This window comes from Dendropsophus ebraccatus, chromosome 7, assembly GCF_027789765.1.
Source record: "Dendropsophus ebraccatus isolate aDenEbr1 chromosome 7, aDenEbr1.pat, whole genome shotgun sequence".
NCBI lineage: Eukaryota > Metazoa > Chordata > Amphibia > Anura > Hylidae > Dendropsophus > Dendropsophus ebraccatus.
Window position 1 is genome coordinate 55,148,899 of NC_091460.1, and position 72,089 is coordinate 55,220,987.

General features: G+C 44.8%; 1 protein-coding gene across 1 annotated transcript; it reads right to left on the minus strand.

The window, feature by feature from the left end:
- Nucleotides 1–23,578: 23,578 nt before the first annotated feature.
- LOC138796803 (germ cell nuclear acidic protein-like) lies at nucleotides 23,579–49,026 on the minus strand. Its single transcript, XM_069976491.1, has 20 exons — nucleotides 48,908–49,026; nucleotides 39,623–39,644; nucleotides 39,508–39,526; nucleotides 39,336–39,377; nucleotides 38,737–38,772; nucleotides 30,888–30,926; nucleotides 29,840–29,890; nucleotides 29,625–29,672; nucleotides 29,307–29,345; nucleotides 28,666–28,707; nucleotides 28,070–28,105; nucleotides 27,316–27,354; nucleotides 25,949–25,999; nucleotides 25,511–25,558; nucleotides 25,302–25,349; nucleotides 25,082–25,129; nucleotides 24,663–24,713; nucleotides 24,374–24,406; nucleotides 24,049–24,096; nucleotides 23,579–23,929 (listed from the first exon to the last, which is right to left on the minus strand). Exons 1-19 carry the CDS (start codon nucleotides 48,989–48,991, stop codon nucleotides 24,051–24,053), a joined length of 822 nt encoding a protein of 273 aa, XP_069832592.1. The 5' UTR covers nucleotides 48,992–49,026; the 3' UTR covers nucleotides 23,579–23,929; nucleotides 24,049–24,050.
- Nucleotides 49,027–72,089: the final 23,063 nt, after the last annotated feature.

The window sequence follows — 72,089 nt, forward strand, 5'->3', positions numbered from 1 at the left end:
ATAAACCACTCTTACAATGTTCACCCAGGCCCACCCAGTGTACTACTTCCCCCTGGACCATTTCTTTCCCTAATATTGCCCTCTTAAAGGTGAGAGCTCCCTGCAATACCTTTTTTCCCACCAGAATAGACACAATTTCTTCCCAATATTTTCTAAGTTGGGCATATGTCCAGAAGAGATGTAACATATATAATCCGTCTCCCCCTTGTATTGTTTGGACTTTAATAATACCGTCACTCTGTGCAACCTCAAATAGTCTTTTATCCTCAGTTTTGTCAGCATATTTCAATTGAAAATATTTTAATCTGTGACCCCAATTTTGATCTTTATCACTAATTGCTCAAAACGTCTTAGGCTATGTTCACACAACGTATTAGACCAGCCGTTCCGTGACATCGCTTAAGTACCGGCCGGATGATCTGTCCGCCCGCATCAGAGCTTCCCCCTGCACACTATGAAACAAGCGGCCGGAGCCGCTCGCTTCATAGTGTGAACTGACAGGGTTTCCTACAGCCGCAGTTCATTGAATTGCGGCCGCAGAAAACTGACATGTCAGTCATTTGCGGCCCCTTACGGGATCCCGGTCGGAGCGTATACGATGTGTATACGCTCCGAACGGGATCCCATTGAAGCTAAGGCATTGTTCCACCCCGCAAAAACTACGGTCGTTGTTACCATCGGCAACAACGGCCATAGTTTTACGTAGTGTGCACATAGCCTTAGGCTATGTTCACACTGCGTACGATTCCCGCCGCATTTCGTACACCGCCGTGCATGTGCGGCTGAAACTACGGGCGTAGGAAAAATCGACATGCGGCCGGATGTGTACGAACCGCGAACATACGCCCGTAGTACAGTTATGCTTCTCTAGCTTGTTTCGAAGCGATCTGAAACAGGTCATTTACTTGAAAATCTTCGCCCAGCCCAATAAAACTCACAGAACCTTTTGGATCGAAAAATCAAGTTCAATTTGGCTGAAATAAGTACTCCGTACCGGACGGCAAGGAAATCTACGGCCGTGAGTTTGAACATTTCCGTCCTCAAACAATGGTCTTGTTCCTTTTTCACGGCGGCGTATACAATCCGGTTGTAAGTTCATACGTAGTGTGCACTGTGCGGCCGTATATCGTATACTTTCAAACGAATGCATCAACCTCAAAGCTACGTGCGTATATTCGTGGTTCGCACTACGGCCGGAAAGATACGTAGTGTGAACATAGCCTCAAAGTGTAAGTTTAAAAACTTCCAACATGTCATAGGGCCGGGCCAATCTGCATTTCTCACGTCAGAAGTTTTTTAAAATGATAGTTACACTTTAAGTTTATCCTCCATGAATAAATCCATTACTGTATAACCTTTCTCCTTCCAGAATCCCTGATTTGATTTGTTTTAGAAACTCTGGAAAATTTCTGTGAATTCTAAACTTCCATAAATCCTACAAATTCTTTTTGTTTCCTGTCAGAGTTTGTGAGTAAGGAGACCTAACCAATCCTTCCCCTTCCATATTATTCTTACTCCAACTCATTTTAATTTGACAAATAAATTTTTTCTCTCCTTGTTCCTTAGAAAAAGTTTTCATGTATTCTGAATCTTTGTGGCTAGGCTACTTGACACGCTAAGGGTGCCCTCACACATAGGTTTTTTTGGCGTTTTTTTAATGCCCGAAAAACCCTCCACAAAAAGTGCCAATGTGACGCATAGCATTTTTTACTTTCAGTGTGAAAGTCTTGCACCCGCAGCAGAAAGGGGGGGATCGGGGGATGGTTAAAGTGTCACTGTCACTTTGTCATTGGGTTTATTAGCTGAAAAATGCATTTTTAACATGAAAAAGCAGTTTGAAACTCCCCCCCCCTGTCTTCATTGTTCTCATATGGAGAGAGCTAAATAAAACACCAAAACAGGACAACAAAGAGTTATTCTACAAATACCTCACCCTTTATCTCCTCTGACAGTCACCACTGACCTCTCTGAGCTCTGATTACAGAGTTCACCCAGCTCCGTGCCTGTAATTCCTTTGTTCTCAGCTTTCTGCTGTCGGCTAATTCCCCCCTCCCTAGAACAGACTGGGTTGTGTCTGATGCAACAAGTCACAATTTCCAGATTTTTTTGCAGTGGATGGAAAAGAGGAGGGGGGGGGGGACCTGGGAAAAGGCTTTTTAAATTCAGATAATGGCATATTTGGCTAATAAACCCAATTACAAAGTTTAAAATTGCCTGGACTATTGATTTCTGCAAAAAAGAAAGATTTGACAGTGACTCTTTAATTTAACTCCTGATCTTGTCCCCAAATTTCTACTGATCAGCAGCTGAGCGCTGCTTCAGCCACTGATTGGCTGAAATGATGCTGCAGCATTGTCATCTCAGCCAGTCAGTGGCTGCAGCTGCTGTTTTGAAGGCTCCATCTTTGAAGAGGCAGAGCCTAGCACACTTGTAGCTCAGTGCACCAGGCTCTGCTGAAGAAGAGACATCGGGTAAGTTTCAATAGGGCTCCCCTTCTTCTCCCAGCACTGCACCCATCCCTGCAAGGAAGGGGGGCAATTAACCACCTGTCACAATGATGGGTGTTCAGCTCCTGGGCTTTTTATGTGTGTTTTTCCCTTTTGTCTTTCAGATATTGTTATCCATAGGATTGTTGGATTTGTTGGACTACGTCAATGCACAGCGTTTTTTTCTTTATAAAATGGTCAAAAGTGTTGAAGGGTGTGGGGGTGTTCTTTTTTTAATAAAAGACTTTTCTCTATTGTGTTGTGTTTTATTTTAGGCTTAGTAATGGAAGCTGTAATATAATGGAAGCTGTCTGTAATAAGTCGGGGACTAGTTTTAGCCTGTATAAAATGGCTAACACTATCCCTCCCCCCATTATTACCCAAGTACCCTCCGCACCAGGGGTACTGGCAAGAGCCGGGTACCAGTACTCCCAGAGTGCCAAATTTGGCGCTTCTGGACTGGGTGGTAGCAGGCCAAGTTTGACACTGTGGGACTACTGGTACCCGGCTGTCCCCAGTACCCCTTTGTGGGTATAGGGGTAATATTGGGGGGGGGGGGGGTTAGTGTTAGCCATTTTATACCAGCTAACACTAGGCACCGACTTAGAAATGGATGTCGTCTATCAGACAGCTTCCACTACGAAGCCCAGTGGCGTAGCTACAATGAAGGCAGGGAAGGCCCAAAGGTCCTCAATACTTCTATGTGAAGATCAGCCCGGACTACAGGAGGACGAGGGGGGAAGCCTGGGAGCTGTAAGTGCTGTGTATTTGTGTCAGTGAGTGTATATATGTATCTGTGGGTAAATGTATATGTCAGTGAGTGTATATATGTATCTGTGGGTAAATGTATATGTCAGTGTGTGTATATATGTATCTGTGTTTATATTTATAGGTCAGTGAGTGTATGTATCTGTGGTTATATGTGTGTGTATGTCAGCAATGTCTGTAACACTGGTGTATATGTGTATGTTTGTGTATGTCAGTTGTGTCTCAAGTGATTGACAGGTTTGCTCCCAAAGATGTTCTGCAGCAGCTTCTATTAATGTTGGGCTCTAATAAAAGAACCCACCACTAATATCTGCTGCATTTTCTTTTATTTCTGGTTGAGTATTTCTTATTACACTGAGATGATTTCTCTGTGTACAGTCTATTAATGGTGTATACATCAGCACTAGTGTAATCACATTACAGTGTATATGTGTGTATTTCAGTGGCATATCTGTATATATGTTAATGGTGCCTCTGTGTGTGTATATGTGCGTCATTGTCTGTGTTTGGCAGTGGGGTGGGGGTAGGGGAGCGTACAGGATTCATGGGGCCCCATACAGTTTTTTGCTATGGGGCCCCGTGAATCCTAGCTACGCCCCTGACTAAGCCTGAAATAAAATAAAAATAGAATACAATAGAGAAAAGTTCATTATTCAAAAAAGAGCACTTCCACACCCCTTGTTGACCATTTTATTAAAAAAAAACGAAAACAGTGCTGGTCATAGCCATAGTCCACCGAATCTGGCACAGTCCTCTGGATACTGATATCTGAAAAATAAAACCCAAAAAAAAAGGCCCGGGGCAGAAGACCATCATCATTGTGACAGGTGTTCTGAACATTACAGTATGCAGCATTTTGGCAGATGCTGCTTACAGTATTCCACACAAGGGGTTAAATGAGGATACATGGCATACTCACTTAATCCCATTGGAGTAGGGGGGCACATTGATGTCACAATGTATCTCGTCCAACAAGGAAGGGGGTTAATTGCCACCCTCCCTTCCTCCCTTGCAGAATTTGGTTGCCGTGCTAGAGGGGAGACGGGGAGCCCTATTGATACTCACCTCAATGCCTTCTCTCTTCAGCAGAGCCCGGCACAGTGAGCTACTAGTGGAAGACCTGAAATTATTTAATAGAAGTAAATTACAAATCTCTGTCACTTTGACACCAGTTGATTTGAAAGAAAGTTTTTGCTGGCGTTGCTCTTTAAGGAAGTATGGAGTGGGTATATCTGCAGGTGTCACCCGCTGTCTCATTCCAACACCGGCCGTTTAACCACCCTAGATGATTTACCCCCAAGTAATGAAAGAATATGGTGGCAATCAGCTGTCATGGCAGCCTTCTCAAGGCTTCTGTAGCTGCCATGATAGTTTTCCTTTAATAGGAGAGCAGTCACCAAGACAATGCTATCTAATCTATAGCGATCATATAATAGAGCAGGAAGAACTGAGCGAATTGATGTATATCTTTGTGGGAAAAGATTCAGTATTACTTGTAACTTGATTATTGAAATCCCTGACAATTCTGTGGTAAAGAGTCCAGTGGGCGGAGTCATCGATGGGCTGGACTTCTTTGCATGGAAACATCAGAGATTTCAATCAATAAATTACAAGTTATACTCAATCTTTTCCCTAGTCCTATAGTCAGAATAATTATAGTGGATAAAAGACATTCACAATGCACATATTTACGTTATTTTAGATTAATTAAAAAAATAGACAAAAAGTACAAACATATCAATCAAAACAGCAAATGAGAAAAAAAAGTTTGAGAATTATGTGGAAATTGTTTACTCTGTAGGCCATACATGCTTCCATTCTGGAAAACCCCAAGCACTTCATAAATTGGATGTCTCTTGGCCTCCAGTGTATGTGATATACCTGTATACTATACTATGACAACCAATGTATGCAAAGTATAATGGTAGCATGGTGCATTTAACCATTGTAGGGATATAAGTGGAGTGCCCTAAACCACTGTGACAGAAACTCAACACAGTATCTTAGTATGTGCAGTGTCCGATGTGTGGGTCCTATTTCTTGAAGTCTAAAATGTGCTTTGTGCAAGTCTGCACAGCAGGTTTCTCTGGTACACCATGATCATCATAGGCCAGAACTCTCTCAAACAAAGCATTTCTTCTGAGTGCAAATACAATTTTTAAAAAGTTTGGTTTTGATAGGCCAGGGGCTCGGTGCCTGGACCCCAACTGATCATAACTCTGTCTTAACTTTCATAAAGTTTTTTTATATTTGCACCATGACATTGGTTGCTCTAGGTAACAGGGCCATTAAACCAGTCCCTTTACCAACCAATCATATCACAGTAATTTCTTTTTTCATCCATGTCCGTGTACCCTGTGGAGCTGCATTATATCTTCCTGCACAAACAAGCTTTTATAGTCTGATTAAACGCCCAGCTCTCAGGATTACAATGATTCTTTGGATGCTGGAGGAAATGGTTAAAAGTAAAATGGTCAGCATGAGTTTTGTAAACTGAATACCCCCCCCCCCCCCCCCCTCCAAAAAAAAGAATAAAATGTACGAATACCCCACATAAAGGATCACCCAAAAAATCAGCTAGCCGCCTATACACAATGATAGTGCGGCAAGTCTCTGAGATTTTTCTTTTACATTAAACCAAGAACACATGTAACTAAAGTGCAAGTTCTGTAAAGACTTGTCGGTTCCAGTCCAGACATCACTCTTGTCCACACTGGAGATTTTAAAGGATTTTCACTTGCAAGACCTTGGGCGAGGACCTTGTTTCTTGCTCCAGAGAACAGTGTTATATAGATGCGGCAGCCGCTTTGACCTTGTTAAAATAATCAGGATTTGAAAGGTGAAGGATTAGTTCCGAGGGAAGTCTTTTCCTTCAATAGTGGCAGCTATTCTGTAATATCCAGTGTGCTGTCCCATCCAGCAACCCGCCTGTTGCTTCTAACATCATTCCATGTCTTCACTCCATCTTAGACCTTTCAAAATACGTGATCATCCTCTCCTAATAAAAAGAAAAAAATTATATTTAGACTTTTTGTGAGTTTTTTTAAAAGTTCCTCAAACATATTTTAACAAGTTAAATATGAATAAGTAGAAATGAGTTACAGGATGATTTGTTTCAGTTCACTATAGTAAGAGTGGGATATATAAATGGAAGGTACTGATCTCGTCTGAATCCAATAACGCGGGGAGAGCCCAAGTAAAGCACAAAACAGTCATTTATAAGGGGTTAGGGTTTATAAGGGGTTAGGAGGACTGGATCCACAGCGGATTTCACGCTGCGAGTTTGCAGCGAAATCCGCTGCAGATCCTGTGTGAAGCTGAATGGCCCCATACATGCAGCGGATCCCCTGTCTGAATGGGACCCAGCCCATTTAACCCCTCGCCGCTGGCTGCCCACCTGCAGCCCTGAGCATACATTACCTGCTCGGCGCCGCGGCTATGTGAGGCTCCCGCAAGCATCACACACAGCCGTGGCGCAGAGCAGGTAATGTATGCTCGGGGCTGCCGGCGGCAAGGGGGTTAAAGGGCAGGGTCCCATAAAGGCAGCGGATCCGCTGCGTGTATGGGACCCATTCAGCTTCACACTACGGGATCCGCAAACTCGCAGCGTGAAATCCGCTGCGGATTCGGTACATGTGAGCTTACCTTACACTGGATTCCTACTTGCACACTTCTGCACAACTATCTGCTTTGTGCATCGTAGTCCTTGAAGCTATCCCCAGGGAATATGGATCTATTCTATAGTACACGCTTGTACATTACAAGGCAGTACTACATTACAAGTCATGCAGAACTTGGTATGCTTTAACCCCTTAAGGACAGAGCCTGAAATGGCCTTAATGACAGAGACAAATTTTATGAATATGACCAGTGTCACTTTATTCATTAATAACTTCGGGATGCTTTTACCTATCCGGCTGATTCTGAGATTGTTTTCTCGTGACATATTGTACTTTACATTTCTGGTAAATTGGAGTCGATACTCATAACGAATCTTTATGTAAAAACCCCAAATAACGTGAAAAAATTTGAAAAACTGCATTTTTCCAACTTTGAAACTTTTTTTGCTTATACAGAAAGTGGTTATTCCACATAAATTATCTATTAAATAGCATTAGCAACATGTCTACTTTATGTTGGCAGCATTTATTAAACGATCTTTAATTTTTTTTGACAATAGGAAGCTTAAAACATTAGCAGCAAATTTCCAAATTTTCAGTAAAATTTCAAAATCAGATATTTTTAGGGACCTGTTCAGGTTTAAAGTGTATTTGAGGGGCCTGTATGTTAGAAAGCCCCACAAAGCACCCCATTTCAGAAACTGCACTCCCCACACTCTGCAAAAGCACATCCAGAAAGTTTTTTAACCCTTTAGTGGAGTCACAGAAATAAAAGCTAAGTGTGTAAGAAATTAGAAAATTTAAATTTTCTGTGCAGAGATTTTATTGTAATCCAATATTTTTCATAATTATAAACCTATTACCAGAGAAATGCACCCCAATATTGATTGCTCCGTTTCTGCAGTTTATAGAAATACCCCATATGTGGCCTAATGCGCTATTTGACGCAACCACAAGCCTCAGATATAAAGGAGCGCCTAGTGAATTTCAACGCCTCCGTTATATTTGGTCATTTTTGACCGTACCACTTCAGGTTGGCAGAGGCTCTGGGGGGCCAAAACCTAAAAAACACCCCTAAAGGGACACCATTTAGAAAACGACACCCCTCAAAGAATGTAACAAGGGGTGCGGTGAGCATCTGGACCCCACAGGTGCTTCACAGATTTTCCAAACAATATGGTGTGAAAAAAGAAACATTTATTTTTTACACTAAAACGTTGTTCTAGCCTTCAATTTTTCATTTTCTTAAAGGGATAAGAGGAAAAAAAGAAACAAAATGTGTAGCGCAGTTTCTCCCGAGTACGGAAATACCCCACATGCGGCGATAAAGCACCAAGGGGGCGCAGGACGAGCCTCCAAAGGGAAGGAGCGCCAATTGGCTTTTGAAAGCTTAATTTCACTGGAAAGGATTTCAAGGGCCATGTCGCATTTACAGAGCCCTCGTGCTGCCAAGACACTGGAAACCCCCCACAAGTGATCCCATTCTGGAAACTACACCCCTCAAGGAATCTAACAAGGGGATTCAGTGAGCATATGGACCCCACTGGTGACGGGCACAAATGTGGAACAATGTGACGTGAAAGGGAATATTTTCATTTTTTCAGTTTCATGGCAGAAATGTGCCCGTCATCAAGGGGTCAATATCCTCACTGCACCCCTTGTTAGATTCCTTGAGGGGTGTAGTTTCCAGAATGGAACTTTTGGGGGGTTTCCAGTGTTTTGGCAGCACGAGGGCTCTGTAAATGCGACATGGCGTTCGTCATCCAATCTAGCCAAATCCAACCTCCAAAATCCAAATGGCGCTCCTTCCCTTCGGAGGCTTGCCCTGCGCCCACATGGCGCTTTATGTCCACATGTGGAGTATTTACGGACTCAGGGGGAATTGCTCTACACATTTTGTTTTTTTTTCCCCTCTTTTAACCCCTTGTGAAAATGATAAATTCAAGGCTAAACCAACATTATAGTGTAAAAAATGTAATATTTCATTTTCACGCCACATTGTTCCACATTTTTGCCCGTCACCAGTGGGGTCCATATGCTCCCTACACCCCTTGTTACATTCCCTGAGGGGTGTAGTTTCCATAATGGTGTCACTTGTGGGGGGTTTCAACTGTCTTAGCAACACAGGGGCCTTTTGAATGCAACATGGCCCCTCGAAATCCATTCCATCCAAATCCAGCTTACAAAAACCAAATGGCGCTCCTTCCCTTCGGAGGCTTACCCTGCACCCGCATGGCGCTTTATGTCCACATGTGGGGTATTTCCGTATTCAGGGGAAATTGCGCTACACATTTAGTGTTTTCCCTGAGTACGAAAATACCCCACATGTGGATATAATGTGCCATATGGGCACAGGGCAAGCCACCAAAGGGACAGAGCGCCATTTAGAGGCTGGAATGGAGGATGGAGGCCATGTCACAATTATAAAGCTCCTGTGCTGCCAGGACAGTAGAAACCCCCGACAAGTGACCCCATTCTGGAAACTACACCCCATAAGGAATCTAACAAAGGGTGCAGTGAGCACATGGACCCCGCTGGTGAAGGGCACTTACGTAGAACATGTGCCGAGAAAATAAAAAATACAATTTTCATGTCCCAAATGTGGCCGTCACCAGGGGGCCATATCCCCGCTGCCCCCCTTGTTAGATTTCTTATGGGGTGTAGTTTCCATAATGGTGTCACTTGTGGGGGGTTTCAACTGTCTTAGCAACACAGGGGCCTTTTGAATGCAACATGGCCCCTCGAAATCCATTCCATCCAAATCCAGCTTACAAAAACCAAATGGCGCTCCTTCCCTTCGGAGGCTTACCCTGCACCCGCATGGCGCTTTATGTCCACATGTGGGGTATTTCCGTATTCAGGGGAAATTGCGCTACACATTTAGTGTTTTTTTTTATCTTTTAGCCCCTTGTGAAAATGAAAAAATCATGACAAGATTAATGATTTAGAGTAAAAATTTTGCAAAAATTACACTAAATGTTGGTCTAGCCTTGATTTTTTTCCATTTCCACAAGGGGTTAAAAAAGAAAATGAACACAAAACATGTAGGGTAGTTTCCCCTGAGTACAAAAAAATACCCCACATGTGGATATAATGTGCCATATGGGCACAGGGCAAGCCACCAAAGGGACAGAGCGCCATTTAGAGGCTGGAATGGAGGATGGAGGCCATGTCACAATTATAAAGCTCCTGTGCTGCCAGGACAGTAGAAACCCCCGACAAGTGACCCCATTCTGGAAACTACACCCCATTAGGAATCTAACAAGGGGTGCAGTGAGCATATGGACCCCGCTGGTGACGGGCACTTACGTAGAACATGTGCCGAGACAATAAAAAATACAATTTTCATGTCCCAAATGTGGCCGTCACCAGGGGGCCATATCCCCGCTGCCCCCCTTGTTAGATTCCTTATGGGGTGTAGTTTCCAGAATGGGGTCACTTGTGGGGGGTTTCTACTGTCCTGGCAGCACAGAGGCTTTGTAATTGCATCATGGTATCCTCTAATGGGAATGGCGACCATACCTATTTAGCTAGGGAAAAGGGACAATTCTAATTTATTTGGCGGTATTAGGCCAATTATTGGTTTATAAGGTTGAAAATGACAGGTGTCCATCAAACTCAATCTGTTGATCCAGAGGAAGGCAAAAAATCCTCGTGAGGCAGACAACAGTAGTCTCATCACAGGGGAAAAATTCCTTCCCGACTCCATATTGGCGATCAGAATAATCCCTGGATCAACGTGACCTCTGAAATAGGAATAAGGGACAGAATTTAGATAATGTAGAACTCCGATGACATGTGGTACGCCTTGAAGCGATCCAGTATGCAGAGGCCGGGGTGATCAGGACAGGTGTCACACTGGAAAATGGTGTCCTTCCTGATCCCCCTGTTATGCCACACTCTGCACTTCTTCTGGGGTCTCCCGTTCTCCAGTGTGGGGGACGTCACCTGGAAAATGTTGTCCTGGTGCGATACGGGGTCCCTCATATCCAGAAGCGCTGGGTCCTCTCCATGGCTGCTAAATATTAGGGCTCTATTACTGCCTCTGATATTTTCGGATCGTGCCGCAAGCTATAGTAGCTCGGGCAGCGAGGGACCGGAAGAGGGGGTGCTGGTATAAAAGTTATCACCGTACAGGTGGTAACCTTTATCCAGCAGTGGGAAGATCAGTTCCCGGACGATCTTCCCACTTGTTCCGAGGATGGGGGGGAGGGGGCATCTGGGGGCTGGATTCGGGTGTCCCTTCCTACATACACTCTAAGGGTACGTGCACACTGCGGAATCGCGACAGACAACCCTTTGTGCATTCCACAGCTGGCACCCACCGGTGTAGTGATGCAGGCGCACGTCTCCATCCGTGTCATAGACTCCATTCTATGCACAGGCGGATTCCGCTCTCCGTCCAACGTGTTCATTCTTTGGATGGACGATGGAATCCGCCCATGCATAGATTGGAGTCTATGACTGGCGCATTAGTCTGCCGGCGGGTGCCAGCTGCGGAATGCACGAAGGGTTATCCTTTGCTATTCCGCAGTGTGCACGTACCCTAAATCTGTAAGTGTACCCAGAGGTACTCTCACAGAATTTGGAGAATTTCATGCCATACCGTCATCTCTTATTGGGACGGTACTGGCGGAAAAGACGTGTCTGGGGGGCAGCGTACTCTACGCTACCCCCAGACACGTCACTGGATGATGAGGATGAGGATGAATGGAGGAAAGAAGGATCCCCCCATTCATCCTCACTGGCTGTTTCGGTGTCGGAGGCAATAATAACTTATGCGTCCGACGCCGAAAACACCCTGGGAGCTATCTTTATATGGGGATTGGTATATGGGGTATGTATTGGTGTAGTGTCAAACTTTATTCAATATAGTGTAGTGTAATGTAGTGTTTTTTACATGTTTTTTTTACAGTAAGTATAAAAAAAAACCTACGCCAACAAAGGAGTTGCTGATAAATGCCGCACTTATGCGCGGCACTTATCAGCAGACCGTGGCAGTAGAATATAGAAAAAAAACACCCTATGCCAAAAAGGAGGAGTTGCTGATTAGCAGCGCATTTTGTGCGATGCTGATCAACACTCAGTGGCGATAGGGTGCGGAAAATAGAAAAAGAAAATTTGGAAAAAAAAACAAAACTTTTTCTACATTCTGAACATCCCTGTAGCTGCTGATAAGTGTATTACACATATCAGCCGCTAGAGGGCAGCAGAGCGCAAAATCCGGAAAAAGACGAGGCTGGAGCCGAAAATAGCCGATGGGGACCGCCTGAGTGAGGCAAGAGCAGTTAGTGATGAGGGGGGAGCAGTCAGTGATGGAGGAGGGGCCTGTGAGGGAGGAGCAGTCAGTGATAAATTAGGAGCAGTCAGTGATGGAGGAGGGGCCTGTGAGGGAGGAGCATTCAGTGATTAGGGAGGAGCAGTCAGTGATGGAGGAGGGGCCTGTGAGGGAGGAGCAGTCAGTGATGAGGGAGGAGCAGTCAGTGATGGAGGAGGGGCCTGTGAGGGAGGAGCAGTCAGTGATGTATAATACCTGTTGTTGCCTGGATACCAGTGATTCCTAGTACTTGTTGTTGCCTGGATACCAGTGATGTATAGTAGCTGTGGTTTCCTGGATACCAGTGATGTATAGTAGCTGTTGTTGCCTGGATACCAGTGATGTCTAGTATGTGTTGGTTTCCTTGATACCATTGATGCCTAGCATCTCAGCTTTCTTCAGCACAGCACACGTGATGCCAGTCGTGTGCTGAGAGCCGTGAAAGGGAGCAGCCATTGGCTCCTTGCTGCCACTGTCAGTGCTGAATTTCTTTATCAGGAGCGCTCACAATTAGGGCCAGTTCACACGGAGGAAAAGTTGCCGAATCCCGCCTGCCTCAGTGTGTCAATGGGATGGCTTGTGTGCCTCCACTTCCACTGCTCTCCGCTCAAAGAATTGACATGTCCACAAGCCATCCCATAGACACACTGTGTGACACTGAGGCAGGCAGATATTCCGCCACTTTTGCTCCATGTGAACTGGCACTTAATAAAGCCACTTGCAGCACCCGGTGTGGGGGGGAGCGGGACAAACATAAATCAATATATATAGTGTTTGTTCTCCATCTTTGCTTTCTCTTACAGATGAGCCGGCTCTGTAGCTGGCAGAAATGCAGTATATCAGTGTCACTATGTGCAGCATTTACACTCATCAGTCCTGATCACATAACAATAATTTTACAGCATCACAGTTTATGATTAATGATGTTTTTATTGTTAATATTCTCCTTTGCTATAACTGATCATTTATCACTACGATTCATCATTGACTGCTCCTCTGTCACATACAGGCCCCTCTTCCATCACTGACTGCTCCTCTATCACTTACAGGCCCCTCTTCCATCACCGACTGCTCCTCCCTCTCAGGCCACTCCTCCATCACTGACTGCTCCTCCCTCATCACTTACTGCTCCTCCCTCACAGGCCTCTCCTCCATCATTGACTGCTCCTCTGTCTCATACAGGCCCCTCTTCCATCACTGACTGCCCCTCTCTCGCTTACAGGCCCCTCTTCCATCACTGATTGCCTCTTCCTAATCAATGACAGGTCCCTCCTCACTCACAGGCCCTTCCCCATCGCTGTCAGACTCCTCCTCCATCACCAACTGCTCCTGCCTCATGAATGGACAAATGGACCCTGACTTGGATTACCAGATTACCAGATAACACAATACTCCCTTCGAAATGATTGCGCAGATGACCAGATTGGCAAGGTCCTGGGATTGCAGTGATAGGGCTAATAGAGAGCACTCTAAACAACAGGTAGATACAAATGGAATTTTTTTTACTGAACAAGGGACGTGTTTTGGCTCTCGCATCTAATAGAGTTTACAAAGCCTCAAATCCAAAGTAATTTAAAGGGCAAGCCCCATGCCCTCTACATATGACTTTGGGGCTTTCCCTTTAAATATGACTTTGGATATGAGTGTTTGTAAGCTTGAGAAAGGCTCTATTAGATACGAGAGCCGAAACACTTGTTTAGTAAAAGACTCTCCGTTTGTATCTACCTGCTGTTCAGAGTGCCCTCTCTTAGCACTATCACTGCAATCCCAGGACCTTGCCATTCCGGTCATCTGCAGGGCCATTTTGAAGGAAGTATTGTGCTATCTGGCGTAATCCAAGCCAGAGTCTATTCATCCTTGTTACACCTAGTCGCTGACTAGAGTGCATCCCGGCCATGCTGTACTGATTCCCCTGAATATAATAGCTCTGCATAGAGCTGTGCTTAGTGCACAACCAACTAAGGTGAGTGTGCAGTTACAGGAACCTTGTCTGCACTGTTTGTCTGACCTACTTTATACCAGGGCTGTAAACTCGCAGCTAGTTTTGGGTGGAGTCGTAGTCGTAAAAAATGTACCCACTTCGACTCCAGCTTTTAAAAAATCTTAAAATTTTTTTTAATTGTTTTGATATAAATTTTATAAGTTTTGCTCATCAATATGTTTTATGAGCAACATTCGAATAGGACACTGCCCCTATTAGATAAGGGTGATCGGGAAAAAGTTGTCGGTCACTATTTGGCAGTTTGTTTTTGAGCTTGAAGAGTCCATTGTTTGGGGGGAGATCTGTGCTGCTCTCTTCTTGGATGCTGGATGACTGTATATGAGCAGCAGTGTAATGAGAAGGAGGAGGAGAAGCCATAAGTAGTGTAGACTGTGTGTTTGTGCGCTATGACTGCAGCAGGTTATGTGTGTGTGTGCTATGGCTGCAGCAGGCTGTGTGTGTGTGTGTGCTATGGCTGCAGCAGGCTGTGCATGTGTTCTATGGCTGCAGCAGGCTTTGTGTGTATGTGTGTGTGCTATGGCTGCAGCAGGCTGTGTGCGTGTGCTATGGCTGCAGCAGGCTATGTGTGTATGCTATGGCTGCAGCAGACTATGTGTATGCTATGGCTGCAACAGGCTGTCTGTGCTATGACTGCAGAAGGCTGTGTGTGTGCGTGCTATGGCTGCAGCAGGCTGTGTGTGTGTGCTAGGGCTGCAGCAGGCTGTGTGTGTGTGTGCGCTGTGGCGACAGCAGGCTGTGAGTGTGTGCTATGGCTGCAGCAGGCTGTGTGTGTATGTGTGTGTGTGTGCTATGGCTGCAGCAGGCTGTGTGTGTGTGCTGTGGCTGCAGCGGGCTGTGAGTGTGTGTGCTATGGCTGTAGCTGTGTGTGTGTATGCTATGACTGCAGCAGACTATGTGTGCTATGACTGCAGCAGGCTGTGTGTTTGTGTGTGTGTGTGCGCTGTGGCTGCAGCGGTCTGTAAGTGTGTGTGTGCTATGGCTGCAGCTGTGTGTGTGTATGCTATGGCTGCAGCAGGCTGTGTGTTGGCTATTGAAATTAAAGGGGTACTCTGGGCAACAGTGAAAAATCCAGGGGGAAACGGGGGTGGTTGGTTCATAATAAAGAAATTCTATTTACCCGTTCCTGTGACCCCTCTATATCACTATGTGTGACCCCTCTATATCACTATGTGTGACCCCTCTATATCACTGTGGCTGACCCCTCTATATCACTATGTGTGACCCCTCTATATCACTGTGGCTGACCCCTCTATATCACTATGTGTGACCTCTCTTTATCACTATGGCTGATTCCTCTGTATCACTATGGTTGACCCCTCTATATCACTATGTGTGGCCCCTCTATATCACTATGGATGAACCCACTATATCTCTATGTGTGGCCCCTCTATATCGCTATGGCTGAACCCACTATATGTCTTTGTGGGACCCCCTCTATATCACTGTGTGACCCCTCTATAATCCTATGGGTGACCCCTTTATATCACTATGTGTGACCTCTATATCACTATGGCTGATTCCTCTGTATCACTATGTGTGGCCCCTCTATATCACTATGGCTGGCCTCTCTATATCACTATGTGTGACCCCTCTATATCACTATGGCTGACCCCTCTATATCACTATGGCTGACCCCTCTATATCACTGTGTGACCCCTCTATATTCCAATGGGTGACCCCTCTATATCACTATGTGTGACCTCTCTATATCACTATGGCTGACCCCTCTATATCACTATGGCTGACCCCTCTATATCACTATGTGTGACCCCTCTATATCACTATGTGTGACCCCTCTATATCACTGTGGCTGACCCCTCTATATCAGAATGTGTGACCTCTCTTTATCACTATGGCTGGGATCTATATCACAGGGATCTGCCATTGTTAGCAGTGTGTCTTTCTATATGGTGAATATTTAGTTAGAAACATAGAAGATTGTCAGATTGTCAGGAAAAGACCATTTGCTCCATCTAGTCTAGTTGTGAGTAGTTCAGGACCTGATAAAATTCAGTAGTCGGAGTCAGAGCTGCGGCTTACCGACTCCACAGCCCTGCTTTATACTACTCTAGATAGCACCTCCCACCCTTTCTTTCCTCCCTCACTGCTCCTCCTCTATCACTGACTGCTCCTCCTCTGTCACTGACTCCACCTTCATCACTGACTGCTCCTCCTCTGTCACTGCTTCTCCCTCTTTAATAACAGGCCCCTCCTCCATCACTGACTGCCCCTCCTTTATCACTATCATGCCCCCTCCTCTATCACTTACTGCTTCTCCCTCTTTAATAACAGGCCCCTCCTCCATCACTGACTGCCCCTCCTTTATCACTATCATGCCCCCTCCTCTATCACTTACTGCCCCTCTCTCTTTAATAACAGGCCCCTCCTCCATCACTGACTGCTCCTCCCTCAGCACACATCTATCCCCTCTCGTTCTACTGATTGGTTGGGGGCAAATACTCAGAGCTCAAACCAAAGAAACACATTTGCTGTGTCTCTGTGCCATGTGGTGCTGTGCCTCTGTGGCGGGTATACCTGTCATGGCATCGCTAAGGAGGTATAGAGAGATGAGTCCAGCCCTCTCTAAAAAGGCCTCTAAAAGCTGTAATCTGATTGGTTGCTATAGGAAACTGCTCCACCGCCCCCCTGCACAATGTCTGATAACTCTCCCCCATTATTATTAATGTTGCAGAACAAAGTGTATAATACAGTCATTAGCTCTGTAGGTGTTTAATGGATGACAGACTCGCCTTAAAGGGATTAGAAAAACATGGCTGTGTCCATCCAAAACTAGTACCACAGGTTGGGGACCATTGCTGTATACATTGCACATGTGCATCATATAGAACATATAATAGAGCTGTTCTACAAAATTTGGTGCAATTTTAGGTCTGTTATTTTTTCAGCATGGTGTAAAGCAAGATTTTAAAGGGCTGCACCCAGTAGAAGGGAATAGGGTCAAAAGGAGCCCCCTTGGCCCCTATTCCCCTCTGCTGGGTGCAGCTGCCTTGGCCCCTATTCCCCTCTGCTGGATGCAGCTGCCTTGGCCCCCATTCCCCTCTGCTGGGTGCAGCTGCCTTGGCCCCTATTCCCCTCTGCTGGGTGCAGCTGCCTTGGCCCCTATTCCCCTCTGCTGGGTGCAGCTGCCTTGGCCCCTATTCCCTTCTGCTGGGTGCAGCTGCCTTGGCCCCTATTCCCTTCCACTGGGTGCAGCTGCCTTGGCCCCTATTCCCCTCTGCTGGGTGCAGCTGCCTTGGCCCCTATTCCCCTCTGCTGGGTGCAGCTGCCTTGGCCCCTATTCCCTTCTACTGGGTGCAGCTGCCTTGGCCCCTATTCCCCTCTGCTGGGTGCAGCTGCCTTGGCCCCTATTCCCCTCTGCTGGGTGCAGCTGCCTTGGCCCCTATTCCCTTCTGCTGGATGCAGCTGCCTTGGCCCCTATTCCCCTCTGCTGGATGCAGCTGCCTTGGCCCCTATTCCCCTCTGCTGGGTGCAGCTGCCTTGGCTCCTATTCCCCTCTGCTGGGTGCAGCTGCCTTGGCCCCTATTCCCCTCTGCTGGGTGCAGCTGCCTTGGCCCCTATTCCCTTCTACCGGGTGCAGCTGCCTTGGCCCCTATTCCCTTCTGCTGGGTGCACAGGAAAAAGTCTCCAGCACTCAGGCCGTCCAAAAACTAATTCTTTTATTGAAGCTTAACGGTACAGTAAAAACCTGAAAGCGCTGGCACGTTTCGACCTGGCTGGATCTTAGTCGTAGCATAGGTGAAAGCATACAATCATGATCTTATATACTTAATAAACATAGTGCAACACCCGTTATCCTGGTCACGCCCCTCTGGGGGGTGGACCTCTCAGACATCTGCACATGTGTGCACATATACAAAAAAATATATATATATAATGTTAGCAAAGAAGTGGTTGAGACCATTTGGATGTCGGGTGCCCAAAGTAAAAATCCCAAAAGCTTTGCAGTTTAGGAGCATATTACGTCTGTCTCCGCCGCGTGGAGGTTGGGCAACATGTTCATTGCCTATACAAGAAAAACTGGCCGCTACATCGCCATACCTGCCTTTGGTGATTATCTTAATGCCAACCCCTTACATTTGAGGTTCACATTGGAGTGGAATACCTAAAGCATTTCCTTTTTAGATTTAACTTAAGTTGGCAATATACACAGACAGACAGTGAGTACCAACACGTATCACAAGCCCATAGCTGGCAACACTATCCTGTGCGCCCAATTATGAGCCATGATTAAGGCTGCGGTGTAGCAGCCGAAACGCGTAGGCTTCAGTTGGGGGCATGCCGCACGTGTGTACGGTGACGGAGATACAATAAATAACGCACTTGATTCCACCTTGCCGGGAGCTGGACTCGTTTCTTTTCCGCGCCCAATTATGCCATCCACCGCACACAATTAAAGCTGAACCACTAGGGAAACTCACAAGAGCAAAACGTAATTGCTCTGGTGAGGGGATGTGGCTACAAGAAAAACGCCAAGTGTTGGACAGATTGTCTGAACGTGGCTATAAAAATGGATGTTGGATCCTGCTGAGAAGAGGGTAGCTGGACGCACACGTGACACTCTACTAAATAGGGGAGCTTTTTGGTCATTCTTCTGCTAACTTCCCCTCTTTGGTGACTGGTTTTCAGGCCAGGCTGTGAAGGCCTCATCCCCTGGAGCAGCAGGAGAAGGATACAGATAGAATATGAAGCGATTGGAGGAGACTGACAAAAAGCTCAACAACTGGAGAACGTCCGGCAGATGAGGAGCGGGCGTGACGCTCCTGAGGATCAGATGGGGACAGAGACGGCTGAGCCGCAGGTATCACCTCATACATAGACCCACATTAGATTTCCACTGTGGTTATTGGTGCGGAAATGGCACAGATTTTGCCTTTGACAAATAATCCCACAAGATTTCGGCTGCACTTAATCCCTACTTGACTGGAGTGCTGCAAAAAAAAAAATTTGAAAAAAAAAAAAAAAGATACGAAGATGGAAAATAAAGATATAGGGGGAGATTTATTAAACCTTATGAGGAACTATATGTTCCTATAGTGCATGGAGCGCTGAGGATGAGTAGGATTCTTGCTGTCATCCTCGGCACCGTTTCTGTTATATTAGGAGATTAATCCGTATGCTAATAAGTTGTTTTGGTGCACTGTCCAGCCCGCTCTGCTGATATTCATTAGGGGGGTGGAGCGGCCAGGGGGCAGATCAGTACATGTTGGAGCTGTAGCCCCGCCCCCAGTGCACCAAAACAACTTGGGGGGCATTTATTAAGTCCGGCGTTTTTTACGCCGGAATTAAAAATGCCCCCGCAGCTCCGGCGCTACGGAGATTTATGTAGAAGCGGACTGCCTCTACATAAATCCCGTGCGCGCCGATGCGCACCGCCGAAAACCTACGCCAGCTGAGGACTGGAGTAGGTTTTCGGCGTATATTTGGGCGGATTGGATGGTAAATCGCGCGGACTCTGAGTCCGCGCCCTCCGTTCCGCCCACTACACGCCCCCTTTCCGCCCCCCTGGCGTACTCGGCAGAAAGTGCCGATTTGCGAATATTTTATTCGCAAATCGGCCATTTGCGTATAAAATAATACGCAAATCGGCACTTTCCGCCGAAAATCATCCCTTCGCCGGATGATACATGTGGCCCCTTCTGTACAAGTGTATAACACTGTCTTTAGTTCTGTAGGTGTTCAATGGATGACAGATTCGCTTTAAATGAATTATCTAGGATTAGAAAAACATTCTTCCAAAAATAGCGACATACGTGTCCTCAGGTTGTGTGTGGTATTACAACTCAGTTCCATTCACTTCAGTGAATCTGAGCTGCAATTCCATAAACAAACTGAGGACAGGAGTGGTGCTGTTTCTATAGGAATACGGTCATGTTTTACTAATCATGGATAACCTCTTTAGAGTTTTTAGTCTGGTTTTGCCAAACAAATAAAGGGTTGTTCTGGAGACTCAAAAATACCCCCCTTAATTAACTAATACATTGCTTTAATAAAGTTACATTACTTTGTAAGATAACTTTATTAAAATAAATGTATGTATTTTGGTAGCAAATAGTCAACCATTTATTCATACATTTCCAGCAGGAATAAAAGGAGTGACACAATGCAGAGTGCTCCTAAGAGACGCTCCACAATTGCTTTCGGTAATATGAGTTTTTCCTAAACTAGACATGTCAGGAGAGCTGACCGATCCTCCAGATCCTCTGATCAGTGCTTTACTCTCTTATATAGTCGGCAGTGTGATGACTTGTGTACAAATGATTCTGACCACTATATGGCGGTATTATTGGCTGTATTGTTCTTTGTGTAGCGGTAATGGATACTTGTCACCTGTGCCTGATCATGTGACTTGGTGTTTCCATGGTCCACTGTTATTTTCCTTCTTATGACCATAGTGTAGACCACATGTTTAAGCAAGTATCAAAGAATGTCATCAAGTAAAGCAAGAGTGCAGTGACATGCGTTGTGTACTGCAATAGGGGGTAACACCCCCCCCACACACACACACACACACCTAATGGGGAAATTGCCTAACTACCGGGGGCATCTACTTATGAGGGGGGATTAACCTACTGCACTTCTGCCCCTTCATTCTAGCAATCAGTAAGGGTCTCAGCACCTTTTCCCCACCCACACAATCTTCTAGCGTGTCACTATGACATATCAGAAGTTTATCCAAATAATAGAAAACCTTTAAAAAATGTTAAATAAAAATATAAGAAAACTGCCCACTTGATGAAAATTTAACTCACCCCCTTTTTCCCATTTTTCAAATAAAAATGTAACTAAAAACAGCCAGACTTGGTATCACCATGTGCGGAATGATCCGGACACTACCTGGAAGTAAAGACACAGACACAAAGATGTAACGGGGCAAAAAAAGCTATTTTATTTCAAGTTATAGGGAGAGTAATTTTACATGTATGACTGTGGGGGCTGTGAGGCTGAGATGATCCTGAGGAAGGCAAAAACCCCTAAGAGGGAAGAGTCAATTGTCCTCAAGGGGAAAAATTCCTTCCCGACCCCAAAAGTGGCGATCAGAGCAAGTCCCAGGATCACAGCCGCTATCTATGTGTAGTGCATGTTTATGTGTATATATATATGTGTGTGTGTAGTCGTCATGTGTCTGTGAGGTGCGATACTTACCAGGCCTGTAGCGGAGAGTTCAGGGATAATAGCGCTGTGGTAAGATCCCTGGTGTCAATGGCCCCAGGGCTACAATAAGCAGCTATTATTCCTGAGCTCTCCGGGTGCCAGATGGGAAATACTTACTGGCTGCTCCTGTGGTGTAGAGGGTCATCAGGAGGTGGTGGTGGTTTCTGATGCCAGCCGGATATTGGAGGATGCCCAGTCAAGTTCAGAAAGATCCCATAAGATCATAAAGATCCCATAAGCTGATGTCCTCTAGAGCTGACATCTCACTTCTGGTTTGGTGACATCTCATCCTGACAACTTCTGACCTGGCATAGAGGTGGCGGCTGAGGTGGGAGATCAGGTACTATGGTGTGATCGCCACATGTGGGTGAAACCAGTCCCGCCGGTAGTGGCCAATATATGCAGAATGATGGAATATCGGGTGTACATTGGCTACCACTGGTTTCACCCGCATGTGACAATCACAGCCCAGTACCTGCCCCACTGTCTCAGCCCGCTGCCTTTATGCCAAGTCAGATAGTGTAGAATGAGAAGACACCAACCCAGAGGAGAGACAAAAGGAAAGATAATGCCTTCTAGCTCCCTAGCTAACTTATCTAAGGGCGCCTCCTCCAGACCCCTAAAGATGTGTATGGGAGTCATCTCATTTAGGTTTTGTTGTTAAAGGGGGCCTCCTCCTGCCCCATATGAGGCAAATAAATCCTCCAGATTTTACTGACGCCTCATTTGCCTCTAGGTGTTAAGGGCGCCTCCTCCAGACCCCTACAGATGTTTAAGGGAGTCTTCTCCCCCTTTTTCTGATGTTATAGGGGGCCTCCTCCTCCCCATTTGAGGCAAATGAACCCCAATGATGTTAATGGCGCCTCATTTGCCTCTAGGTGTTACAGTGGTTATCTGGGGAGCTAAACAGGCATTTCCTTTCCTCTCTCACCGGCATCTCACTTTCAGTTTGGTGACATCTCATCCTGACAACTTTTGACCTGGCATAGAGGTGGCAGCTGAGGTGGGAGATCAGGTACTATGGTGTGATCACCACATGTGGGTGAAACCAGTCCCACCGGTAGTGGCCAATATATGCACAATGATGGAATATTGTGTGTACATTGGCTACCACTGGTTTCACCCGCATGTGACAATCGCAGCCCAGTACCTGCCCCACTGTCTCAGCCCACTGCCCTTATGCCAAGTCAGATAGTGTAGAATGAGAAGATACCAAACCAGAGGAGAGACAAAAGGAAAGATAATGCCTTCTAGCTCCCTAGCTAACTTACCTAAGGGCGCCTCCTCCAGTCCCCTCTAGGTGTTCTTAGAGTCTATTCCTCCTATCTTTGATGGTAAAAGGGGGGCTCCTCCTTCCCCCATATGAGGCAAATAAATCCACCTGATGTTACGGGCCCCTAATTTGCCTCTAGATGTTAAAAGGGGTTATCTGGGGAGCTGAAAAGATATTTCCACCATTACCAGCATTTCACTTCCAGTTCGGACTCACCTCATTCCAAAATCTTCTGACCTGGCAAAGGTCTGAGACAGTAGATCAGGTACTATGGTGTGATCACCACATGTGGGTGAAACTCGACGCCAGCAGTGGTCAATGTACGCACAATGTTGTGATGACATTGGCAACATTGTTTGTACATTGGCCGCAACTAGTTTCACCCGCATGCGACAATCACAACAAAGTACCTGCCCCACTGTCTCAGGCCGCCTCCGTTTTGCCAGATAAGAAGATGATGGTGCGAGAGGAGACCAAACTAGAAGTGAGAAGCCGGCGAGGAAGGAAACGCCTTTTTAGTTACCAAGATAACCCCTTTAAGGACACCTCCTCCAGACCCCTCTAGGTGTTGTGAGTGTCTATTCCTCCTATCTCTGATGGTAAAAGGGGGGCTCCTCCTCCCCCATGTGTGGTAAATGTGTCCTCCTGATGTTATGGGCGCCCCATTTACCACTTGATGTTAAAAGGGGTTATCTGGGGAGCTGAAAAGATATTTCCACCATTACCAGCATCTCACTTCCAGTTCGGACTTATCTCATCCCAACATCTTCTGACCTGGCAAAGGTCTGAGACAGTAGATCAGGTACTATGATGTGATCACCACATGTGGGTGAAACTCGCCGCCAGCAGTGGTCAATGTACGCACAATGTTGTGATGACATCGACAACATTGTTTGTACATTGGCCTCCACTGGTTTCACCCGCATGCGACAATCACAACAAAGTACCTGGCCCACTGTCTCAGGCCGCCTCCGTTTTGCCAGATAAGAAGATGATGGTGTGAGAGGAGACCTAACCAGAAGTGAGACGCCGGCGAGGAAGGAAATGCGTTTTTAGTAACCTAGATAACCCCTTTAAGGGCACCTCCTCCAGACCCCTCTAGGTGTTGTGAGTGTCTATTCCTCCTATCTCTGATGGTAAAAGGGGGGCTCCTCCTCCCCCATGTGTGGTCAATGTGTCCTCCGGATGTTATTGGCGTCCCATTTACCACTTGATGTTCCGGACACCTCCTCCTCCAGACAGCTCCAGATGGTCGGGTGTCTTCTCCTCACTCTGGCGGCGCGGTGTTACCTAGATAGGATATATAACAAGCAATGTGTTAATAATGACAGGTTACATATATAGGCTCCATATAAATATACAGTCAGGATAAAAGTAATCTGAGGTGTGATGGGATTTTGGGTACTCACCTTTACTCCTCCTTGGTGGCGCAGCAGCAGCAGAACAGCGCCCGCAGTCTATAAGGGAAGGAGAAAAACCAGCATGACTTTCCTGAGATCAGACCCGTCAGCAGTGATGGGGAATAGACATTACACTGGAGAGAGGGGACTCAGTGCTATCCTAGTGGGTGAGATACAGGCGGCACCATGTCACTTGTATGTCTGTATTATGTACATGAGGCCTTTCGTGGTAATTATATGTGACTGATAATATAATATATAGTGATGAAATGAGAATATACAGTGCAGCAATAGAGGTGTGTTATCATGTAAGTGTATCATCCCATATATTTACCTGGATAAGATGGATCTCCTCCTGCTGCTGCTTCTGCCGAGGAGAAATGACCAAGAAATGGAGGGAAATCAATGGTTAGTGTAAGGAAACCCGAATTTCTGAGCACATTATATAGAAACAATGCTCTTTTACCAGCTCTACTCACACCTGCAGTAATATACTATTCACTAATACCCACAATAGAAATTAGATCCCACCTATAAATAGAGCGCCCCCGTCCTCTCTCTATATACAGGATTGTAAATAACAATTCCTTGCATTCACAATGTTATAAGTTTCGTTTCATTACCTGGGGGTCTCCATGGTCGTCCCTTGGTCCTCGTCGTCCTCCTCTTCTTCTCTGTGTATAGAATGTAAACCATCTCATATATAAATGTATTGTTATATTACAGATTATAGAGTTTATTGTAAAGAAAGTGATTGCAATAGTAATGTAGTGAGCTGTACATTGCTCTATACAATAACCATATAGTACTGTATATAGCAGGTACAGCCAGCGAAAGTATAAAGTGTAGGGGGACCTTAACAACTAAGTCCCAGTGTCAGCAGTTTGTAATGTAAATAAATGCTGTTAAAATAAATAGAAAAATATGATTCTATGTCTAACTAGAGCGCCCCCTATCCGGCCCTCCCACTGCTCCTCTCTCTATACAGGATGGGAAAAAAAATAAACGTGTATCCACAATACTATAAGCTTTGAGCCCTCACCTGGGGGGTTCTGCAGCCTCGTCCTCTTCCTCGTCGACGTCGATTTCACTGTATAGAGAACATAAACCAGCTTTTATATGTATATATATATATATATATATATATATATATATATATATATATACATCCTGTCTTTCTGCCGCTCCTCTCTCTATACAGTATAGTAAAAAAACAAAAAAAACAACGTGTATGCACAATACTATAAGCTTTGAGCCCTCACCTGGGGATGTCCGCAGCCGCGCCATCTTCCTCGTCGTCGTCGATTTCACTGTGTAGAGAACATACACCAGCTTGTGTGTATATATATATATATATATATATATATATATATATATATACACATCCTGTCTTCCTGCCGCTCCTCACTCTATACAGGATAGTAAAAAAAATAAATATGTATTCACAATGCAATAAGCTTTGAGTCCTCACCTGGAATTGTCCGCTGCCTCGTCCGCCTCCTCCTCTTCGTCAGTCTCACTGTATAAAGAACTTAAACCAGCTTGTGTGTATAAATATATATAGACATTTATTAGGACCATTGTAAATCCAGTAGGACCTGTACCTACCACAAGGCAGCTGCAGAAATCTACAAGTGCTCCGCAGCAGGTGTAGGTTTCTGCCCTGGTTTTTCCCTGTTTTTCGGCATAAACCATGATAAATTAGTAGCAGATGGAGGCCACAGCTTCTTGTGCCTCTTTCTCAATGTGCTCAGGGGTGCACATATATAAATCTGCCCCATAGTTTTTGGGGATATGGGTATATAACTTTGTAAGTTTTGGGCGGGGAACACAGATATAAATGGACTCATATAATCAATCTAGATCATGTAGATGGATGATTATATCTCTGCTGCTTCTTCATACTTACACGATGGTCTCCAGGCTCGGGATCCAACCATGCAGTGGGTACTTGTCGTCTCTGTAACAGAGAACATCGGGTTGGTTAGGATGATTGTTACTTTGTCTCATTTGAAACTTTCAGAAATTTTATTTATTGTGACCTCTCAATAAGAACATAAAATCCATCAGGATATTTACTAACCCCTTGTCATCACTGCCAGTTTTCCCCTTAAGGGGATGTGCACATTGAGGAATAGGCCAGGAATTGGAAGCGGGATCCGTTCTTAGGGCCTTATTCCACCGGACGATTATCGTTTGCATAATCGTTAACGATTAACGATCTCAAACGACCGCTATTGCGAAAGACCTGAAAACGTTCGGTCATTTCCATGGAACGATAATCGTTACTTATGATCGTAATTGCGATCGTTTCTCTTCGCTATTTATTCGCTATTGCGTTCGTATCTATTGCGAACGACCGAACGATGTCTTATTCAATGCGAACGATTTGCGAACGAGCAACGATAAAAATAGGTCCAGGTTTAATAAAGCGATCAACGATTTCTCGTTCGGTCGTTAATCGTTAACTGCATTTCAACCGAACGATTATCGTTCAGATTCGAACGATTTAACGATAATCTGAACGATAATCGTCCGGTGGAATAGGGCCCTTAGAGTGTGTTCACACTTCAGAATCTGCACGGATTATCTCCAGTGGATTCCGCCACTTGCCCCTGCTCGCATCCGTGTGCCTCTCCACCTGTCCCATAGACTCCATTCTATTGTCGGGCGGATTCCGCCATCTGCCCAAAGAGTTGAATCCGTGGCAGGTTATCCGTGCGGATTCCATAATGTGAATGCACCCTAAATTTCCGCTTGAAATTCTTCCCATAAAATATGAATAGAGCAATGTTCCATTGTGTTCAATGGGATTTCCGCTCTGTTGTTCACACAGCAGAATTTTCAAGCAGAATTTTCTGCTGCGGATCCGCCTTCTGAAAAAGAATTGACTTGTCAATTTTTTGGGCCGATTCCGGCAGGGGAATTGAATTCTGCTTGAATTCCGCTTGAATTCTGCTCCTATTCAGCCAGAGCTGAATAGATGAATTTCAAGCAGAAAACTTTCCTCTTCAAATCCTCGCTAGTAACCCGCCTCGGATTAGGCCACTCGCGCTGGAACACATCTCCACCCGTGCCATAGACTCTGTTCTATGTTCAGTCATATTCCGCCATCCGCCCGAAGAATTGTCAAGTCAATTCTTTGGGTGGACGTCGGAATCCGCCCGACCATAGAATGGAGTCTATGGCATGGGCAGAGATGTGTGTGAGCAGGGGCGAAAACGATTGAAAAATTATTTATTTTATTTTTTTGCTGTTTTTGTGTAGTGTAATTACCTGAATATCCACGGGGCGTCCATCACGGCCATCTTCCACCTATTACATAATAAAAAAAATAATTGCATATTATAAAGGGGATATTAGTCTGTCCTCCAAGTGCTGCATGTTGGGGGAGGTTTTATAGAAACATGTACATTGGAAATCCACTGGCCCAGATTTATTAGACCAGATGATCTGACTGTAAATGCGCTGTACTGGGTATTTGGGATGGAATATAATTTTGCACAAAATCTATGCAAAAAAACTATGTATAAAGTACAATATGTGAGTTCACCTTAAAAAAAAAGTCTTCTTATTTTTTTTTATTAAACGAAAGGACATTTTTTTAAATACCCAAGGGGATGTTGTTCGGCACCAGATCCCTACTGTGTACCTGTAAGTACCTTAAAGGTGTGGCTTAACCTGTAAGGTGCCGCTGTTTTACTAGCTCCAATCCTATTCTTTCAAATCAACTGGTGCCAGAAAATGCCAGAGATTAGTAATAAATAAAAAATCTCAAGTCCTTCATTACTTATCAGCTGCTGTATGTCCTGCATGATGTGGTGTATTGTTACCATTCTGGAGAGCAGAAGTTTTTTAAGGGGATTTGCTGCAGCTTTGGGCAGATCAATGAATTTTGCTGAATTACAACTTTAGAAAAAGAAAGCTCCAAACACTAATTTTCATAGGTTTGTTGTTTGATACGTGATCCCCCTGCGGACATGTCTGTAACTGATTTTATTACTATAGTATTTTACTGTGAGATACTTACTCCAAATCCTCCAGACGCTCATCGATGTCGTCGCTGCTGTTGGTGATAGAATAGAGAAGATGGTGAGAACCAAACACACATTAGAGACATCAGTTTTCTGGCAGAACTTCACCAATAAGAAGGGAGTAGAAAGGATTGTTCAGCAAACAGTTTTTTCATTCAAACCAGCTGGTGCCAGAAAAATGCCAGAGGTTTAGAGATTTGTAATTTACTTTCATTAAAAAATCCCAAGTCCTCCATTACTTATCAGCTGCTGAATGTTCTGCAGGAAGTGGTGTTCTTTCCAGTCTGGACAGCAGGAAAGATTTTCTATGGGGATTTGCTGTTGTTCTGGGCAGTTCTTGTCCCAGACAGAGGTGACAGCAGAGAGCAACTGTGTCAGACTGGAAAGAATACACCCATTATTGCAGGACATACAGCAGCTGATAAGTATTGGATATTATTTTTTAATAGAAGTAAATTACAAATATCTGGCACCAGTTGATTTGAAAGAATCTTTGTTGCTGAATTACCCCTTAAAAAAAATAAAAATATAAAATCTTCTAACACTGTGATTTTCAAAGGCTTGTTGTTTAAGACGAGACTTAGATACTTACACCCAATCGTCCGAATCCTCCGCGATGTCGTCCATGTCGCTCCTGTTAGTGATAGAATAGAGAAGATAGTGAAAACCTAACACACATTAGCGACATCAGTGATGATCGGTGTCTATAGGGGAGGAATTATAGGGTCACACAAGTTTTACATTTTTATTTAAATAAAATGCAACAAATTTTGCTAGAAAAAATACAACTAATGTAAAATTAAAGGGGTAGTTCAGCAAAAAAGTTTTTCTTTCAAACCAGCTGGTGCCAGAAAATGCCAGAGATTTGTAATTTACTTCCATTACCTCCATTACTTCTCAGTTGCTGTATGTCCTGCAGGAAGTGGTAGTCTTTCTATTGTGGAAAGTATAGAGGTTTTCTATGGGGATTTGCTACCGCTCTGGGCAGTTCCTTTCCTAGACTTAGATGTCAGAGAGCAACAGACTGGAAAGAATACACCATTTCCTGCAGAACCTACAGCTGCTGAGAAGTACTGGAAAATTTTTAATAGAATTGAATTACAAATCTTTGGCACTTTCTGGCTACAGCTAATTTGAAAGAATTTTTTTTGCTGAATTACCCCTTTAAAAAAAACTCCTAACACTGTAATTTTCATAGGCTTGTTGTTTAAGACGAGACTATGAGATACTTACTCCCAATCCTCCGAATCCTCCTCGGTGTCGTCCTCGCTCCTGTAAGTGATAGAATAGAGAAGATAGTGAAAACCAGACACACATTAGAGACAACAGTTTTCTGGCAGAACCTCATTAATAAGAGACAATAATGATATTTAGAGACATCTTCACGATGATCGGAGTCTATAGGGGAAGATGCAGTTAAAATAGATAGAAAATAGGATTCTATGTCTAACTAGAGTCCCCCCTATCCTGTCCTCCCCACACTCCTCTCTCTATACAGGATGGTTAAAAAATAAACATGTATTCACAATACTATAAGGTTTGAGCCCTCACCAGGGGATGTCCACTGCCTCGTCCTCTTCCTCCTCTTCGTCAGTCTCCCTGTATATAGATCAGAAACCAAATCGTGTGTTAAATCTGCCCCATAGTTTTGGGGATATGTGAATATACATATGTGAGTTTTTGGTGGGGAACACAGATATAAATGGAATCATATTGTGATATCATGTAGATGGATGATTATATCTCTGCTGCTTCTTCATACTTACACGATGGTCTCCAGGCTCGGGACCCAACTGTAGAGCGGGTACTTGTCGTCTCTGTAACAGAGAACATCGGGTTGGTTAGGAGGATTGTTACTTGGTCCCATTTGAAACTTTCAGAAAATGTTATTTATTGTGACCTCTCAATAAGAACATAAAATCCATCAGGATATTTACTAACCCCTTGTCATCACTGCCAGTTTTCCCCTTAAGGGGATGTGCACATTGAGGAATAGGCCAGGAATTTGAAGCAGAATGCGCTCTTAGGGTGTGTTCACACTTCAGAATCTGCACAGATAATCCCCAGTGTATTCCGCTGCTTGCCCCTGCTCGCACCCGTGTGCCTCTCCACCTGTCCCATAGACTCCATCTTTAATCGGGCGGACATGTCAATTCTTTGTGCAGATGGTGGAATCCCCAGACCAAAGAATGGAGTCAATGGAACAGGAGGAGATGTGAGCAGGGGAATCCATGGCAGGTTATCCACGCGGATTCCATAATGTGAACACACCCTAAATTTCCGCTTGAAATTCTTTCCATAAAATATGAATAGAGCAATGTTCTATTGTGTTTAATGGGATTTCTGCTCTGTTATTCACACAGCAGAATTTTCAAGCAGAATTTTCTGCCACGGATCCGCCTTCCAACAAAGAATTGATATGTCAATTTTTTGGGCCTATTCCTCCAGGGGAATCCTATAGAAGTAAATGAAGTCAATTCCGCTTGAATTCTGCTCCTATTTTGCCAGAGCTGAATAGATGAATTTCATGCAGAAACCTTTCCTCTTTAAATCCTCGCTAGTAACCCGCCTCGGATTAGGCCACTCGCGCTGAAACGCATCTCCAACCTTGCCATAGACTCCGTTTTATGGTCAGTCAGATTCCGCCATCCGCCTGAAGAATTGACAAGTCAATTCTTTGGGTGGATGGCGGAATCCACCCGACCATAGAATGGAGTCTATTGCATGGGCAGAGATGTGTGTGAGCGGGGGCGAAAGCTATTGTAAAAATGATTTTTTTAATTTTTTTCTGCTGTTTTAATGTAGTGTAATTACCTGAAAATCCACGGGGCGTCCATCACGGCCATCTTCCACCTATTACATAATAATAAAAAAATAATTGCATATTATAAAGGGGATATTAGTCTGTCCTCCAAGTGCTGCATGTTGGGGGAGGTTTTATAGAAACATGTATATTGGAAATCCACTGGCCCAGATTTATTAGACCAGATGATGGGACTATAAATGCGCTGTACTGGCTATTTGGGATGAGATGTGAAAGTCACCACAATCAATGATTTTGTCTACTTGGTGTTTTTTGTCACTTTGGGACCTTGGTGTGTGCTCTAGGTATGGCGTCTATTCTTTACATATGTGTTGTGTGTTTTGTTAAGGTTTTAGTTTTTTACTTTACAGTTCATGTGATTGAGGTTGAGGCTCCAATCTGGATCCAGGATCGGTGGTTTAGAAGGCTACTTGCTCTTATTAATAGTCTGATATGGGGGAGGAGAAAAGTGGGGATTAAATATCAGCTATTGGTACAGAGAGAGGGGGAAGGTGGGCTGAGCATGCCAGACTTTCGGCTATATTTTCTAGCAATGAAGTTACAGGACTCGATGCGGGGCGTCCTCTCCCCTACAGTCAGATATATCCTCCAAGAAGCTGTCCCAAATGGAAATATCTTGGAAAGTTTAGAAGGAGAGCAGTTGAAGGGGGATAATTTAGGTTTCTTTTCTTATGTTAAATTGTACACTAGAATATGGAAAGTGGTCAAACGCCTATGTAAGATTGAAAACAGTTTAGAGTTTACGCCAATCTGGGGGAATACAAAATTTCACGAATTTACAAAGATAAGAGATTGACAATTTTGGATTAACAAAGGAGTTAGGCACTTAAAGTGACACTGTCACCCCCAATAATCATTTTTCAATCTTTATAGGTGTGTGTAACCCGCCTATAGCTCTCTGCATACCTGTAATTGCTTTTCTTTTTCATGAGGTGGCTTTGCCTGAGAGTCCCACACAAGAAGGGACGGTGCGGCCGGTGTAATCGGCGGGCTGTGCGACCGCACGCACAGCCCGACTGTGGGTGACCCGGCGGTCACCTTCTGCGCCTGCGCGCCACATGACGCTCCCGCACGCAGAAGACGGCGGGAGATGTGGACGCGCACGTCAAGGAGGCCTCAAAACGGAGCCCAAGGGGGCGGGGTCAACGGCGCTGTAATGGCGGGGCTATGTGGCGCTTCAGGGGCCAAGCCCCACCCAGTGGCGCTAGAAGATACTCGGCAAAGGTACAATTTCAGGCAAAGCTACCTCATGAAAAAGAAAAACAATTACAGGTATGCAGAGAGCTATAGGCGAGTTACACACACCTATAAAGATTGAAAAATGATTATTGGGGGTGACAGTGTCACTTTAAGTCACATAACTCATCAAGGCACTTTGATTGGCTTTTCAGCAATGCAGGCGAGATATGGAGTGCACGATGGACACACATTCTGGGATTTTCAGATAAAAAGCGCCTTCGAAAGCACAAAGGATACTTCTATTTTTACAATTGAGTCACACGCACTTATAGACTTTTTGAGGGGACAAATATGAAAATGTGTGGGGGGGGATGGGGGGGGTCTTCAAATGGATGGATGGTATTTATATTTTTGTATATTTATTTATTTTTTTTTTTTACATTATTTTATTGAAATCTTCAAAATACAAAAAAAGGAAATTCCATATATCATCATCCCATAAAAACAGTATCCCCCCCCTCCCGGGCAGTAATTAATAAATTAATTTGCTTCTATACCATTCTTCTCTTCCGACCATACCTTTTCGTATCTAATATGTTGTTTAACCCCGTTTTTCCATGCTTGTACAGATATTAACTCATTAGAATTCCACTTTTGCACAATCATCAATCTTGCCACAAAAATTCTCTTATTTAACCCTTTGAGGACCAGGCCCAAAATGACCCAGTGGACCGCGCAAATTTTGATCTTAGTGTTTTCGTTTTTCCCTCCCCCCCTTCTAAGAGCTCTAGCACTTTCAGTTTTCTATCTACAAGCCATGTAAGTGCTTGTTTTTTTTACAGGAATAGTTGTACTGTGTAATGGCGTCTTTCATTTTACCATTACATGTATGATGGAATTCCAAATATATTATTTATGAAGATATAAATTGGTGAAATCGTAAAAAAGAATGCAATATGGTAACGTTTGGGGGGTTCCTGTGTCTACGTAATACACTATATGGTAAAAGTAACATGATACTATTACTCTATAGGTCAGTCCGAACACAACCATATGCAGGTTACACAGATTCTCTAATGTTATATATATTTTTTTTTATGAAATCCTTTTTTTTGGCAATTAAATATTAATAAAATGGGCCTATTGTGACACTTATAACAGTTTTATTTTTTCACCTACGGGGCTGTATGGGGTGTCATTTTTTCCGCCATGATCTCTAGTTTTTATTAATACCATATTTGTGAAGATCGGACGTTTTGATCACTTTTTATAGATTTTTTAAAATATATAATGTAACATAAAATCGGTAATCTGCGCAATTTTTTCCCTCTTTTCGTGTACGCCGTTCACCGATCACAATGATGCTTGTTATATTTTAATAGATCGGACAATTACGCACGCTACGGTATATTATATGTTTATCTATTTATTTATTTTTATATGTTTTATTTATATAATAGGATAGGGGGGGTTATTTCAACTTTTATTGGGGGAGGGGTTTTGGGGTAGTGTAATAGTGTTTTGAACTTTTTGTTTTTTTACACATTTGAAGTCCCTTTGGGGGACTTTTACATACACTAGTTTGATTTCTACACTGATCATTGCTATGCCATAGGCATAGCATTGATCAGTGTTATCGGCGATCTGCTCATTGAGCCTGCCTGTGCAGGCTTAGTGTAGCAGATCGCCGATCGGACCGCACGGAGGCAGGTGAGAGACCTCCGGCGGTCCGTTTCAACGATCGGGACCCCCGCAGTCACACTGCGGGGGTCCCGATCGGTAAGTGACAGGGGACTTCCCCTGTCACTTACACTTAAACGCCATGGTCGCGCCGCGATCGCAGCGTTTAAGGGGTTAATGACACGCGGCAGCACGATCGCTGCAGCGTGTCATTACCGGTGAGGTCCCGGCTGCTCACTGCAGCCGGCCCCCACCTCCTATGAAGCGCGCTCCGCTCCGGAGCGCGCTTCATAGCGGGAGAAACACCCAGGACGTAGAGTTACGTCCAGGGTCGTCTGGGGACAGACTTCCATGACGTAACTCTACGTCCTGGGTCGTCTAGGGGTTAAGGTCCTTTTCTTCGTACTACCAACACCTACCAAGTGGGTATCATCACACAAAATAATCAGGGAAGGATAAGGCACTATTTCCAGCTCGAGCTCTTTTTCTACCTCCTCTAATACCGCTTTCCAAAATTCATTTAAGGCTGGACATAACCAAAAGATATGTAACCAATCCTTCACTATTTCCCCACACCTTGGGCAGTCCGCTTCTCTTCTTCTACCTATTTTCTTCAGGAAGTGTGGGGTATAGTAAAGACGGTGCAAAATATGTAACTGTACCAATTGATGGTTTTGATTTACCGAGACACCCTTGGTATTACTTAGGATCCTCTCCCATGCTCTATCCGAGAGAATCCCAATTTCCTTTTCCCACCTTCCCCTACACCCTAATTCATTCACCTCATATACTTCTTCCCTCAACTTTCTGTACATTCTAGACAACCCTTTTTTGGTGGCTGCCCCTTATGTATTTTTGTTAGTATATCAGGTGCAGGGTTGACTAGGAAAAGACTTTTATCTTAGAGCAAATGAAGGCGTGCCTCAGCTGTACTCATACCACTCTTTCCCCTCCAGCCCATATTCCTCCTTCAAGGACTGCCAGGACCTTAGGTTCCCATCTCTAAAGGCATCACATACCCTCACTATGCCCGCCCCTTTGAGATTTACCAAGGTCCCTAATTTATAGATTTCCTCCATTCTGGAATTCTTCCAAAGGGAAGTAAATTCAATAAAGTTACGTACATTGCACCATTTCTTGCACCTCTCCCATATCTTAATCAACATACCAACTGATGGGAAGCCTTCCCAATCCTCCCCCTTTAGGGCATCTCCAGGACCTAAACCATACCACCGTAGGAATCTCTCAATTTATTTTCCAGGGATTTGTATAGCTCAACGTTATCTCTATTCCACAGGTGGTACAGCTGAGACGCCAGGAAGTATGATCTCATGTCCGGGAGACTGATCTCATGTCCGGAAGACCAACTCCACCCTTGCCTTTTGGTAAACATAGAACCGATTGCCTCAGCCTCACTCGTTTTCTTCCCCATATTAACTTATACAAGACTGACTCCACCCTTTTAAAGGTACTATCATCTACCCAAATGGGTGTAGCACAAAAGATATATAATAATTTTGGCAAGATTATTGTACTGACCAGCATTACTCTGTCCGCTTTGAACCTTATCAGGTTTACCCATATATCCACCTTCTTATCTATCTCTCTCAGGACTTTAAAAGTATTTTTTTCGTGGAAATCATTAATGTCCCTCGTAACTTCTACTCCCAAATATTTGAAGCTCTCTCCTGATTTTAACACTCTCATTTGCTCACATCCTCCATGATCCAGGCCGCTAACTACACTATCCGAGAGCGGAAGCAATATGGACTTGTCCCAATTGATTTTTAATCCAGAGAAAGCTTCATATCTTTCTATTAGATCCATTACATATTTCACTGTATACTCGGGGTTACCAATAAATAAAAGTGTATCATCGGCAAAAAGGCTGATTTTATCGTTTCCCCCCTTCACCCCGAAGCCCTGAATCTTCTTGTCCTCTCTAACCAGTATTGCCAATGGTTCGAGAGCCAAAACATATAGCAGGGGGGACAGGGGACATCCCTGTCGTGTACCTCTTTCCAGACTAAAGCTCTCGGAACCAACTCCATTCACTACAACATGAGATCTCACTTCACTATACAAAAGCTGCACTTTCTTCACAAATTCCATCCCCAACCCAAATCTTTCCATTACCTTCCAAAGGAATCCCCACTCCACCCTGTCAAAGGCCTTCTCAGCGTCCAATGACAGGATGGAGTGGGCACCCCCCTCCCCAGCCCCCTGAACATTGTGAAAAACTCTACCAATACTTTTCATAATTGACCTTCCCGGGATAAAACCCCCCTGATCCTCATGCATAAGCATCGAGATCACTTTTTTCAAGCGATTAGCTAGAACCTTTGCGTATAATTTAATGTCGACATTCAATAATGCGATGGGTCTATAAGATCCCGCAGATTGCAGATCTTTCCCCTCCTTAGGGATCAAAATGATCCCTGCTTCCTTCATGGAGTTTGGTAGATGGCCTACCTCCAAAGCCCCCTCCATTACCCTGCACAAGGCCGGTATCATCACCGCTCCATATCTCCTGTAGGCTTCAAATGGGAGGCCATCCACCCCCGGGGTGGTATTACCCTTCACTTCTTTTAATGCTATTTCAAATTCAGCTACTGTCAGTGGGGCCCCTAACTCCATTCTTTGATCTTCTAACAGGACTGGGAATTTCACTAGATTGAAATAGTTCTCCAATTCCTCCTCTCCTACCCTCTTCTCTGATTTGTACAGCCTTTTGTAGTAATTCTCAAAAACCTCTCTAATTCACTTTTGAGAGCTTATTAGACTCCCTTCACTATCCCTTATAACGGATATCTGTTTCTTTGGAGCTTGATTAGCTTTATGGACATTATACATTTATTAGGTTTCCCACTATTTAGATACCTTTCCTACCCCTGAAAGAAAATTTTATTTTTAGCCTTAACCTCTAACATGTTGTTATAATCCTCCTGGGCCTGCATCCACACCCTCTTACTATCCTCACAAAGGTTTTCATAGTAGTGTTTCTCTGCTACCACTAGTCTATCCTCCAGCTCCTTCTCTTCCTTCCTAAATTCCCTCTTCTTCACTTCAATACTCTTTTTTAAAATTCCTCTAAGGAACGCTTTCAACGTGTCCCAAACTATACTATCTGGTGCAGACCCCTAGTTCTCCCCCAGCATCTCTTCTAGTTCATCTCTAATCTCCCTATCCCTGTTTAGCAGACTGAACCAATGAGCGTTGATCTTCCAACTCCCGCCCCTCCTCTGCCGTATGTATCTCCACACACAGTGGAGAATGGTCCGACACTGCTCTCGTCTTATATTTTATATCCCCAACATAACGCACAAAAAGATCATTCACTAATGCCATATGTATACGGGAACTAGTCTGACATGTTTTGTTAAAGCACGAGAAGGCCGACACCCCAGGGTTCCGCTCTCTCCATATGTCTCTGAACCCTAATTCCGTGCATATTCTGTTCAGAGGAGTAACACTCGGGATATTTTTGATCTTTTTTTGACCTTAATCTGTCAACCCTCTCGTCCATGACACAATTAACCACAATTAACATCAAAACCACAGTAGAGAACGGTGGTGGCACATACAAAAATATCAAAACACAAAGTAAGCCCCCCACCCTACACTTAAATATTATATACCTCCCCTCTTTATCTACAACACAATCATATAATTCCCAACTAATCAATCTATGAACTAACACTGAAATCCCCCTTGAATATTCTGAATAAGTAGAGTGATATTGCGAAGACCACCAGGGCCCATTTAAAAAAGAAATTGTGGATTTAGTGAGATGTGTTTCTGTCAAACATATAATACTAGGTAAATAGTTTCTAACTACCCCATAGACCGCATGTCTTTTAACCTTGTCGTTTAACCCCCTTATATTCCACACCACTATTTTAGTGTTCATCTACCCAAAACCAAATTGTGCCCCTCCCCACCCCTGGATTTCTCCCGTGGGTTCTCGGGTGCCCAGAAAGTATAGAAGAAAAAAAAAAACTCGAAAAGAAAAAAATTGTTCTGACCATAAGCAGGGAAGAAAAATAGAGCGACGAGAGGAGGACAGCCCTGCTAAATGACTAATAAAGTGATAGAGAGAGATTGGCCCAGTTAAGTAGGTATATTGCATATCCCTGGTTCAACTATGATCACCCTCCCCTCCTCTACTTCCCAACTCCTATACTCCTGTATATTTATTTTTGATTGTTGATATGCAATGATATTTGTTGTAAAGAAAAAAAAAGGGTTTGTTTTTTACTTTACAGTTCATGAGATTGAGGTTGGTTTCACACAAGGCAGTTTTTTTAGGAAATCTGGCAGGTAGGAGATATATAAGCGCTTCCTTTATTGTACCCATTACTTTGAATCCACTTCTGGTTTTGGCTTAAAAACTGCAATGGCAGCTTTCCAAAAAAAACTGCCATGTGTAAACCCAGCCTCAAAGGGAAACCAATGAATCACATGCTCTGCTATGGGGGAAAACACCATAAAAATCAGACCAAGAAAAACACTTTATTCAAACAAAATGCTGCAAGGTTTGCTAGAAAACAATGCAAGTAATGTAACATTAAAACAAAAAAGAAAAATTCTATTAAATCAAATGGTGCCAGAAAATGTCAGAGATTTGTAATCTATGAAAAAAATCTTAAGTCTTCCATTACTTATCAGCTGCTGTATGTTCTGCATGATGTGGTGTATTCTTGATGTGGTTTACTATTGGGATTTGCTGCTAATCTGGGCAGTTCATGACATGGACAGAGGTGGCATCAGAGAGCACAGACTGGAAAGAATACACCACTTCCTGCAGGACATGCAGCAGCTGATAAGTACTGGAAGAGTTGAGTTTTTTTGCTGAATTACCCCTTTAAAAAAAGAAAGCTCCAAATGCTGTTTTTCATAGGTTTGTTTTAAATGTGATCCCCCTGCAAACATGTCTGTGACTGATTTTATTACTATAGTATTTTACTGTGAGATACTTACTCCAAATCCTCCAGACGCTCATCGATGTCGTCGCTGCTGTTGGTGATAGAATAGAGAAGATAGTGAGAACCAAACACACATTAGAGACATCAGTTTTCTGGCAGAACTTCACCAATAAGAAGGGAGTAGAAAGGATAGTTCAGCCAAACGTTTTTTCTTTCAAACCAGCTGGTGCCAGAAAATTGCCAAAGATTTAGAGATTTGCAATTTACTTTCATTAAATCCCAAGTCCTCCATTACTTATCAGCTGCTGAATGTCCTGCAGGAAGTGGTATTCTTTCCAGTCTGGAAAGCAGGAAAGGTTTTCTATGGGGATTTGCTACAGTGCAGTTCCTGTCCCAGACTTAGATGGCAGCATAGAGCAACTGTGTCAGACTGGAAAGAATACACCACTTCATGCAGGACATACAGCAGCTGATAAGTGTTGGAGATTTTCTTTTTATAGAAGTAAATTACATATCTCTGGCACTTTCTGTCACCAGTTTATTTGAAAGAATTTTGTTTTTGCTGAATTACCCCTTAAAAAACAACACAAAAAGCTCCTAACACCTGTCAATTTTATAGGCTTGTTGTTTAAGACGATACTATGAGATACTTACTCCCAATCGTCCGAATCCTCCTCGATGTCGTCGATGTCGCTCCTGTTAGTGATAGAATAGAGAAGATAGTGAAAACCTAACACACATTAGAGACATCAGTGATGATCGGGGTCTATGGGGGAGGAATTATAGGGTCACACAAGTTTTACATCTTCAGTTTAGATTTACTCACCCGAAATCCGATTCTTCATCTAAAGAAAAAAAAATAGAAAAGCGTTAGTTTAGAGAACTGCTTTATACATTGTAGAGATACATAGATACATAGAGATATTATAGACAAAACTCACCCTCGCCGTCATCCAGTCCAGCCTGAAATAGGAAATAGAGAGAGTAAGCAGAGGACATTGGTATATTGCTGAGCATGAGACCTCCTTCTGTGTCCATCTGACCTATGTGCTTGGATGGGATAGGGTGTAGGTGGGGGCACTATTACAGTGCTCATCCAGGATTAGACACACAGCCATTTCTTCCAAAAACAGACGGGGGGCTGATTTAGTGGGCTATGAAGCAGAATGGTCAGATTTGTAATCCCGCTGTCAGTCCGCTCTGTGGAGAAGGTGGGGGGCAGCCCGAGGACCATGTGGATGATATCTATGTTTTTCCATGTGGTCCTGGGGCTGTCTCTACCTTTTCCACAGAGAGGGCAGACAGCGGGATCCATACTGCATACTGCTCCCTAGTATCTTCATTGCTTCTGCCCGCTGTCCTTAGGCGCCGGTGGAACTCCAGAGACGGTCTGTGAAGTTGCATCGGCAGCTGCGGACAGCGGGCAGAAGCCAGGAAAATATCGGTTAGCGGGCAGAAGCATCGGGGAGCGGGCAGAGGTATGTATATACTTTATTATTTTCTTTATACAGTCATCAGCCATCGGCCGTGCATCGTTATTACACGTAGTGATGCGCAGTCGGCAGCCAATGTTTGTAGGTCAGGACCAAAAATAACCAATCAGTCGATCGTTGTCTTTATTACAAGGAGCAATAATCTGCAGAATCGGAGCTCTGGCTAGTAGGACCCCACTCTTTTCTAGCTGGGTGTCTGTTTGGGAAATGAGATATCTGAACAAGAGAGATATTGCAAACCTGATTGAGGCAATCTATTTCTGAGAAAATTTTTTGTTTTTATATATGCCACATGACCACCTTCCCATTGGAAAATTTGCCCTTGATCCAATATGGCGGCCATCAAAATGGTGACGGAATATCAATAAAAAGTACAAATTCCCCAAACCAGCGCCGCAGATGAATATAATGAAGGTAGATGAGTAATCAGTGTCTGTGGATAATTTTATTAGAATCCCATCCAGTACACATTGGGGTAATATACTGTCATATTGTGTCACTCTGTTGCATAGAAAACTCTCCTATATACTGCACACCCTATTTGTGGTATAATTTACAATTTTAATTGTCACTTTTGTTTGAAAAATGCGGACAATAAACTAACAAATCAGTGTAAGCTTTTATCTTAGATATAGGGGGTTATGTGAGTTATCCTGAATTATAAATGTATGTATTTATTTATTTATTTATGATTTATTTCAAGAACGGCGCCATGCTTATCCTCAGGTGTTATGTGGTATTACAACTCAGTTTTATTCACTTCACTAGAAAATGTGCTGCAATACCACAGAAAAACCGGGGACAATAGTGGCGCTGTTTATGGATGGGAGCAGCTATGGCCCAGATTTATCAAACTGTGTAAGGCAACGTTCACACATAGTCAAAACACTCACTCACTCACTCACATATAGGAACTTACGTGCTATAGACATCCAACAACTGCTAGATACCGTACAGTCATCATTGCCCCCCACCTCTTCCCTCTCCTGTCCTAATCTTGCTGCCAAACAATACCACGACACCCTCAAAACCACTCTGGACAAAATTGCACCCCCTATACCCCAAACAGCCCGACACAGACGGCCACAACCCTGGAACACATGCAGAACTCGTTTTCTTAGACGGTGTTCTAGGTGTGCTGAACGTCTGTGGAGGAAATCCAAGACAACAGCCAACCTCCTACATTATAAGTCTATGCTTAGAAGCTACTACTCAGCTCTTCACTCTGCTAAGCAATCCTACTTTACCACTCTGATCTCTTCTCTTTCCCATAACCCAAAACGCCTCTTTGATACCCTCAACTCTCTCCTTAAACCCAAAGTTCAGACACCCATCACTAACCTCTGTGCTGAAGGCTTAGCCAACTACTTCAAGGACAAAATAAACACAATCCGCCAGGAGATCATCTCCCATTCCCCAGGTAATATTAATCCTATTCCTTCTCACTGTTTCTCCTCATCCCTCTCAGCCTTTGAGCCAGTGACAGAGGAGGAAGTCTCCAGACTCCTAGCCTCCTCTCGCCCCACCACCTGCCCTAGTGACCCTATTCCCTCACACCTTGTCTAGTCTCTCTCCCCTGTTGTCACTACCTACCTTACTAAAGTCTTCAACCTTTCCCTCTCCTCTGGCATCTTCCCCTCGACTTTCAAACACTCCACCATCACTCCATTACTGAAAAAAACCTCTCAAGACCGCTCCTGTGCAGCCAACTATCGACCTGTCTCTAATCTTCCTTTTATCTCCAAACTGTTGGAACGTCTGGTCTATTCCTGCCTAACCCGCTACCTCTCTGACAACTCTCTCCTTGACCCCCTTCAGTCTGGTTTCCGTCCTCACCACTCTACAGAAACTGCCCTTACTAAAGTCTCTAATGATCTCCTCACCGCCAAATCTAAAGGTGACCATTCCCTGCTCATTCTCCTGGACCTATCTGCAGCTTTTGACACTGTAGACCACCAGCTCCTCCTCTCCACGCTCCGCTCTATCGGCCTCAAGGACTCTGCTCTTTCCTGGTTCTCCTCCTATCTCTCTGACCGCTCCTTTAGTGTATCACTGTCTGGCTCCACCTCATCTTCCCTCCCCCTTACAGTCGGGGTTCCTCAGGGATCAGTCCTGGGTCCTCTCCTTTTCTCACTTTACACTTTACCCATTGGACAAATCATCAGTAAGTTTGGTTTTCAGTACCATTTCTATGCTGATGATACCCAGCTGTATACCTCCTCCCGTGATATCACCCCCGCACTTCTACAGAACACCAGTAACTGTCTGTCTGCCATCTCTAACGCTATGTCCTCCCTATTCCTAAAACTAAACCTTGCTAAGACTGAGCTTCTTGTCTTCCCTCCCTCTGCTAAACACCCTCCACCTGACATCTCCATCTCTGTCTGTGGTGCGACCATAGCCCCAACACAACAAGCCCGCTGCCTTGGGGTTATGTCAGATCTGTCCTTCACTCCTCATATTAAATCTCTTTCACGTTCCTGTAATCTGCATCTAAAAAACATCTCTAAAATCCGTCCCTTCCTTACTGTCGAATCTGCTAAAACTCTTATTGTCGCTCTGATCCATTCCCGCCTTGACTACTGCAATTCCTTACTAATCGGCCTCCCTTCCTCTAAACTCCCCTCTCTCAAGTCCATTCTCAATACAGCGGCCAGGCTCATCTCCATGTCCAGCCGCTATACCGATGCCTTCTCCCTGTGCCAGTCACTACATTGGCTCCCTATTAAACACAGGATACAATACAAATTCCTCCTGCTCACCCCCAAAGCGCTGCACAGTGCTGCACCTCCCTATATCTCCTCCCTCATCTCTGTCTACCGCCCTACCCGTGCCCTACGCTCTTCTAATGACTTAAGACTAACATCCACCTTAATCCGCACCTCTCACTTCCGTCTCCAGGACTTCACCCGAGCTGCACCAGTTCTATGGAATGCATTACCCAAGACTGTCAGACTCACCTCCAATACCCAAAGCTTCAAACGTGCCCTCAAAACACATCTGTTCAAGCAGGCTTACCAGGTTCCCTAATTTTGACTGCTACCCTCAACCTCCCCCCCCCCCACCCCCCCCCCCACACACACACACCTACCACCACGCATACATACATACATACATACATACATACATACACACACACACCAAGCATTTAAGCACTTAGACCTGTGCATGCATGCATTGGCTGGTGACAGGTTCACCCACCCTTACCTGCACTGCCTTATTTATCATGATGGCCGGACCAAAAGATCAATGATGCACTTTGCCCCTCTGCCATTCTGTCTCGCACCCCCTCCTGATAGTGTGTAAGCTCATGCATGCGAGCAGGGACCTCACTCCTCATGTATGGATAATTATATGTATCTCTCTGTAATGTCTATTTTTTGTCTATGTATGTACCCCAGAATTGTAAAGTGCTGCGGAATCTGTTGGCGCTATATAAACAAAAATTATTATTAAACAAAAATTATTATTATTATTATTATTATTATTATTATTATTATTATTATTAAAACATTGGTCGTTGTTGGCAGTGTCAAACAACGGCCACTGTTTTATTTCTATTTGGATTGCGGGCAGATTTGGGTGTGCCTGTAATCCAATTAACCATAGACATCTGTTCAATGTACAGCCGTCAAAATGGCCATACAGTACAATGTGTGCACAGTCTGAACAACGGCCGTTGTTCCTGCACCAGCGGCCGTAAATAATGGACAAGTCAATTGTTTGTGCGGCTGTAGCTAACAACCGCCATTGTTCAATACAGCGTGTGAATAAAAGATGCTGTTCGCATAGAGTTCAATGCATGGCATTATTTTATCACAAGAACGGCCGTTCTTGTCATAAAAAATACATTGTGTGCGCATAGCTTAACACTGAAACTGGTGTCGCCGGCCCACAGCAACCAATCACAGCTCAGCTCAGGAGAATCTGTCAGGTACAGAATCTGGCCAGGTACAGAGCTGCAGACACAGGTGATACAGAGAGAATACAAGGGAAGCCTGGGTCTTTGCTGACGGCCATTTGCAGAGTTATACAATTGCATTTTCTATGCACTCAATCATTTATTTCCCTAATCTACACATCATAAATCTGCAACATAAAATTCACAGTATAAAATCTGCAGCAAACACAGTACATGTGAATGTTCCCTTAAAGACAAAGCAGGATGTGCTACATTTAGGCTGGATTTCCCCAAAGTATCCAAAAAACAAAAACTCCAGTATTGCTGCATAGACCAGTCCCCATATGTATACTGCTTGTAGATGAATGGTGGTCTGCTCATCCTGAATGTGCAGGGTAGGAGGATGGAGATAGTAGGGAGCAGCTTTGTACCTAATAGGCCCCATGTCAGGTGCACCAAACTACCCCTGCTCGCTCAGGGACCTGTCAGGGCAAAAATGTCCTAATGTGGGTGGAGCCATATGCTACACCCAGAGCATGTGACTGGCCTTTTTGGGCCATTTTTTGTGTGTATTTTTTTTACAACTGTCTTTGTTTTGGCGCCGGCTACAAGCTGCCGTAACAATCTCCCCCGACTATTCCTGGTGGATGGAACCAGTTGGGAGTAAATGATAGGGTGAGCATAGGGCATTGGAGAGGAATTGGACGGGGCAGGGGTCGCTTTTATTAGGGTACTTACACCCCGACAAGTCCCTTAGCAAGCAGGGGTAGTTTGGTGCACCTGACATAGGGCCTATTAGGGACATAGGTGCTCCCTACTATCTCTATCCTCCTACCCTGCACCTTCGGGATGAGCAGACTACCATTGATCTACAAGCAGTATACATATGGTAAGATTGTCATATACTTTAGTACAGGGGCATTGCTAGGGTCCTAAAACATATGGGCATGGGCCCTCTGAGTGCCGTCGTAAGCAGATAGTAATAATGCCCCCTGCTGTGTCCCCATATAGTAATAATGCCCCCTGCTGTGTCCCCATATAGTAATAATGCCCCCTGCTGTGTCCCCATATAGTAATAATGCCCCTTGCTGTGTCCCCATATAGTAATAATGCCCCCTGCTGTACCCTCCATATAGTAATAATGCCCCCTCTGCTGTTAACTCGCAATTAACCTGACCACCATGCCCACACGCACTACCCCACCTGACCCCCTCCACTAACACACCACCACACCTGACCCCCTCCCACACATACACACTATGCCATTTGACCCCCACACACACACATAGTGCCCCTTATGGTGGCTAATGCCCCCACAGTACCCCATATAGTAGCCAATCCCCCCACAATGCCCCATATTGTAGCCAATCCCCCCACAGTGCCCCATATAGTAGCCAATTTTCCCACAGTGCCCCATTTAGTAGCCAATCCACCCACAGTGCCCCATATAGTAGCCAATCCCCCCACAGTGCCCCACATAGTAGCCAATCCCCCCACAATGCCCCATATTGTAGCCAATCCCCCCACAGTGCCCCATATAGTAGCCAATCCCCCCACAGTGCCCCATTTAGTAGCCAATCCCCCCACAGTGCCCCATATAGTAGCCAATCCCCCCACAGTGCCCCATATAGTAGCCAATCACCCCACAGTGCCCCATATAGTAGCCAATCCCCCACAGTGCCCCATATAGTAGCCAATCCCTCCACAGTGTCCCGTATAGTAGCTAATCCCCCCATAGTGCCTGGTATAGTATCTAATCCCCCATAGTGCCTGGTATAGTATCTAATCCCCCCAATAGTGGCCCATATAGTATCCAATACCCCCATAGTGCCCATATAGTATCCAATACCCCCATTAGTGCCCCATATAGTAGCCAATCCCCCCACAGTGCCCCATATAGTAGCCAATCCCCCACAGTGCCCCATATAGTAGCCAATACCCCATAGTGCCTGGTATAGTATCTAATCCACCCATAGCGCCCGGTTTAGTATCTAGTTCCCCATATAGTATCCAATACCCCCAATAGTGCCCTATATAGTATCCAATACCCCCCAATAGTGCCCCATATAGTAGACAATACTCCCATATAGTAGCCAATACCTCCATAATGCCCATATAGTATCCAGTACCCACCAATAGTGCCCCATTTAGTAGCCAATACCCCCCAATTGTGCCCCATATAGTATTTAATACCCCCATATAGTAGCCAATATGCCCCAATAGTGCCTCATATAGTCACCCAATCCAGACCCTCCCCTCTGTACAGTGCCCTTCTATAGACACCAGCCTGGCACCCGCACTTCCCCACCAGAAAAAAAAACAAAAACAAAACCTCACCTGTCACCCGTTCCCAGCAGCTCCTCTCCCGGCAGCGCACGGTCTCCGGCGCATGCAGCGTCTCTTTACCATGCTGCCGTTGCTGGAAGATCACAGGAGACCGCGGGCTGCTGGGAGAGGAGCTGCAGCCGCAGCGCTGCCCGATCCAAAAGTGTCTGGCAGCGGGCAGCCTCCTATTGAGAGCATGGTGGCGGGTGGTCCACTCGCATCTCAGCCATATGTGCCTCCCCCATGCTTCTCCCCTGCGCCTCCTAACCTCCACTTGCGAGATGGGTAGTAGCGGCAGCTTGACGTGCTCCTCCAATCCAATCAGCTCAGAGCGGGAGCGTGGGGCCGCTGTGGCGGGCCGTGGTGCACGCATCCAATCAACACATGCGCCACGGCCTGCCGCAGCAGCCCCACGCCCCCTCTGTGCTAATTGGATTGGAGGAGCACGTCCGGGCAGGCAGTAGGTGAGGCGGAGTGGCAGTCGCAGCCAGCTGCGAGCCAGATGCGGCCATCAAAAGAGCCACATCTGGCCTGCAAGACCGGGGCAGCAAAGATCTGTGACAGAAGCCTCAGTGTTAAACAGAGACTCTATGAGAGGGCTCACACGCTTCCTCTCTCCTCCGCTCCAAGAATTGACATGTCAACGCCGCTTGACATTGAGGCAGGCGTTGCTCTTACAGTTTGGGGTCTACAGTATAGCAGCTATTTGCCAGTAAATGTATGTTACACCTAATAATAAATCAGAGTGCATTCTAATATATATATATATATATATATATATATATATATATATATATATATATATATATGTATATATATATAGTAATTTATTTATTTTTATTTAAAGGAGTACACCAGTCATCATGCAAAAATTTTAATGTTTTCTTAGAAGGTATCCAGCAGACAATACACAGAACCCTGCTGACATGGTCATTTTGTAATTACATATCAATAAATAGTTGTACCATGCCGGGTTTGTTACAGCGCGCTCTCCTCCAGTGCTCTCCTCCATTTGCGGCAAATCCGGAGCTCCATGCTGTCTCACAAACGGAGAGTGACCTGGCACAGTTCCTCACAGCGCTGTGTCTGTTGGCCGCTATGGAGGATGGCCGGGCTGCTGTGCACTGCGGGGGTCCATAGCTGTGCTCGACAACGTCCCGGCTCTACAAGCAGACAGGGAAGCCTGTTGTGGAATCCTCCCCCCCATTACAATGCGGAGGAGGTGCTGCTGTGCGAGGGGTGGTAGGAGGATTCCACTACAGGCTTCCCCATCTGCCCGTATAGCCAGGACAATGTACAGCAGTCGTTGTGCACCCCCCCCCCCATGGGCCATCCCCAGAACATTGTGCAAGAGCAGCGGTGGCCCCGTTCATCCTTAAGGCACCTCCCCCTTGACAAAACCGAGCGACGCTGTCAGTGGTGCTGTATGATGGGGGATTACACTCCAGGCTTCCCTGTCTTCCTGTAGAGCCCGTAGAGGGACAATGTCCAGCGGCACCCCTCTTGTATGTCAGCATCTCAGTGGCTGTGTAATGGGGGAGGGGGATATCACTGCAGGCTTACCCGCCACCCCCTCTGTGACTCTCCAGCTATTAAATTCTTTATTTAGAGAAGCAGCAGGGAAACACAACAACACTCCAGTGCGCCAGTACACATAGCAAGTTGCACAACAAAATAACACAGGAGCAGCTGTGTATAACTCCCATTATGCCCTGGTGACATTACATGATGGGTGTTCTTTCTTTTCTGTGTGTTTTTACCTATGTTTAATAAAGTATATCTTGTATATGATCTTCGGATGTGCTGAGCATTTTCTCTTCAGACTTTTTCTTTTTGTTTGTTTTTCTCCCGTAAAGTGTTGTCACCACACCATGAGGATGGGGCTTGTAGTTATGCAGTTACCAGGAGAGCTTCAGGTTGCAGAACTACAAATCCCATACTGTACCATATATATTATAATTATTTTTATTCAACCTGACAGATCACACAGTAGATCCTGATCCAGTGATAGCATTGTCACATATTACTGCACATCTGGATAAAGTCTTAGGCCAGGCCCATGGCTTATGTGTGCTATGTGATTTCCCTCTCTACCTTATAGGAGTATATTCCTTCCTATGTCCGCAGAGGTGCTGGAGATCACATAACACACACAGTGCATGAGCCCGGCCATAGACCACAGCCACCACCCAGCAGTTATCATGGCCAACTAAGCCCCGCCCCCTGCATGGAACATGGCAAAATGGCAGTTGGAAATGGCTGAACATGGGGAATAAGTAACAGAGTGTAAGGTATTTATAGCTCCCCAATCTACACATCTCCTCCCATCATCACTGTCTCCTATGGGGGGGGGGCACCTATGTGGTCATGTGATCAGGGAGGAGTATCTACAGGTACAGATACTCCTGGACAGGACACCCCACTATGTACACAACCCCATCTCTATACAAGCACCCCACAGTGTATCCTATCTGCTATACCCTGCTGGATGGGGAATTCTCACTCACATGTTCCTCGTAGACAACGGGAAAGTCCGTATCCTCCACGAACTGGTCCTCCTCGCTGTAGATGATGGTCAGCTCTTCCTCCATGTCTCCAAAACTCCTTCTGTCACCAATCTCGCACAAATCGCCTATGTGTGTGAGAGAATTAAAGATTACATGGAGAAAACTGATTAAAAATAGAAAAAAACAAAAAAAATACCAGGAGCCAATGGATGTGTGTACTTACAGTCCAACTCCTAATAAAGCTCTGAAGGGTCCGGTTTGTAAACAAATTACATCATGATTTTCAATAATCTTTATTTAAACATCTTGAAACAAACACTTGTACTAACCATACAATGAACAGTCTGCCATTGGCAGGAATTAGTGTGAATAAAATCTTGGTCTATGCGCTCGGCTGTAGTATTTTATTATGATTTATACTGATATTTGATTAATGTTGCTCAAAAAAACAAAAAAAATTATTTGATAAAAGGTTCCAGTCCCTTCCTATAAGAATAGTTTTTCCCATATAATTACTATTTTATGCCGCTACTTTCCCGCCTGCTCTGCCTGTGTAGGGTTCAGGTCTCTTTTGGGCTTTTGTGCACAGTTTGCCATAGGCGGCCATTATAACACATATGTGTATAGAGAAGTCCAGTCTCCTACACTCAATACACTTCAGCCAGTGACAATATGGGGCATTGCATCTGGTTACAGGGGGCATATCTAACTACTATTGTTCTTGTATATGGCTACAGAGAGCCTCTCTAGCTACATAGGGCATTGTTTCTGGCTTCAGGGGCCACTGTATCTGGGTATAGGGGCCATAATGTATATGGTTAAAGTAGACATTAGGGGAAATTTATCAACAGGGGATTTTTCTAGATGTGGTCTATTTCTGCTTTGGCAAGAATAGACTGTTCTATTTAAAGTGCAATTTACTATCAGGGATAAGCCTGGTCTATTTTCTGTGGTGCAGATTTGTTTGGTTAAGAATTGTCTCTAAATGGTCTCAGAATTGTCTCTAAATAGTCTCATTGGCCCTGGTTTGCCTCCTAGGTAATGAGCATTATCTTCTCCCTTTCTAGTTCAGATACCGGCATGCAGAGGATTACGTCGGATTCGTTTGGACTACTTTGATGACCAGCGGACTTTACTGTTCAATAAAGTGGTCTACGAGGGGTGTGGGGGTGTTTTTATTTGATTAAAATATTTTTCTAAGTGTGTTGTGTTTTCTTTCATTACTTTACAGACTTAGTAGTGGAAGCTGTCTGATAGACGGAATCCATTATTAAGTCTGGGCCTAGTGCTAGCCGGTATAAAATGGCTAACACTAACCCCCCATTATTACCCCAGTACCCAATGCCACCAGGGGTACTGGGAAGAGCTGGGTGCCAGTGGTCCCGAAGCGTCAAAATTGGCGCTCTTGGACTGGGCGGCAGCAGGCTGGTAATATTAGGCTGGGGAGGGCCAAAATAAATAAAAGCGTAAGCCGAAGTAGGCATGATTGGTGTATGTCGAGGAAAAGTCGCAACTATGCGGTTGTGCAAAATTTTGTGCCATTTGCACTTCAAAAAAATGGCTTAAATTTTTTATAAATCTCCCTAATTGTGTTTTGTTACGGGGGCATATCTAGCTGTAAGGGTCATTCTAACTGGTTATAGGGGCACACTGTATCTGGCTATAGCAGACATGGAATTTGATCCAGGTAGTATATCTAGTAACAAGGCGTATTGTATCTGGTTATAGGGGTATTGTATCTGGTTATAGGGGCATTGTATCTGGTTATAGGGGTATTGTATCTGGTTATAGGGGTATTGTATCTGGTTATAGGGGTACTGTATCTGGTTATAGGGGTATTGTATCTGGTTATAGGGGTATTGTATCTGGTTATAGGGGCATTGTATCTGGTTATAGGGGCATTGTATCTGGTTATAGGGGCATTGTATCGGGTTATAGGGGCATTGTATCGGGTTATAAGGGCATTGTATCTGGTCATAGGGGTATCTGGTTATAGGGACATTGTCTCTGGTTATAGGGGTATTGTATCTGGTTATAGGGGTATTGTATCTGGTTATAGGAGCATTGTATCTGGTTATAGGGGTATTGTATCTGGTTATAGGGGCATTGTATCTGGTTATAGGGGCATTGTATCGGGTTATAAGGGCATTGTATCTGGTCATAGGGGTATTGTATCTGGTTATAGGGGCATTGTATCTGGTTATAGGGGTATTGTATCTGGTTATAGGGGTATTGTATCTGGTTATAGGAGCATTGTATCTGGATATAGGGGTATTGTATCTGGTTATAGGGGCATTGTATCTGGTTATAGGGGCATTGTATTGGGTTATAAGGGCATTGTATCTGGTCATAGGGGTATTGTATCTGGTTATAGGGGCATTGTATCGGGTTATAGGGGCATTGTATCGGGTTATAAGGGCATTGTATCTGGTCATAGGGGTATTGTATCTGGTTATAGGGGCATTGTCTCTAGGTTATAGGGGTATTGTATCTGGTTATAGGGGTGTTGTATCTGGTTATAGGGGTATTGTATCTGGTTATAGGGGCATTGTATCTGTTATAGGAGCATTGTATCTGGTTATAGGGGTATTGTATCTGGTTATAGGGGCATTGTATCGGGTTATAGGGGTATTGTATGTGGTTATAGGGTCATTGTATCTGGTTATAGGGGCATTGTATCTGGTTATAGAGGTATTGTATCGGGTTATAGGAGCATTGTATCGGGTTATAGAGGTATTGTATCTGGTTATAGGGGCATTGTATCTGGTTATAGGGGTATTGTATCTGGTTATAGGGGTATTGTATCTGGTTATAGGGGCATTGTATCTGGTTATAGGGGCATTGTATCTGGTTATAGGAGCATTGTATCTGGTTATAGAGGTATTGTATCGGGTTATAGGGGCATTGTATCTGGTTATAGGGGCAATGTATCGGGTTATAGGAGCATTGTCTCTGGTTATAGGGGTATTGTATCTGGTTATAGGGGTATTGTATCTGGTTATAGGGGCATTGTATCTGGTTATAGGGGCATTGTATCTGGTTATAGGAGCATTGTATCGGGTTATAGAGGTATTGTATCTGGCTGCAGGAGGCACAGTGTTGGGTTGTTGGAAAGTAAGTGTAACTTTCTTTCTGTTTGCATGGCATTGTTTTGGGTTATATGGGGCATAGCTGGCTACAGGGGCCATTGTATCTGGTTTTAAAGGAAATACTGTATCTGACTACAGGGGACATTGCATCTGGTCATAGGAGGCATATCTGGTTATATGGGGTGTTGTATCTGGCTGTAGAGAGCATTGTATCTAGCTACTAAGGCATTACCACTGGCTATAGGGGGCCTATCTGTCTACAGGGACCACTGAATCTGGCTGCAGGCGGCATATCTAGCTACAGGGGCCTTATTATTTTATTATTGGCAAAAGGGGATGTTATTATAGGGGAATGTGGTCATCATTATGGGTTATGGAGCATTGTTACTGGCTGCAAGAGAGTTTTATTACTTGTTACAGGGTCATTATTGCTGACTACTGGTGACACTATTACTGGGAATAGGGACATTATATCTGGCTACAGGGCTCCATATTACTGGGGGAGGGGCATTACTAATGGCTACAGGGTGCACTATTACTGAGGAAGGGGCATTACTAATGGCTACAGGGCTCCATATTACTGGGGAAGGGACATTACTAATGGCTACAGGGGACACTAATATTTGAGAAGGAAGCATAATAACTGGGACATACAGGTCAGTCACATTGTTATTGAGGGATCTGATGTGGAAAGGAGCTGCTGACAGAGCCTATGGCTGCAGTGGGATATTAGTCCTTGGGGGTCTCATTGAGTAAATCTTATCACTCTTCTTCCTTCTTTAATACTTGACCCTCTGCATCTCTTTCCTTCTGCCTAAATTCCTTTTTACTTTTGTCTATTCCAATTTTTAATTGCAAACCACACCTGAACTGGAGACAAGAGAGGGGGGAAAAGTGGCCATGTTTTTGTAGAACTGGATAACCCCTTTAAGGATTCTCCTTAAAGGGAACCTGTCACCCCCCGTGCCGGGGTGACAGGCTCCCGACCCCCCGTTAGAGCCCCATATACTTACCTAATCCCGCCGGGTCCCGCTTCTAGAGGTGGTCGGGTGACGGAGATCTCAGCCGCTGCAGCCCGGCGCGCGCGCTGAGAGATGAGTCCAACACCCATAGAGAATGACAGGAGAGTCCAGCGCTCCGTCATTCTCTATGAGCGTTGGACTCATCTCTCAGCGCGCGCGCCGGGCTGCAGCGGCTGAGATCTCCGTCACCCGACCACCTCCAGAAGCGGGACCCGGCGGGATTAGGTAAGTATATGGGGCTCTAACGGGGGTCGGGAGCCTGTCACCCCGGCACGGGGGGGTGACAGGTTCCCTTTAAGTGTTAGCGTCATCTCAAACTATACAGTCTGTAGCTGTATTTCAGTTTTTCTCCAACGTCTCAAGCATTCAATACAAGTATTCAGCGGGATCTGCTTACATGGTTCTTTACTGATGTTCCAGTATTCTCTTAAACCTTTAGAGATTGTGCCACACAATTCTGCCTGCCATGAGGGCCCACCTATATACTTGTAATGCTCACCTAGGCCCACCTAGATGGTTGTATTGGCTGACCCCAGGCCCAACCAGATGATCACAGAGCACAGCTCCAACAATCACCTAGGCCGAACTAGAGGGCTTCATAGCACAGCTCCAACAATTACATAGACCCCTTCAGATAGTTATAAACCACTCTTACAATGTTCACCCAGGCCCACCCAGTGTACTACTCCCCCCCTGGACCATTTCTTTCCCTAATATTGCCCTCTTAAAGGTGAGAGCTCCCTGCAATACCTTTTTTCCCACCAGAATAGACACAATTTCTTCCCAATATTTTCTCAGTTAGGCATATGTCCAGAAGAGATGTAACATGTATAATCCGTCTCCCCCTTGTATTGTTTGGACTTTAATAATACCGTCACTCTGTGCAACCTCAAATAGTCTTTTATCCTCAGTTTTGTCAGCATATTTCAATTGAAAATATTTTAATCTGTGACCCCAATTTTGATCTTTATCACTAATTGCTCAAAACGTCTTAGGCTATGTTCACACAACGTATTAGACCAGCCGTTCCGTGACATCGCTTAAGTACCGGCCGAATGATCTGTCCGCCCGCATTAGAGCTTCCTCCTGCACACTATGAAACAAGCGGCCGGAGCCGCTCGCTTCATAGTGTGAACTGACAGGGTTTCCTACAGCCGCAGTTCATTGAATTGCGGCCGCAGAAAACTGACATGTCAGTCATTTGCGGCCCCTTATGGGATCCCGGCCGGAGCGTATACGATGTGTATACGCTCCGACCAGGATCCCATTGAAGCTAAGGCATTGTTCCACCCCGCAAAAATGACGGCCGTTGTTGCCATCGTTCACACTGCGTACGATTCCGGCCGCATATCGTACACCGCCGTGCATGTGCGGCTGAAACTACGGGCGTAGGAAAAATCGACATGCGGCCGGATGTGTACAAACCGCGAACATACGCCCGTAGTACAGTTATGCTTCCCTAGCTTGTTTTGAAGCGATCTGAAACAGGTCATTTACTTGGAAATCTTCGCCCAGCCCAATAAAACTCACAGAACCTTTTGGATCAAAAAATCAAGTCCAATTTGGCTGAAATAAGTACTTCGTACAGGACCGCATGGAAATCCACGGCCGTGAGTTCGAACATTTCCGTCCTCAAACAATGGTCTTGTTCCTTTTTCACGGCGGCGTATACAATCCGGTTGTAAGTTCATACGTAGTGTGCATTGTGCGGCCGTATATTGTATACTTTCAAACGAACGCATCAACCTCAAAGCTACGTGCGTATATTCGTGGTTCGCACTACGGCCGGAAAGATACGTAGTGTGAACATAGCCTCAAAGTGTAAGTTTAAAAACTTCCAACATGTCATAGGGCCGGGCCAATCTGCATTTCTCACGTCAGAAGTTTTTTAAAATGATAGTTACACTTTAAGTTTATCCTCCATGAATAAATCCATTACTGTATAACTTTTCTCCTTCCAGAATCCCTGATTTGATTTGTTTTAGAAACTCTGGAAAATTTCTGTGAATTCTAAACTTCCATAAATCCTACAAATTCTTTTTGTCTCCTGTCAGAGTTTGTGAGTAAGGAGACCTAACCAATCCTTCCCCTTCCATATTATTCTTACTCCAACTCATTTTAATTTGACAAATACATTTTTTCTCTCCTTGTTCCTTAGAAAAAGTTTTCATGTATTCTGAATCTTTGTGGCTAGGCTACTTGACACGCTAAGGGTGCCCTCACACATAGGTTTTTTTGGCGTTTTTTTAATGCCCAAAAAACCCTCCACACAAAGCGCCAATGTGACGCATAGCATTTTTGACTTTCAGTGTGAAAGTCTTGCACCCGCTGCAGAAAGGGGGGGATCGGGGGATGGTTAAAGTGTCACTGTCACTTTGTCATTGGGTTTATTAGCTGAAAAATGCATTTTTAACATGAAAAAGCAGTTTGAAACTCCCCCCCCCTGTCTTCATTGTTCTCATATGGAGAGAGCTAAATAAAACACCAAAACAGGACAACAAAGAGTTCCACTACAAATACCTCACCCTTTATCTCCTCTAACAGTCACCACTGACCTCTCTGAGCTCTGATTACAGAGTTCACCCAGCTTCGTGCCTCTAATTCCTTTGTTCTCAGCTTTCTGCTGTCGGCTAATTCCCTCCTCCCCCTCCCCCCTCCCTAGAACAGACTGGGTTGTGTCTGATGCAACAAGTCACAATTGGGGGAGGGGGGACCTGGGAAAAGGCTTTTTAAATTCAGATAATGGCATATTTGGCTAATAAACCCAATTACAACATTTCTTAAAATCGCCTGGGCTATTGATTTCTGCAAAAAAGAAAAATTTGACAGTGACTCTTTAATTTAACCCCTGATCTTGTCCCCAAACTTCTACTGATCAGCAGCTGAGCGCTGCTTCAGCCACTGATTGGCTGAAATGATGCTGCAGCATTGTCATCTCAGCCAGTCAGTGGCTGCAGCTGCTATTTTGAAGGCTCCATCTTTAAAAAGGCAGAGCCTAGCACACTTGTAGCTCAGTGCACCAGGCTCTGCTGAAGAAGAGACATCGGGGTAAGTATCAATAGGGCTCCCCTTCTTCTCCCAGCACTGCACCCATCCCTGCAAGGAAGGGGGGCAATTAACCACCTTCCTTGCTGGGATTGGTACATTGTGACATCAATGTTCCCCCCCCCCCCATGGGGTTAAGTGAGGATGGCATACATCCTCTCTTCACCCCCTGGGGGCCACATTGTTCAGTCTGGCACACAAAGGGTTAAGCGTGGAAGCCATGCATACATACTTAACCCCTTGTGTGCCATACTGTTAGCTACATCTGCATACTGTAAGGTGCGGAACACCTGTCACAATGATGGGTGTTCAGCTCCTGGGCTTTTTATGTGTGTTTTTCCCTTTTGTCTTTCAGATATTGTTATCCAGAGGATTGTTGGATTTGTTGGACTACGTCAATGCACAGCGTTTTTTTCTTTATAAAATGATCAAAAGTGTTTTAGGGTGTGGGGGTGTTCTTTTTTTAATAAAAGACTTTTCTCTATTGTGTTGTGTTTTATTTTAGGCTTAGTAATGGAAGCTGTAATATAATGGAATCTGTCTGTAATAAGTCGAGGACTAGTTTTAGCCTGTATAAAATGGCTAACAATATCCCTCCACCCATTATTACCCAAGTTCCCTCCGCACCAGGGGTACTGGCAAGAGCCGGGTACCAGTACTCCCAAAGTGCCAAATTTGGCACCTCTGGACTGGGTGGTAGCAGGCCAGGTTTGACACTGTGGGACTACTGATACCCGGCTGTCCCCAGTACCCCTTTGTGGGTATAGGGGTAATATTGGGGGGGGGGAGTTAGTGTTAGCCATTTTATACCAGCTAACACTAGGCACCGACTTAGAAATGGATGTCGTCTATCAGACAGCTTCCACTATGAAGCCCAGTGGCGTAGCTACAATGAAGGCAGGGAAGGCGACTGCTATGGGGCCCCTGTAGGAAGGGGGCCCGAGGAAGCCTGCCCTGCCTTCATGGTAGGTACTGACATCCGACCACTGTACCCTCAGGGGTCCAGAGAGGAATAGGGACCCCCTCTGCACTGTTCAGCCCCCTCACTGTAGTGCCGGGTGAGCGGGCTGAACAGAGGAGCAGGACCTGCCAGGTCCTGCACGGCACAGGAGAGGGATGAAAGACCTTTGGGTCACATGACCCAAAGGTCCTCAATACTTCTATGTGAAGATCAGCCCGGACTACAGGAGGAGGAGGGGGGACGCCTGGGAGCTGTAAGTGCTGTGTATTTGTGTCAGTGAGTGTATATATGTATCTGTGGGTAAATGTATATGTCAGTGTGTGTATATATGTATCTGTGTTTATATTTATATGAAACAAACGTAAAAACAAGAAGTGGCTTGAAACAGCCGTACCCGAGTGATAACCAGCGCTGCCCAACACAGTATTCAGGAGTAGAGTGCAAATAAAAATGTAAAAGTTTATTGCATGCTGCACATATTACGCGTTTCAAGAGTACTAGGCTCTCTTCATCAGATTAAGTGCACGATGCACTTAATCTGATGAAGAGAGCCTAGTACTCTTGAAACGCGTAATATGTGCAGCATGCAATAAACTTTTACATTTTTATTTGCACTCTACTCCTGAATACTGTGTTGGGCAGCGCTGGTTATCACTCGGGTACGGCTGTTTCAAGCCACTTCTTGTTTTTACGTTTGTTTCTTGTATCATACGGGCCCCTTTTTTTCTGGGAGTATCCCGTTCATGTACCCTCAACTAGCTCTTGCAGCCTAACATCACATCAGAAGGACTTCCGCCTGGACCCACGTCAGGATCAACCTTCCATCCACCTACCCTACCTCAGGGTGATATGCATAAAGCCCAAGGGGCAACAAGGTGAGCCTTGCTACCTTCCCTTTCTCATTACCAACAACCTTTGCGGTATCACACGAGGCGCCGTCCTCTGCCTGTTTGTTTTTTTTTCTACCCTTTGTTCTTTATATTTATATGTCAGTGAGTGTATGTATCTGGGGCTATATGTGTGTGTATGTCAGCAATGTCTGTAACACTGGTGTATATGTGTGTATTTGTGTATGTCAGTTGTGTCTCAAGTGATTGACAGGTTTGCTCCGAAAGATGTTCTGCAGCAGCTTCTATTAATGTTGGGCTCTAATAAAAGAACCCACCACTAATATCTGCTGCATTTTCTTTTATTTCTGGTTGAGTATTTCTTATTACACTGAGATGATTTCCCTGTGTACAGTCTATTAATGGTGTATACATCAGCACTAGTGTAAACACATTACAGTGTATATGTGTGTATGTCAGTGGCATATCTGTATATATGTTAATGGTGCCTCTGTGTGTGTATATGTGCGTCATTGTCTGTGTTTGGCAGTGGGGTGGGGGTAGGGGAGTGTACAGGATTCGTGGGGCCCCATACAGTTTTTTGCTATGGGGCCCCGTGAATCCTAGCTACGCCTCTGACTAAGCCTGAAATAAAATAAAAATAGAATACAATAGAGAAAAGTTCATTATTCAAAAAAGAGCACTTCCACACCCCTTGTTGACCATTTTATTAAAAAAACGAAAACAGTGCTGGTCATAGCCATAGTCCACCGAATCTGGCACAGTCCTCTGGATACTGATATCTGAAAAATAAAACACAAAAAAAAAGGCCCGGGGCAGAACACCATCATCATTGTGACAGGTGTTCTGAACATTACAGTATGCAGCATTTTGGCAGATGCTGCTTACAGTATTCCACACAAGGGGTTAAATGAGGATACATGGCATCCTCACTTAATCCCATTGGAGTAGGGGGGCACATTGATGTCACAATGTATCTCGTCCAACAAGGAAAGGGGTTAATTGCCACCCTCCCTTCCTCCCTTGCAGAATTTGGTTGCCGTGCTAGAGGGGAGACGGGGAGCCCTATTGATACTCACCTCAATGCCTTCTCTCTTCAGCAGAGCCCGGCACAGTGAGCTACTAGTGGAAGACCTGAAATTATTTAATAGAAGTAAATTACAAATTTCTGGCACTTTGACACCAGTTGATCAGCTGTCATGGCAGCCTTCTCAATGCTTCTGTAGCTGCCATGATAGTTTTCCTTTAATAGGAGAGCAGTCACCAAGACAATGCTATCTAATCTATGGTGATCATATAATAGAGCAGGAAGAACTGAGCGGATTGATGTATATCTTTGTGGGAAAAGATTCAGCATTACTTGTAACTTGATTATTGAAATCCCTGACCATTCTGTGGTAAAGAGTCCAGTGGGCGGAGTCATCGATGGGCTGGACTTTTTGCATGGAAACAACAGAGATTTCAATCAATAAATTACAAGTTATGCTCAATCTTTTCCCATATATATATATATATATATATATATATATATATATTTCAATCTGCTCAGCTCCTTCTACTATAACATGATGCCGATAGCTTGGGTAGAATTTTCATGATGACGGGTTTCCTTTAAACCCTGATATAGGTGGTCAGCAATGTGATACTACACTGCAATACAGTAGTCCTATAGTCAGAATAATTATAGTGGATAAAAGACATTCACAATGCACATATTTAAGTTATTTTAGATTAATTAAAAAAATAGACAAAAAGTACAAACATATCAATCAAAACAGCAAATGAGAAAAAAAAGTTTGAGAATTATGTGGAAATTGTTTACTCTGTAGGCTATACAGGCTTCCATTCTGGAAAACCCTGAGCACTTCATAAATTGGATGTCTCTTGGCCTCCAGTGTATGTGATATACCTGTATACTATACTATGACAACCAATGTATGCAAAGTATAATGGTAGCATGGTGCATTTAACCATTGTAGGGATATAAGTGGAGTGCCCTATACCACTGTGACAGAAACTCAACACAGTATCTCAGTATGTGCAGTGTCCGATGTGTGGGTCCTATTTCTTGAAGTCTAAAATGTGCTTTGTGCAAGTCTGCACAGCAGGTTTCTCTGGTACACCATGATCATCATAGGCCAGAACTCTCTCAAACAAAGCATTTCTTCTGAGTGCAAATACAATTTTTAAAAAGTTTGGTTTTGATAGGCCAGGGGCTCGGTGCCTGGACCCCAACTGATCATAACTCTGTCTTAACTTTCATAAAGTTTTTTTTTATATTTGCACCATGACATTGGTTGCTCTAGGTAACAGGGCCATTAAACCAGACCCTTTACCAACCAATCATATCACAGTAATTTCTTTTTTCATCCATGTCCGTGTACCCTGTGGAGCTGCATTATATCTTCCTGCACAAACAAGCTTTTATAGTCTGATTAAACGCCCAGCTCTCAGGATTACAATGATTCTTTGGATGCTGGAGGAAATGGTTAAAAGTAAAATGGTAAGCATGAGTTTTGTAAACTGAATACCCCCCCCCCCCCCAAAAAAAAAAGAATAAAATGTACGAATACCCCACATAAAGGATCACCCAAAAAATCAGCTAGCCGCCTATACACAATGATAGTGCGGCAAGTCTCTGAGATTTTTCTTTTACATTAAACCAAGAACACATGTAACTAAAGTGCAAGTTCTGTAAAGACTTGTCGGTTCCAGTCCAGACATCACTCTTGTCCACACTGGAGATTTTAAAGGATTTTCACTTGCAAGACCTTGGGCGAGGACCTTGTTTCTTGCTCCAGAGAACAGTGTTATATAGATGCGGCAGCCGCTTTGACCTTGTTAAAATAATCAGGATTTGAAAGGTGAAGGATTAGTTCCGAGGGAAGTCTTTTCCTTCAATAGTGGCAGCTATTCTGTAATATCCAGTGTGCTGTCCCATCCAGCAACCCGCCTGTTGCTTCTAACATCATTCCATGTCTTCACTCCATCTTAGACCTTTCAAAATACGTGATCATCCTCTCCTAATAAAAAGAAAAAAATTATATTTAGACTTTTTGTGAGTTTTTTTAAAAGTTCCTCAAACATATTTTAACAAGTTAAATATGAATAAGTAGAAATGAGTTACAGGATGATTTGTTTCAGTTCACTATAGTAAGAGTGGGATATATAAATGGAAGGTACTGATCTCGTCTGAATCCAATAATGCGGGGAGAGCCCAAGTAAAGCACAAAACAGTCATTTATAAGGGGTTAGGGTTTATAAGGGGTTAGGAGGACTGGATCCACAGCGGATTTCACGCTGCGAGTTTGCAGCGAAATCCGCTGCAGATCCTGTGTGAAGCTGAATGGGCCCCATACATGCAGCGGATCCCCTGTCTGAATGGGACCCAGTCCATTTAACCCCTCGCCGCTGGCTGCCCACCTGCAGCCCTGAGCATACATTACCTGCTCGGGGCCGCGGCTATGTGAGGCTCCCGCAAGCATCACACACAGCCGTGGCGCAGAGCAGGTAATGTATGCTCGGGGCTGCCGGCGGCAAGGGGGTTAAAGGGCAGGGTCCCATACAGGCAGCGGATCCGCTGCGTGTATGGGACCCATTCAGCTTCACACTACGGGATCCGCAAACTCGCAGCGTGAAATCCGCTGCGGATTCGGTACATGTGAGCTTACCTTACACTGGATTCCTACTTGCACACTTCTGCACAACTATCTGCTTTGTGCATCGTAGTCCTTGAAGCTATCCCCAGGGAATATGGATCTATTCTATAGTACACGCTTGTACATTACAAGGCAGTACTACATTACAAGTCATGCAGAACTTGGTATGCTTTAACCCCTTAAGGACAGAGCCTGAAATGGCCTTAATGACAGAGACAAATTTTATGAATATGACCAGTGTCACTTTATTCATTAATAACTTCGGGATGCTTTTACCTATCCGGCTGATTCTGAGATTGTTTTCTCGTGACATATTGTACTTTACATTTCTGGTAAATTGGAGTCGATACTCATAACGAATCTTTATGAAAAAACCCCAAATAACGTGAAAAAAATGCATTTTTCCAACTTTGAAACTCTTTTAGCTTATACAGAAAGTGGTTATACCACATAAATTATCTATTAAATAGCATTAGCAACATGTCTACTTTATGTTGGCAGCATTTATTAAACGATCTTTCATTTTTTTTGACAATAGGAAGCTTAAAACATTAGCAGCAAATTTCCAAATTTTCAGTAAAATTTCAAAATCAGATATTTTTAGGGACCTGTTCAGGTTTAAAGTGTATTTGAGGGGCCTGTATGTTAGAAAGCCCCACAAAGCACCCCATTTCAGAAACTGCACCCCCCACACTCTGCAAAAGCACATCCAGAAAGTTTTTTTTAACCCTTTAGTGGAGTCACAGAAGTAAAAGCTAAGTGTGTAAGAAATTTGAAAATTTTAATTTTCTGTGCAGAGATTTTATTGTAATCCAATATTTTTCATAATTATAAACCTATTACCAGAGAAATGCACCCCAATATTGACTGCTCCTTTTCTGCAGTTTATAGAAATACCCCATATGTGGCCCTAATGCGCTATTTGACGCAACCACAAGCCTCAGATATAATGGAGCGCCTAGTGAATTTCAATGGCTCCGTTATATTTGGTCATTTTTGACCGTACCACTTCAGGTTGGCAGAGGCTCTGGGGGGCCAAAACCTAAAAAACACCCCTAAAGGGACACCATTTAGAAAACTACACCCCTCAAGGAATGTAACAAGGGGTGCGGTGAGCATCTGGACCCCACAGGTGCTTCACAGATTTTCCAAACAATATGGTGTGAAAAAAGAAACATTTATTTTTTACACTAAAACGTTGTTCTAGCCTTAAATTTTTCATTTTCTTAAAGGGATAAGAGGAAAAAAAAGACACAAAATGTGTAGCGCAGTTTCTCCCGAGTACGGAAATACCCCACCTGCGGCGATAAAGCGCCAATGGGGCGCAGGACGAGCCTCCAAAGGGAAGAAGCGCCAATTGGCTTTTGGAAGCTGAATTTCACTGGAAAGGATTTCAAGGGCCATGTCGCATTTACAGAGACCTCGTGCTGCCAAGACACTGGAAACCCCCCACAAGTGACCCCATTCTGGAAACTACACCCCTCAAGGAATCTAACAAGGGGTTCAGTGAGCATATGGACCCCACTGGTGACGGGCACAACTGTGGAACAATGTGACGTGAAAGGGAATATTTTCATTTTTTCAGTTTCATGGCACAAATGTGCCCGTCATCAAGGGGTCAATATCCTCACTGCACCCCTTGTTAGATTCCTTGAGGGGTGTAGTTTCCAGAATGGGGTCACTTGTGGGGGGTTTCCAGTGTTTTGGCAGCACGAGGGCTCTGTAAATGCGACATGGTGTTCATCATCCATTCTAGCCAAATCCAACCTCCAAAATCCAAATGGCGCTCCTTCCCTTCGGAGGCTTGCCCTGCGCCCACATGGCGCTTTATTTCCACATGTGGGGTATTTACAGACTCAGGGGGAATTGCTCTGCACATTTTTTTTTTTTCCCCTCTTTTAACCCCTTGTGAAAATGATAAATTCAAGGCTAAACCAACATTATAGTGTAAAAAATGTAATATTTCATTTTCACGCCACATTGTTCCACATTTGTGCCCGTCACCAGTGGGGTCCATATGCTCACTACACCCCTTGTTACATTCCCTGAGGGGTGTAGTTTCCATAATGGTGTCACTTGTGGGGGGTTTCAACTGTCTTGGCAACACAGGGGCCTTTTGAATGCAACATGGCCCCTCGAAATCCATTCCATCCAAATCCAGCCTTGCAAAAACCAAATGGCGCTCCTTCCCTTCGGAGGCTTACACTGCACCCGCATGGCGCTTTATGTCCACATGTGGGGTATTTCCGTACTCAGGGGAAATTGCGCTACACATTTAGTGTTTTTTTTTTTATCTTTTAGCCCCTTGTGAAAATGAAAAAATCATGACAAGATTAATGATTTAGAGTAAAAATTTTGCAAAAATTACACTAAATGTTGGTCTAGCCTTGATTTTTTTCCATTTCCACAAGGGGTTAAAAAAGAAAATGAACACAAAACGTGTAGGGTAGTGTCCCCTGAGTACGAAAATACCCCACATGTGGGCATAATGTGCCATATGGGCACAGGGCAAGTCACCAAAGGGACAGAGTGCCATTTAGAGGCTGGAATGGAGGATGGAGGCCATGTCGCAATTACAAAGCTCCTGTGCTGCCAGGACAGTAGAAACCCCCCACAAGTGACCCCATTCTGGAAACTACACCCCATAAGGAATCTAACAAGGGGTGCAGTGAGCATATGGACCCCGCTGGTGATGGGCACTTACGTAGAACATGTGCCGAGACAATAAAAAATACAATTTTCATGTCCCAAATGTGGCCGTCACCAGGGGGCCATATCCCCGCTGCCCCCCTTGTTAGATTCCTTATGGGGTGTAGTTTCCAGAATGGGGTCACTTGTGGGGGGTTTCTACTGTCCTGACAGCACAGAGGCTTTGTAATTGCATCATGGTATCCTCTAATGGCAATGGCGGCCATACCTATTTAGCTGGGGAAAAGGGACAATTCTAATTTATTTGGCAGTATTAGGCCAATTATTGGTTTATAAGGTTGAAAATGACAGGTGTCCATCAAACTCAATCTGTTGATCCAGAGGAAGGCAAAAAATCCTCGTGAGGCAGACGACAGTAGCCTCATCACAGGGGAAAAATTCCTTCCCGACTCCATATTGGCGATCAGAATAATCCCTGGATCAACGTGACCTATGAAATAGGAATAAGGGACAGAATTTAGATCATGTAGAACTCCGATGACATGTGGTACGCCTTGAAGCGATCCAGTATGCAGAGGCCGGGGGGATCAGGACAGGTGTCACACTGGAAAATGGTGTCCTTCCTGATCCCCCTGTTATGCCACACTCTGCACTTCTTCTGGGGTCTCCCGTTCTCCAGTGTGGGGGACGTCACCTGGAAAATGTTGTCCTGGTGCGATACGGGGTCCCTCATATCCAGAAGCGCTGGGTCCGCTCCATGGCTGCTAAATATTAGGGCTCTATTACTGCCTCTGATATTTTCGGATCATGCCGCAAGCTATAGTAGCTCGGGCAGCGAGGGACCGGAAGAGGGGGTGCTGGTATAAAAGTTATCACCGTACAGGTGGTAACCTTTATCCAGCAGTGGGAAGATCAGTTCCCGGACGATCTTCCCACTTGTTCCGAGGATGGGGGGAGGGGGCATCTGGGGGCTGGATTCGGGTGTCCCTTCCTACATACACTCTAAGGGTACGTGCACACTGCGGAATCGCGAAAGATAACCCTAACGGAGTGATGCAGGCGCACGTCTCCATCCGTGTCATAGACTCCATTCTATGCACGGGCGGATTCCGCTCTCCGTCCAACGTGTTCATTCTTTGGATGGACGATGGAATCCGCCCATGCATAGATTGGAGTCTATGACACGTGCCAGCTGCGGAATGCACAAAGGGTTATCCTTCGCTATTCCGCAGTGTGCACGTACCTTAAATCTGTAAGTGTACCCTGAGGTACTCTCACAGAGTTTGGAGAATTTCATGCCATACCGTCATCTCTTATTGGGATGGTACTGGCGGAAAAGACGTGTCTGGGGGGCAGCGTACGCTACGCTACCCCCAGACACGTCACTGGATGATGAGGATGAGGATGAATGGAGGAAAGAAGGATCCCCCCCATTCATCCTCACTGGCTGTTTCGGTGTCGGAGGCAATAATAACTTATGCGTCCGACGCCGAAAACACCCTGGGGGCCATCTTTATACGGGGATTGGTATATGGGGTATGTAGTGGTGTAGTGTCAAACTTTATTCAATATAGTGTAGTGTAATGTAGTGTTTTTTACATGTTTTTTTTTACAGGAAGTAAAACACAGCACAGCCCCCCATCATTGTGTATATATGAAGAGGGGGTCAGTAAGAAGAACAGTCTCAGTAAAATGGGATAAATTGGCAGAAAAAAAAAATCTTTATATATCTTAAAGGGGTTATCCAGTGCTAATTGGTAATGATGAGTGACAGCTGGGCTACTCTATCTGTCCTAATGGTTTTCTATGGGGTTCAGTCTTTAATGTTAATGCTGCCCTGCCATAGTTGTCTACACTGACAGGACAGCAATTGTACATTTGTAGCCCAGCTGTCACTCATCATTACCAATTAGCATAATAAATTGGTGTTTACAATGTGGTAAGGAAAAGTATGAATGAATCAATTAAGAGTTACTGAGCAGCGAATGAATGGTAGAGAGAGAGAGATCGGCACAGGACAAGAAGGAGATCGCATCAGAGAGCCATAGGGCTGTGTAAGTAGCAAATCTCTGCATCTTTTCCTACACACGCTGTAGCTCTCTGTGCTGTGAGATCGGCGATTTCCACAGGGATTCACTAAGCAGCATGCATATTAGACACCTCTCACCCTTCTGATGTCTGGTCCAGCAACGGATGGAATACGGATGGAATACGGATGTCCAATCCGCAATTTCTCACGGGTTGTTTCAGGACCAGAAAAAAATACTGAACGTGTGCATGAGGCCTGAGATTTCTCCTCTTTTCAAATCCAGTCCTAGCTTTGGCTTCAAATCTTTGGCAGATAATCTGTCAGATAATCTTTCTGTGTAAAAGGGCCCTTACATTCCCATCATGTGCCATCTTAGAGTGTCTGGCAATTGGTTTCACCTGGTATAGATCTTTCATTTCCATCTCTCGCCAGATGTCTAGGACATGTTCTCAGACCCTTGTTTTAATTTCCGCGAGGTGAGTCCTACATAAATGAGATTACACGGACAGGTAACATAATAAATGACACCTTCCGTGTTGCAAGTATGTATGTATGTATGTATGTATGTATGTAGCCTTACACCAGAGATATAATCCTACCCTGACCTGTCAATTTTATATGTATGAGCAGGGGCGGACACAGACTGCATAGGGCCCCTGTGCAAAAAATTTGCCTGCCCCCCCCCCCCCCCCCATAAGCAAACCAAGTAAAAACAGAATAGGAGCAGATACGGGGGATTACGCCCAGCATATAATACACTGAAACATTCTGTACAAGAAATTATGACAAACTGACAACCTATGATAAACTCTGCCCTACAAAGCAGATCTCTATAGACTCACATTCAGCGTCTTCTGTCACTTTTCTCTCTGTACACTTGGTGAGAAGCTGGACATTTGTTAGGTCCAAATATCATGCAGTAATGTCCTATCTAAAAATGTAAAAAAAATAAACAAATAAAAATACTAAACAAACGTCAGTGTCCCTATATACAAAATAAGAGCAGCTACTGAGGATTACACCCAGCATAAGGGACAGGAGAAGTGGTACTGTGCACTGTATATATATACTGAGGATTACACCCAGCATACAGGACAGGAGAAGTGGTACTGTGCACTGTATATATATACTGAGGATTACACCCAGCATAAGGGACAGGAGAAGTGGTACTGTGCACTGTATATATATATACTGAGGATTACACCCAGCATACAGGGCAGGAGAAGTGGTACTGTGCAGTATATATATATATATATATATATATACATATATATATACTGTGTATATATATATATATATATATATATATATACACACTGATGTTACACTGTAACATTAGTATGTATGCCCTAGGCAGTGGAGGAGCCCGCTAGGCTGAGGCTCATAGTCTGAGCCTGGCGGGCCCCTGTTTTGCCCGGGGCCCCTGTGCAGCCGAAGCTGTGCCCGCCACTGTGTATGAGGGAAGCCAGGCGGCCTCTGGTGTGATACACTCAGATGAGTTGCTGTATCTAATGGTGCGTTTACACAGACAGATTTATCTGACAGATTTTGGAAGCCAAAGCCAGGAATGGATTTGAAAAGAGGATAGATCCCAGTCTTTCCTTTATGACCTGATCCCTGTTTATAGTCTGTTCCTGGTTTGGGCTTCAAAGATCTGTCAGATGGGGCGTGGCTTAGCGCTTGAACGGAGCGGTCGCATGTAGGCACAGCTCCCGTCCTGTGCCCGTCTTAATCAGCCTCCTGCTTGACATCCTGACTCCTACCATAGCCTACCTCACTCCGAACATCATGGGCAAGATCGGGAAACAAGATTTTAGTAAATCGAAGGATCCTCCTGGGATGGAGAAGCTCCGACATTATGCCCGTGAGGAAGAACAAGATGGCGCCGCTGGTCTACCTCATACTGCGCAACAGGGAGATGGCGCTGACGGGGACTCTGCCGCCGGACCCTCTAACCCTGAAGGAGATCCTGAGCCCACGATGAGAGAAATCCTGCATGCCATCACCTCATGTAAGTCAGCTCTGACAGTTAAACTAGAGGAGGTGAAGATAGACGTGGGGCTCCTGCGACAGGATCTACAGAAGCTCAGGGGGAGGATAACACAAGCTGAGGGCCGCATCTCTTCCCTAGAAGATGATGTACATCCCCTGACAAATACAGTGTCCTCCCTGGAGTCACAGCTTACCCTCTGCAGGCAGAAATCGGATGACCTGGAGAACAGGCTCCGCCGAAATAATGTTCGGATCATTGGGATGCCTGAAAGAGCGGAGGGGCAGAACCCTACTACTTTTGTGGAAAGATGGCTGAAGGAAACTTTTGCTGATACTAGCTTTTCCATCGCTTTCACAGTTGAAAGAGCCCACAGAGTGCCTGCACGTCCTCCCCCCCCTGGAGCAGCCGCGCGCCCTTTGCTTGCACGTATTCTGAACTGCAACGACAGGGATCTTATACTTCGTGCTGCCAGACGCAAGGGCAATATTATCTATGACAACGTCAAGGTCTCCATATTCCCTGATTTCTCCGCGGAGCTGCAAAAGCAGAGAGCCTCCTTCACCTCGGTCAAAGCCCGCCTCCGAGATCTCGGTGTGGCTTACTCCATGGCTTACCCGGCACGACTGCGTGTTGCCGATGGGGATCGTGCAATCTTCTTTACCACCCCTGCTGAAGCGGATGACTGGGCTAGACGACAGCGGCGTCGGTCACCCAGACCGGAGTGACCTACCAGCAGCCTCCTGTGTGTCGGAGGCTACCAGCCGGATGAGTGTTCTCATGGTAACTTGGTTATGTGGCCTTAGCCCATTTCAGTTCTGATATCTGTTCTGTGTCGGCCGGTAGGAGCCATATACCGCTTTTGTGACGACGGGCTCTGCCCCATTAACAGAGCCACTTCAATGTCACCAGTCACCACCTATGCCTTGAACAGTTTTAGTCTTATCCTGATTATATTGAATACTGTGTCTACTGGACAATTCAAAAATGCTGTTTTGTTCCATTTGCGGTTTGTTCCGTTTAAAAACTTTTACCGAGTACTCGCTATCGACAACATAAGTGCTATCTATCTAGGGAAATGTCTGATTTTATGGTCGTATGTCCTGCCGCTACGATTACAAATTTGTGATAATGGCTGATTGCACTATATTATCGTGGAATGTCAGAGGCTTGGGGTCTCCTAAAAAGAGGGCACTAATATTTTCCCATATAAGACAATGTAACCCTATGATAATATGTCTACAAGAAACACACTTGGTCCCTGAGAGATCTCACCTTCTTAGTAAACCGTGGATACAGTGGAAGGCTCACACCTTCCACACATCATATTCGAGAGGGGTCTCTTTCCTTATCCACCGTACCCTTAGATGGGAGCCGATCTCTACTAGAGTTGATCCTCAGGGCAGGTATATCTTCATCCACGCCTATATAAATAATGTTGCATATGTTCTTATGGGTCTCTACAACCCCCCTCCTGCAAACCTAGACATAATACACTTAGCAATTGCCTTTGCAGCTGACTATCCGAATGCTAGATGTATTTGTTTGGGGGACTTTAACCTAGTACCAGATGTAGCCCTGGACCGAACTCACTCTAATCCCTCTGGCGCTGCCGGGCCTCTCCCCCCTTCGCAATGGTCGCCCCTTGGACGCTTGGTGAAAGAGATAGGCTGGATAGACGCTTACCGTGTGCAACACCCAACCCGTAGAGTGTACTCTTGCTATTCGCCTGGTAAACAGGCCCATTCACGAATAGACCTGGTGTATTGTAATTCGCACATGTATAATGCTGTTAGGGATGTTTCATATATGGTTCGAGCTATATCTGATCACTCTCCAGTAGTTGTTCAGGTTATTGCTACCTCCTCTATGGGCCCCCACAGGTGGAGAGTTAACCCCTTCTGGCTGCAACTAATAGGAGATAATGACCGCATACCCGACCAGTTGAAGGAGTTCCTAGCTTTACATAGCAACTATGGAAACCCATTAGTCCTCTGGGATACGCTAAAATCATACTTAAGGGGCTGCCTAAAATCCACTATTTCCTTTATTAAGAGGGATACCTCTAGATTAGAACAGGACCTGGCAAACCAGTGTGCAGAACTGGAAAATAGGTATATTTCAGACCCCACGGATGGCAACAGGACCCAGTGGCTGACCAAGGGCCGGGAATATATGCAATTTTTGAATCTCAAAATAAATAGAAAACAGTTTTTTTGCAAAACAATTCTTTTTTGAGCATGGGAACCAATCTAGCAAGCTTTTGGCGCAGTTAGTGCACCAGAGCTCTGCATCCCCGGCTATCCTTAAGATTAAATCGGAGGATGGGGATATATTAATAGATTCTGTACAAATAGCAGATAGATTCTCTACATTCTACCAATCCTTATATTCCTCGCAGATTAATTATTCTGAGGATGATCTATCGCATTATTTAGATACCATTGAGTTCCCTCAATTAACAGACGATAGAAAAGCCTTACTAGAAAAGGATATTTCAATGGAAGAAATCATGGAAGCCATTAGTGATTTAGCTCTTGAGAAAGCCTCAGGTCCGGATGGTCTGCCACTGGAGGTCCTACGCCACTACTCCGCAGATTTGCTAACCCCTCTACATCAGACGTTCAAAGGTGCATTTCAGATGGGAGCTCTCCCCGAATCTCTCTATGACGCCACAATAGTGGTTATTCTGAAGCCGGACAAGGACCCAGAGGAATGCGGCTCGTATAGGCCGATTTCGCTCTTAAATATAGACTATAAAGTCCTAACAAAAATATTGGCCAACCGTCTTAACATGGTGGTCCTGTCCATAGTACATGAGGACCAGGCCGGATTCATGCCCACAAGGTCTACTACAGACAATATCCGCAGAGTGCAAGCTGCGGTGCAGACTGGGGTGGCTTTATGTGGGGATTGGGCCTTGGCGTCTCTTGATACCGCCAAGGCCTTCGACTCCATAGAGTGGCCTTTTCTCTTGGCGGTTCTCCGGAAATTTGGGTTTGGGGATAATTTTCTCAAATGGATATCTATTCTCTACAAGGCGCCCAAAGCCCAGATACTGGTTAATGGTATTTGTTCCCCATCTTTTGCCCTAGGCAGAGGAACCCGCCAAGGGTGCCCTCTGTCGCCGCTGCTTTTTGCGGTGGCGATCGAGGCACTCGCCCTGTCTATCCGCCAGGACAATGCGGTAGTTGGCATGCCCTGTGGGGATAGAGAGGACCGCATAGGATTGTATGCGGATGACTTAATATTATTTATGTCACAACCGGATACGACACTCCCATATCTCATCCATAAGATTGACCACTTTGGAGACTTCTCCGGCCTCAGAATAAATTGGTCCAAATCGGTATTCTGCCCACTAACAACTGGTCCCTGGCCCCCAATAGTGTGTGGTTTAAGGGTGGTGGATCAATTTAAATATCTCGGCATCCACATCCATAGAGACGCCAAGAATGAACTAGTTGGTAATATTTCCCCATTGCTACCTTATGTTAAGGATAAATTTAAAATCTGGAGTACTCTTCCGTTGACTGCTCCAGGCAGAATGAACCTGATTAAAATGATAATCCTCCCTAAATGCCTCTATATATTACAACATGCCTCTGTCCCGATACCCCTCACTTTCTTTAAGTCCCTTACGTCCCTGTTCCCATCCTTTATATGGGGGAACAATAGATCTAAACTCAGGTTGGCAACTTTGCAGAGGCCTAAGGATGCAGGAGGCTATGCCCTTCCGGATATGTACTTATATTATCTGGCGGGCCAGTTGAAATTGCTCCGACCCTGGGTGCTGACCGACTCATTGCCTAACTCCGAATACCGTCTGGCACACTACTTAGGGATAGGTCACATCCGGCTCTTGCTAGAAGGCACCTCTGGGGCGAAGA

Coding starts and splice junctions, on each gene's coding strand:
- LOC138796803 (XM_069976491.1), bottom strand. CDS start 48,991: ATGGAGGAAGAGCTGACCATCATCTACAGCGAGGAGGACCAGTTCGTG. Junction 30,927..38,736: donor GAGCGTCTGGAGGATTTGGA/GTAAGTATCTCA, acceptor ATTATGTAATAG/GTGGAAGATGGCCGTGATGG. Junction 29,346..29,624: donor GAGGCAGTGGACATCCCCTG/GTGAGGGCTCAA, acceptor TATCACTTACAG/GAGCGAGGACGACACCGAGG.